The 72,089-nt window shown below is 45.8% G+C and overlaps 1 protein-coding gene across 1 annotated transcript; it reads left to right on the top strand.

Annotated features, from left to right (window-relative positions):
• Positions 1–26,153: 26,153 nt before the first annotated feature.
• Positions 26,154–54,764, top strand: LOC134936034 (histidine N-acetyltransferase-like). The gene is made up of 4 exons (XM_063930936.1): positions 26,154–26,250; positions 49,973–50,317; positions 53,731–53,955; positions 54,152–54,764. The coding sequence occupies exons 2-4, from the start codon at positions 50,120–50,122 to the stop codon at positions 54,701–54,703; spliced, it is 975 nt and encodes a 324-aa protein (XP_063787006.1). The 5' UTR covers positions 26,154–26,250; positions 49,973–50,119; the 3' UTR covers positions 54,704–54,764.
• The last annotated feature ends 17,325 nt before the right edge of the window (positions 54,765–72,089 follow it).

The following is a 72,089-nucleotide window of genomic DNA, read 5'->3' on the forward strand; positions in this document are numbered from 1 at the left end:
ACACACACACACACACACACACACACACACACACACACTTACACACACACCCACACACACCCACAGACACACACAGACATACAGACACTGACACACATTTCCACACATACACACAATGCCACATTGAAAACACACACACACACACACACACACACACACACACACACACACACACAGAGTAACAGCAGCTTCCTAAATGGACACTGTCGCACACACACACACACACACACACACACACACACACGCGCAAAAGCTGTAGCTTCTGACTCGTATTCATTAATAATTATGCCCAATACGTCTTTTATAATCCTCTCACTGGTGTAAACCTTTAGCCTTTGGTAGGTAACTCTGTCCTACAACTTTGTTTTATTATTGTAATCCATTCTGTCCATGGTAATAACCCCCACTCCCCTTGTCTGCCGCCTTTGTCATTATAATTAGGTTTTATTGTGTCTTGAGTGTTTTAATAGCCGCCTTTTTTTTTTTCTTTTTCTGTAGAAGATGATTTTTTTTTATTTTTTATTTTTTTTATATCTTTACTAATACATGCAGGATTATATTTGGGAAGCTAAAAGTAATGGGGGTCATTCTGACCCGATCGCACGCTGCGTCGCAGCCATGCGATCGGCTCGGAACTGCGCATGCGCTGCTCCCGCATTGCGCATGCGCGTCGTTGCCACCGAAGATAGCGTTCGCGGCGGCGGCCGCAAGAAGATTGACAGGAGGAAGACATTCCGGGGCGTCAACTCAGTGTTTTCTGGGCGTGAAGATCTGAACGCAGGCGTGTCGAGGCGTTTGGAGGGCGGATGTCTGACGTCAATTCCAGGACCTACAACGCTGGATTCATCGCACAGGGTAAGTAAGTCTTACCCTGGTCTTGTTTTACACAAAACTTTTTTTGCATAGCAGGGCTGCACAAGCGATCGCAGCCTTGCTATGCAAATAACCCCTCCCCCATAGGCGGCGTCTAGTTGATCGCACGGGCTGCAAAAAGTTGCTACATGCGATCAACTCGGAATGACCCCCAATGTTCTGAAATCACAGGAGTTTTAGCTTTTGTTATTCGGAGCTGCAAACATTTTTAAAAACAACTTTCTTTAAAAAAAAAAAGTGAATATGAAAGAATACATCGACTAGATCAATCTCTTTTGCAGGTGAAACTGTGAAACCAAACCTTTATGTACTGTAATAATGATCAATCTTCCAGTGTGAGCGGATGGATATTTAAATTGTAAATGTTGAAATGTCCTTTATTTCTTTTCCAAATATAGTGTTACATTACCTTTTTCCCGAATGTTTACTTCCTAATGACTTCCCATTTCCTCCTCTCGCCCCTCTTTATACTCCTGTCGCCCCTTTTTCTCTTTATAACGTTATCCTCTTTTTTTATCTAATCCTCCAATATAGCTTACTTATGGGATCCCGGCGGATGCGATGCCTGCGTTCCCATCACCGACGCCGGCATCCCGGTGTTGCCTTAACCCTAACCCGCCCTCCTCGCAGCCTAACCCTGACCTCACCGGGTGGCACCTAAACCTACCTAAGCCCCTTCCCCTACAGCCAACTCCTAACCCTCCCAGATATACTTACCTTCAGGATCCCAACTGTCAGTGTTCCGGAGTCAGGATGCTGACCTTGTTAGGATTCCGGCGTCGGTGTCCTGACGGGTGTCAGAATTCCTTTGTCTATATTTCGACTGCCATGATCCCGATAGCCGGACTTGAACTTATACCTTACTTGTCCCTAAAAGAAATATGGGGGCTCCATCACTAATCCCATCTATTGCATTGGGCGACTCATGTCTCCTTTACCTTTACATCCTGTAGTGTTACCTCTATGCTTCTATGTATTTTCGCTTTGCAGGAGTGCGAACGCCTGTGCAGCAGAGCGGCTGCAAACATATTTTGTGCAGAACAAGATCAGCCCTGTAGTTACTTATTCTGTGCGATGATTGCTGCGACGAGTGACACGGTAATGACGTCAGACGCCCGGCCACGCCTGCGTTTTTCCAAACACTCCCAGAAAACGGTCAGTTGACACCCAGAAACTCCCACTTCCTGTCAATCTCCTTGCGATCGGCTGTGCGACTGAAAGCGTCGCTAGAACCTGTGCAAAACCACGATGCTCTTTGTACCCGTACGACACGCGTGCGCAGTTTTGCCATTTTTTAAACTGATCGCTACGCAGCGACCAACAGCAGCTAGCGATCAACTCGGAATGAGGGCCCATGAGCAGTAAACGCCTGCGTTGGTTCAGTGTACAGACACTGACCATGTAGGCTGCAGGGATAGAGGAGGTAGGTGGGCACTGCATGCGAGCCCAGGGCATGCAAGTACAACTGGTAATCTGATCTGCCCTCTGCAGTGGCACAGCTGCAGGTGAGGGGTTGTGGGGCACATGGGAGGCACAAGATAGGGGGGCACCATTTGCAAGCACTTGGGCCTACTACTCTTGCCAGGGGAAATACAGTATGTAATAGGGTCCGAGCAGGGGCACTTTAAAAGAGGAGGAGGCCCGTGTGCTGCCTCCTCCGTTCGTTCAGTGCTGGAGAGTCTGAGCACTAGAGGGCTCAGACTCTATTGCGCATGCGCAGATCACCGGCAAAATGGCGTGGTGGCCATTTTCCCAGTGATTTCTCTACTGTGCATGCTCAGAACACCGTGAAAAATAGCGGCTGTGCCATTTTCACGAGGATTCCACAGCGCTGCTGACGTCGGCCTGGGACTCCGGAGGAGCAAGTATTCAAAAAATAGGTGCAGCGTGTGCGGTGGGGGCCCCCTCTGGACTCAGGTGGCCCGTGTGCACCACACACAACTGCCCCCATTATAGATATTCCAGTAGGTCGGAATTTGCCAGAGGGGCGGGATGTCGACTGATGACCTATGTCGACATTGACGCCAGAAAAACTCATGTCGGTATTTTTAGATGTCGGCATTCCAAAGGTCGGTATGCTGACTATGTCGGCATTTCGAACGTGCCGGCATAATGCATGTCGGTATTTTGACCGTGTCGGTATTATAACTGGGAAGATCAGAAGAACCGGGACTCCGTTCGGAGAGATCAGAACCACGACTCGGTTCGGTTCGGATTCACAAAATTCGGGTGGGTTTGGTTTTCTGGAGAACCGCACCGCACATCTCTAATATCTGGTGCCTGATAGGAGCTTCTTACGAGCAGCCAGACATTCCTTTCCTGTGACAGTGGCATACACTGAGCGGGGAGATATGAGGTGACAGGCGTCAGACAGGGAGAGAGAGTGTGAGCAGTGTGACACATCCCAGATCCTCCGCATGGCAGATATTCCTGTGAATGAGTAATAATAGTAAACGGGAGCCGCTGGTACAAGGCGATGCATTCCTTAGCTTGGTAAATTTGGCATTTTAGAAGCCTCCATAGAACCCTATAGAGGTTGCTCTTGCGATTGGAAACGGGGAATCAATCAAATACTGTATCTGCTGCACTCTAACAATACATACATCCGCAGGATACTTTGTAAGCCCTTTCGAAAATGGCATATTTTTTGATAAATATGCCCCACAGAGTGGTGTTTATGAAATTCTATTCTGAAATCGGATATAAATTTTGATAAAAAAAATATTCTGGAAAAATGGTTCGAGGCTCAATGTCATTAATGTTTTGCCATTTTTTTTTTCAAATAGTACTTATTGATTTTTCAGAAATAAAGTAACACACATTTGCAATAGGCAGTATACGGACCTACATGGTCAAATACGCTAGCAGCAATGGCAACATAGGCAGTGTGGGCATCAGTAAATACAATCAAGGAGGAAATTTGCAAACGTGCCATGGGGTACCCAGAAATATATATGGGAGGCTGCAAGTCCATAAACCGCTAATACAGATAACAACTTTCAACAGGATAAAACAGAGTTAGAAAGAGAGAGGAAATGGGGGATAGAGGGGGGGAGAGGGAAGATGGGGGAAGGGTGATCCATGCCTAACTAAGCAAGCACTTGAGATATAGTGAACCGAGTCTTTCAGAACCGACATTCGATGGTGAACATTCCTAAATATGAAGATCACAAATTGAAATGCCTCACAGGAGAAAATGGCGGGAATCTTCGTAAAATATTCTTAGATAGTGATTGGTGGTTTACGAGGTAAGCAACATTTTCCTATGTAAGTACCAATCTGTGGAATCAAATCGAGCAAAAATCTGGACTTGAGATACATGTGGGAGGGTACTAATATAAGGGTTCCATTTTTTGTAGAATTTGGCTACGCCATCTTCCGAGTCAGCTATGGTAGAGAAGCGATCTATAAACATAATCTTAAGGAGCGAGGCATGAACTGCTGATAGAGTTGGAGCATGTTTAGATATCCATTTCTGGAGAATAACTTTTTTAGCTATAGTAACTATCAGAGTCAGAAGTGGGTAGAGGTGTGAATGTGTCGTGCCCAAGTTCCAAATCGAAAAATCTGCTAGTAGTAACGCCTGCGGGTGTAATGAGACTTTAATCCCAAGACTATTAGTAATAAATTGTACTATTTTGTTCCAGAATCGTTTGATGCTACCACACTCCCAAAAGTTATGAAAGAACGTTGCTGAAGAGTGGAAGCACTTCAAGCAACGCCCGGTCTCCTCAACTACAAAATGTTTCCTCTGTGCTTGTGAGATATAAGCCCTATACACAGTCTTTACATGTACCTCTTGCAATGAAGATGCTTTCAATATTTGCATTGTTTTACCACAGTGGTGAAATATGGATTCTGAATTTGTAAGACTCGGAATAAATTTGTTCCATGATTGAACAACTCGATTTTGAAGTTTATCACAGGAAACACTAAGAAAATCATTGTACAAATATTTTGTTTTATACGGACGGGAGCAGGATAGGTTCATTAACGAGAAAAGAGGGTCAGTCAAAGTGGAATCAGTCATCACCGGCGGCAATGAGTCTATGTAATGTCGAATTTGGAAATAGGCATAGAGGTGGGAAGCGTGTAAACCAAATTTGTCTTTTAGTGTGACAAATGGTAATAGGACACCACCGGGGTCAAAGACATCTGCAATTTTCTTAATGCCTTTTAACTGTAGGCGGCGAAAAATTGCATCATCAATGCCTGGAGTGAAAAGTGGGTTACCCCATAGAGGTAAATACTGGGAGTATAATGGATTCCTAGACAGTTTCCTATTGACCGCCCACCAGGACTGATAAATATCACTGAACAATAGGTGGGAGCGTATAGAGTCAGGGATCATGGAGCTAGATGTATGCAGAAGAGCACTAGGAGAGAAAGGGGTAAATAGAGCACAGTCCAGTTCATACCAGGTAAACATGCTGCGTTCATAGAACCAATCCAGAACATATCTGAATAGGACCGATTGGGAAAAATGTAATATATCAGGGAATCCTATACCCACCTTATCTCTAGGTAATTTTAAAGATCTACTAGAGAGCCGTGGTTTACCACCTTTCCAGAGGAATCTACTGAACATATTCTCAATCTTTTGTATGTCTGACTTCGACAGTCGTAAAGGGAGCATTTGTATCAGGTAGGATAGTTGAGGAAAAAGCACTGACTTAATTAAAGCATTCCTACCCAATACGGACAAAAGGCAAAGTTGTCCATGTGTCAAGTTTTTTTGCGATAGATTTGATGATTGGGGTAAAATTTAGACTATAAACGTCTTGAAGGGTCACCGGTATCTGCACCCCTAAATATTTTATAGCTGTAGTAGCAATTTTAATATGTCGATACAGACCGTGCGTGTCTAAATTAGAGATGAGCGGGTTCGGTTTTACTCGGATTAACTCGGTTCTCAAAACGGCACCTTATTGGCTCACGGATGTCACGTGTTTTGGATAGCCAATAAGAAAAATCAGGATAAAACCGAACTGGCGTTAAATCTGGCGTTAAATCCGAACCCGCTCGTCTCTAGTCTAAATAGATGGGTGGACCGTTCAAAGGGAGCAGTTCAGATTTGTGTACATTTATAGAGTATCCAGAGAATGAGCCAAAAGCATTAATTAGGTCAAAGGCTGCTGGCAAAGTTAAATCAGGTCGTGACATAAGTAGCAACATATCATCGGCAAATAATGAGAGACGGAGGTCAAGACCACCTACTCTGGTCAATAAAGGTGTCAATTTGGGAGCCGATAATTTATAAAATTCTGAGGAAAGGCCGTCCGGTCCCAGGGCCTTCCCGTTTTTTAGGTGAGCTATGGTCCTGGAGACCTCCGTCTCAGTAATAGCCGCCGTCAACATGGCACCAAGGGTAGTTGCCAGTTGAGGGACAGGCAAATCCTTCCAAAAATCATCAGATTGGGAAGAGGGCGAGGAGGGGGTGGGCTTAGAGTACAGAGAGGTATAATAAGTGTGCATGACCTGAGCAATCTGGGCATTGGTAGATGTAAGTGAACCTGAGAGCAATTTTCCCGATTTATTACCAAATCGATGAAACCTGGCATCTTTCTTAAAGGAATATCTAGATTCCATTTTAAGAAGTAAACTATCAAAGGCCTGCTTGGCTGTGCCGTATAAAATTTTATTAGCAGGGGTCGGAGCAGATTTATAGGACTGGAAAGATTCCGTTAGTGTGGATTGCGTCTGTAAATATTCAGAGTTTAAGGATTTGTATGTTTGGGATGTATAATCTCCCCTCTAAGGACCGCTTTCGAGGCTTGCCAAAACATCTGAGGCGAGCTCGAAAGGGTCTCAGAGTTGGTACTGCAATAGGAATCCCAGGTGAATTCTATTTTATTCCTAAAGGCAAGGGAGTGGGACAGAGAGGAAGGGAAACTCCAAGACCGAAATGTGCTCCTGTCAGTGCGTAATTTCAATTCTATCCATACCACTGCATGGTTAGAGAGCACAATAGGTTCAATCATGACTCTACGCACATGGGTGGTCATTCCGAGTTGTTCGCTCGTTGAAGATTTTCGCTACGCTGCGAATAGGCGGAAAATGCGCATGCGCATGGTACGCAGAGCGCATGCGCTTAGTAATTTTACTAAGAACTTAGTAGATTTACACACGACCGAACGATGTTTTTTCCACGCTGAAGTGTTCGTAGTGTGATTGACAGGAAGTAAGTGTTTCTGGGCGGAAAAACTCAGCGTTTTCACGGCGTTTGCGGAAAAACGCAGGCGTGCCAGGGAAAAACGCGGGAGTGGCTGGAGAAACGGGGGAGTGGCTGACCGAACGCAGGGCGTGTTTGTGACGTCAAACCAGGAACGAAACTGACTAAACTGATCGCTATCTGTGAGTAGGTCCGGAGCTACTCAGAAACTGCTAAGAAATATGTAGTAGCAAATCTGCTAATCTTTCGTTCGCTATTCTGCTAAGCGAAGATACACTCCCAGAGGGCGGCGGCCTAGCGTGTGCAATGCTGCTAAAATCAGCTAGCGAGCGAACAACTCGGAATGAGGGCCATGGGACAATAATTTATCAGAAATAAATACATAATCTATTCTGGATAAAGTTCTGTGTGCTGCAGAAAGACATGTATAATCTTTTTCTATGGGGTTCAGAGATCTCCAAACATCTAACAATTGTAAAGATTGTGCAAACCAAGATATACCTTGTTTAGGTAAAGATGTGCCCCTCTAGTGCATGGTATTTGTTTATCAAGGTGAAGGGAGGTGACCATATTGAAATCACCACCTAACAGGAGCGGGACATCATGAAATGGTGCTAGGATGCGCATTAGTTTGCGTAAAAAGAGTGGTATTTTAGTATTAGGGGCATACACATTACATAATACATACGGACAACGGTCCAGTAACACCTTACAAATTATAAATCTACCTTCAGGGTCATCAATCACAGACGTGAGCGTAATAGGAACAGTAGTTTTGACCAATATTGCCACCCCTCTGGCTTTGGAGGTGAATGGGGAGGGGTATCCGGTCGATGGATCGGCACCCGCTAGTTCGACAACGCTAACATCGATCACGCAACATAGACAACACCTACATCGACAGTGATCGAACATCGACAAACCAGATACCAGACACCTGCTACCAGAGTGGGGAGCAGTGCCAGGGCGTTGTGTTACTTGTAGTGCCACGGAGAAACATGGAGCGCGTAAGGCAGTGGGGTGTATAGCTAGGCGTGTAAATGTAGACGGGCAGCGGGGTGACTAGGGGGGATGGCAGCGGCGTCTAAGTTTGCACGGGTATCGTGGGGAATAGCGGGGGGGGGGGAGGGGGGCAGCGTTGCAGATGTGCAGCAGGTCAGGGTATTGTGTAGGTGGTGGATGTAAGGGCTGGATGGAAGCTGTAGTTCCACGAATGGAAGCAGGGATAGCGCTGTAGAGTGTTTTTCTATACTTGGCCTATTTATATGTCGATATATTAACGATCTAAGTTTTGTCGGTCTATGGTTTGTCGATCTTCTGTATGTCGATGAATTTGTTTGTCGAACAATTACATGTCGGTCTATGTGTTGTCGGTCTATGGTTTGTCGATCTTCTGTATGTCGATCTATTTGTTTGTTGAACAATTACATGTCGATGATTTTTTGGTCGAACTTGTTCCTGTCGATGATTTGTTTGTCGATCTTACGTTGTGTCGCTGTTGTGCATGATCGATGTGTTGTGTCGATGTACTGTTTGTCGGATATACGTCTTGTCGATGTAGTGGTTGTCGATGTTGATGATATGTCGATCTTGTGTTTGTCGATGTTCGATCACTGTCGATGTAGGTGTTGTCTATGTTGCGTTGTCGAACTAGCGGGTGCCGATCCATCGACCGGATACCGATATATATATACTGTGGTATGAGAGGGTGATATATACTTTGGTGTGAGAGGGTGATAGAGATATATATATATATATATATATATATATATATATATATACATACTGTGTGAGAGGGTGATATATATATTGTGGTGTGAGAGGGTGATATATACAGTATACTGTGGAGTGAGGGTGATATATATATGGTGTGAGAGGGTGATATATACAGTATACTGTGGTGTGAGAGGGTGATATATACAGTATACTGTGGAGTGAGAGGGTGATATATATATATATATGGTGTGAGAGGGTGATATATACAGTATACTGTGGTGTGAGAGGGTGATATATACAGTATACTGTGGTGTGAGAGGGCGATATATACAGTATACTGTGGAGTGAGAGGGTGATATATATATGGTGTGAGAGGGTGATATATACAGTATACTGTGGTGTGAGAGGGTGATATATATTAGAGATGTGCACCGGAAATTTTTCGGGTTTTGTGTTTTGGTTTTGGGTTCGGTTCCGCGGCCGTGTTTTGGGTTCGAACGCGTTTTGGCAAAACCTCACCTAATTTTTTTGGTCGGATTCGGGTGTGTTTTGGATTCGGGTGTTTTTTTCAAAAAACCCTAAAAAACAGCTTAAATCATAGAATTTGGGGGTCATTTTGATCCCAAAGTATTATTAACCTCAATAACCATAATTTCCACTCATTTTCAGTCTATTCTGAACACCTCACACCTCACAATATTATTTTTAGTCCTAAAATTTGCACCGAGGTCGCTGGATGACTAAGCTCAGCGACCCAAGTGGCCGACACAAACACCTGGCCCATCTAGGAGTGGCACTGCAGTGTCACGCAGGATGGCCCTTCCAAAAAACACTCCCCAAACAGCACATGACCAAAGAAAAAAAGAGGCGCAATGAGGTAGCTGTGTGACTAAGCTCAGCGACCCAAGTGGCCTACACAAACACCTGGCCCATCTAGGAGTGGCACTGCAGTGTCAGGCAGGATGGCCCTTCCAAAAAATACTCCCCAAACAGCACATGACGCAAAGAAGAAAAAAAAGAGGCGCAATGAGGTAGCTGTGTGACTAAGCTCAGCGACCCTAGTGGCCGACACAAACACCTGGCCCATCTAGGAGTGGCACTGCAGTGTCAGGCAGGATGGCCCTTCCAAAAAACACTCCCCAAACAGCACATGATGCAAAGAAAAAAAGAGGCGCAATGAGGTAGCTGTGTGAGTAAGCTCAGCGACCCTAGTGGCCGACACAAACACCTGGCCCATCTAGGAGTGGCACTGCAGTGTCACGCAGGATGGCCCTTCAAAAAAACACTCCCCAAACAGCACATGACGCAAAGAAAAAGAGAGGTGCAATGAGGTAGCTGTGTGAGTAAGCTAAGCGACCCTAGTGGCCGACACAAACACCTGGCCCATCTAAGAGTGGCACTGCAGTGTCACGCAGGATGGCCCTTCAAAAAAATACTCCCCAAACAGCACATGACGCAAAGAAAAAAAGAGGCGCAATGAGGTAGCTGTGTGAGTAAGCTAAGCGACCCTAGTGGCCGACACAAACACCTGGCCCATCTAGGAGTGGCACTGCAGTGTCACGCAGGCTGGCCCTTCCAAAAAACCCTCCCCAAACAGCACATGACGCAAAGAAAAATGAAAGAAAAAAGAGGTGCAAGATGGAATTGTCCTTGGGCCCTCCCACTAACCCTTATGTTGTATAAACAGGACATGCACACTTTAACCAACCCATCATTTCAGTGACAGGGTCTGCCACACGACTGTGACTGAAATGACGGGTTGGTTTGGACCCCCACCAAAAAAGAAGCAATTAATCTCTCCTTGCACAAACTGGCTCTACAGAGGCAAGATGTCCACCTCATCATCATCCTCCGATTCATCACCGTGTACATCCCCCTCCTCACAGATTATCAATTCGTCCCCACTGGAATCCACCATCACAGCTCCCTGTGTACTTTGTGGAGGCAATTGCTGCTGGTGAATGTCTCCATGGAGGAATTGATTATAATTCATTTTAATGAACATCATCTTCTCCACATTTTCTGGAAGTAACCTTGTACGCCGATTGCTGACAAGGTGAGCGGCGGCACTAAACACTCTTTCGGAGTACACACTTGTGGGAGGGCACCTTAGGTAGAATAAAGCCAGTTTGTGCAAGGGCCTCCAAATTGCCTCTTTTTCCTGCCAGTATACGTACGGACTGTCTGACGTGCCTACTTGGATGCGGTCACTCATATAATCCTCCACCATTCTTTCAATGGGGAGAGAATCATATGCAGTGACAGTAGACGACATGTCCGTAATCGTTGGCAGGTCCTTCAGTCCGGACCAGATGTCAGCATCAGCAGTCGCTCCAGACTGCCCTGCATCACCGCCAGCGGGTGGGCTCGGAATTCTGAGCCTTTTCCTCGCACCCCCAGTTGCGGGAGAATGTGAAGGAGGAGATGTTGACAGGTCGCGTTCCGCTTGACTTGACAATTTTCTCACCAGCAGTTCTTTGAACCCCTGCAGACTTGTGTCTGCCGGAAAGAGAGATCCAAGGTAGGTTTTAAATCTAGGATCGAGCACGGTGGCCAAAATGTAGTGCTCTGATTTCAACAGATTGACCACCCGTGAATCCTTGTTAAGCGAATTAAGGGCTCCATCCACAAGTCCCACATGCCTAGCGGAATCGCTCTGTGTTAGCTCCTCCTTCAATGTCTCCAGCTTCTTCTGCAAAAGCCTGATGAGGGGAATGACCTGACTCAGGCTGGCAGTGTCTGAACTGACTTCACGTGTGGCAAGTTCAAAAGGTTGCAGAACCTTGCACAACGTTGAAATCATTCTCCACTGCGCTTGAGACAGGTGCATTCCACCTCCTATATCGTGCTCAGTTGTATAGGCTTGAATGGCCTTTTGCTGCTCCTCCAACCTCTGAAGCATATAGAGGGTTGAATTCCACCTCGTTACCACTTCTTGCTTCAGATGATGGCAGGGCAGGTTCAGGCGTTTTTGGTGTTACTCCAGTCTTCTATACGTGGTGCCTGTACGCCGAAAGTGTCCCGCAATTCTTCTGGCCACCGACAGCATCTCTTGCACGCCCCTCTCGTTTTTTAAATAATTCTGCACCACCAAATTCAAGGTATGTGCAAAACATGGGACGTGCTGGAATTTGCCCATATTTAATGCACACACAATATTGCTGGCGTTGTCCGATGCCACAAATCCACAGGAGAGTCCAATTGGGGTAAGCCATTCTGCGATGATCTTCCTCAGTTGCCGTAAGAGGTTTTTAGCTGTGTGCGTATTCTGGAAAGCGGTGATACAAAGCGTAGCCTGCCTAGGAAAGAGTTGGCGTTTGCGAGATGCTGCTACTGGTGCCGCTGCTGCTGTTCTTGCGGCGGGAGTCCATACATCTACCCAGTGGGCTGTCACAGTCATATAGTCCTGAGTCTGCCCTGCTCCACTTGTCCACATGTCCGTGGTTAAGTGGACATTGGGTACAACTGCATTTTTTAGGACACTGGTGAGTCTTTTTCTGAGGTCTGTGTACATTTTCGGTATCGCCTGCCTAGAGAAATGGAACCTAGATGGTATTTGGTACCGGGGACACAGTACCTCAAACAAGTCTATAGTTGGCTCTGCAGTAATGATGGATACCGGAACCACGTTTCTCACCGCCCAGGATGCCAAGGCCTCAGTTATCCGCTTTGCAGCAGGATGACTGCTGTGATATTTCATCTTCCTCGCAAAGGACTGTTGGACAGTCAATTGCTTGGTGGAAGTAGTAAAAGTGGTCTTACGACTTCCCCTCTGGGATGACCATCGACTCCCAGCAGCAACAACAGCAGCGCCAGCAGCAGTAGGCGTTACACGCAAGGATGCATCGGAGGAATCCCAGGCAGGAGAGGACTCGTCAGAATTGCCAGTGACATGGCCTGCAGGACTATTGGCATTCCTGGGGAAGGAGGAAATTGACACTGAGGGAGTTGGTGGGGTGGTTTGCGTGAGCTTGGTTACAAGAGGAAGGGATTTACTGGTCAGTGGACTGCTTCCGCTGTCGCCCAAAGTTTTTGAACTTGTCACTGACTTATGATGAATGCGCTGCATGTGGCGTATAAGGGAGGATGTTCCGAGGTGGTTAACGTCCTTACCCCTACTTATTGCTTGACAAAGGCAACACACGGCTTGACAAATGTTGTCCGCATTTCTGTTGAAATACTTCCACACCGAAGAGCTGATTTTTTTGGTATTTTCACCAGGCAATGGCCATATTCCTCCCACGGACAACAGGTGTCTCCCCGGGTGCCTGACTTAAACAAACCACCTCACCATCAGAATCCTCCTGGTCAATTTCCTCCCCAGCGCCAGCAACACCCATAACCTCCTCATCCTGGTGTACTTCAACACTGACATCTTCAATCTGACTATCAGGAACTGGACTGCGGGTGCTCCTTCCAGCACTTGCAGGGGGCGTGCAAATGGTGGAAGGCGCATGCTCTTCACGTCCAGTGTTGGGAAGGTCAGGCATCGCAACCGACACAATTGGACTCTCCTTGTGGATTTGTGATTTCGAAGAACGCACAGTTCTTTGCTGTGCTTTTGCCAGCTTAAGTCTTTTCATTTTTCTAGCGAGAGGCTGAGTGCTTCCATCCTCATGTGAAGCTGAACCACTAGCCATGAACATAGGCCAGGGCCTCAGCCGTTCCTTGCCACTCCGTGTGGTAAATGGCATATTGGCAAGTTTACGCTTCTCCTCCGACGATTTTATTTTAGATTTTTGAGTCCTTTTTTTACTGATATTTGGTGTTTTGGATTTTACATGCTCTGTACTATGACATTGGGCATCGGCCTTGGCAGACGACGTTGATGGCATTTCATCGTCTCGGCCATCACTAGTGGCAGCAGCTTCAGCACGAGGTGGAAGTCGATCTTGATCTTTCCCTATTTTTGGAACCTTAACATTTTTGTTCTCCATATTTTAATAGGCACAACTAAAAGGCAACTCAGGTAAACAATGGAGATGGATGGATACTAGTATACTTATGGATGACGAGTGACTGCCGACACAGAGGTAGCTACAGCCGTGGACTACCGTACTGCGTCTGCTAGTATAGACTTGATGATAATGATATAAAAAATATATATATATCACTACTGCAGGACAGGTATATATTATATAATGACGGACCTGCTGGACACTGTCAGCAGCAGACTCCTAAACTACTAGTATGAAGAAGATAGGAAAAAAAAACCCACCACAGGTAGGTATACAATTATGGACGAGCACTGCCGACACAGAGGTAGCTACAGCCGTGGACTACCGTACTGCGTCTGCTAGTATAGACTGGATGATAATGATATAAAATATATATATATATCACTACTGCAGGACAGGTATATATTATATAATGACGGACCTGCTGGACACTGTCAGCAGCAGACTCCTAAACTACTAGTATGAAGAAGATAGAAAAAAAAAAAACCACCATAGGTAGGTATACAATTATAGACAAGCACTGCCGACACAGAGGTAGCTACAGCCGTGGACTACCGTACTGCGTCTGCTAGTATAGACTGGATGATAATGATATAAAAAATATATATATATCACTACTGCAGGACAGGTATATATTATATAATGACGGACCTGCTGGACACTGTCAGCAGCAGACTCCTAAACTACTAGTATGAAGAAGATAGAAAAAAAAAAAACCACCACAGGTAGGTATACAATTATGGACGAGCACTGCCGACACAGAGGTAGCTACAGCCGTGGACTACCGTACTGCGTCTGCTAGTATAGACTGGATGATAATGATATAAAAAATATATATATATCACTACTGCAGGTATATATTATAATATAATGAATGACGGACCTGCTGGACACTGTCTGTCAGCAGAATGCGTTTATAGAATTAAAAAAAAAAACACCACACGAGTGTTTAACTTTTTCAGGCAGACAATATACTGGTGGTCACTGGTCAGTCACACTGGCAGCAAAAGTGTGCACTGTTATGTACTCCTGCTATAACTGCTCCCCAGTCTCCCCCACAATTAAGCTGTGTGAGCAGTGAGCACTCAGCACAGTCAGATATACATAGATGATATTATCATGCAGCACACTGAGGCTGAGCACAGATATGGTATGTGACTGTGTATCGTTTTTTTTCAGGCAGAGAACGGATTTTAAATATTAAATAAAACTGCACTGGTGGTCACTAGTATAACTATCAGCAAAACTCTGCACTCTCTGAGTACTCCTAATGCTCCCCAAAATTACTAAAATTAAATTATTAGTAAATCAAGTGTCTCACTCTCTATCTAAACGGAGAGGACGCCAGCCACGTCCTCTCCCTATCAATCTCAATGCACGTGTGAAAATGGTGGCGACGCGCGGCTCCTTATATAGAATCCGAGTCTCGCGATAGAATCCGAGCCTCGTGAGAATCCGACAGCGGGATGATGACGTTCGGGCGCGCTCGGGTTAGCCGAGCAAGGCGGGAAGATCCGAGTCTGCCACGGACCCGTGTAAAAAGGCTGAAGTTCGGGGGGGTTCGGATTCCGAGGAACCGAACCCGCTCATCTCTAATATATATATTGTGGTGTGAGAGGGTGATATATACAGTATACTGTGGAGTGAGAGGGTGATATATATATATGGTGTGAGAGAGGGTGATATATACAGTATACTGTGGTGTGATAGGGTGATGTATACAGTATACTGTGGTGTGAGAGGGTGATATATACAGTATACTGTGGTGTGAGAGGGTGATATATACAGTATACTGTGGAGTGAGAGGGTGATATATATATGGTGTGAGAGGGTGATATATACAGTATATTGTGGTGTGAGAGGGTGATATATACAGTATACTGTGGAGTGAGAGGGTGATATGTATATGGTGTGAGAGAGGGTGATATATACAGTATTCTGGTGTGAGAGAGGGTGATATATATATTGTGGTGTGAGAGGGTGATATATACAGTATACTGTGGAGTGAGAGGGTGATGTATATATGGTGTGAGAGAGGGTGATATATACAGTATTCTGTGGTGTGAGAGGGTGATATATACAGTATTCTGTGGTGTGAGAGGGTGATATATACAGTATTCTGTGGAGTGAGAGGGTGATATATATATATGGTGTGAGAGAGGGTGATATATACAGTATTCTGTGGTGTGAGAGGGTGATATATACAGTATTCTGTGGTGTGAGAGGGTGATATATACAGTATACTGTGGAGTGAGAGGGTGATATATATATATGGTGTGTGAGAGGGTGATATATACAGTATACTGTAGTGTGAGAGGGTGATGTATACAGTATACTGTGGTGTGAGGGGGTGATAAATATATTGTGTGAGAGGATGATATATACAGGGAATGCAGAGGGGTATGTATTATGGCAGCAGTACTATACGCTCAGCTTACACCTCTCCTCTCCCCGCTGCCCCTCTCCCTTCCTCTGCGTGCTGCTATTTATTCCTCTTTCAGTCCTCCTGTCACATTCCTCTGCTTTGTGTCCCTCTGATGTCACCCCCGCATTCGTTTCCCAACCTGCTGTATGTGACTCACTCACACCTACAGCCAGCCCCCCTTATCTCTCTCCGCTCTCACTCTCTGTATATACATGTTTATATATATATATGATGTTCTCCAGCTGCTCTGGAATTGATCTCTCCATCGTCTGCACTTGTTCCTCTCTCTCCACCCCACTCTCGCCCGGGCCTAGGTCTCTCCCTGCCTCCATCATTCCTTTCTCCATCATAGGACATCCACCAGTGATATTATTAGCCCGCTTCTTTCTCCCTGACCCTCCCGAGTTTACCCGAACTTAATGACCCCAAGTTTGCCCGAACTTAATGACCCCAATGTCCAGCAATCTGGTCTCTGCTTTCTGACAGTCATTGATTTCCAGGGATATTGAGCCTGTATATACTTGTGCCTGTATATACTCTCCAAACTAGCAATAATCCTGGTTTATATTACTGACCAACGTAACACTTACTTATTGTACACTGTAGGATGGATCTCTGCCCACTATCTACAGTATAATGTATATAAGGGATACACAGTACCACTTCTCTTGTTCAATATGCTGCATGTAATTCCAGTGTCTGTTGTAATTACATTTCAACTAGTTACCAGTCCGTCAAAATGACAGAACAACATGTGCGTGCCTGAACGGAGCAACACTTGAATGGCTCCGTCGGGCGACATCTAGTGGCCACCAGCGTGCAAAACACTTGAATCCCCCCTTAGAGATGAGGAGCAGCATTAGCCTTTTTTATGTAGGATATTTATCTGAACAGTATCACTCAGCGATACTTCTATTATATTATATAGTATCACTCAGTGATACTTCTATTATATTATATAGTGATAGTTCTTATTCGATATGACTATCCACACGTACAGTACCACTTCTCTTGTTTTGTATAATAGGTGCAATTCTTACTGTCTGTTCTTATGCCATGACTATACACACGCACAGTACAACATCTCTTGTTCTGTATGCTCCCTACATGTTTTTATTCTATATGATACAGCTGCACAGTACTAGATGAGATTATCAGTGTCTATTCTAATTCATTATGAATATACTGCTGCACAGTACCACTTCTCTTGTTATGTATGCTGCGTGTAATTCTCAGTTTATGTTCTTATTCAGTATAAAAAGACAGCTACACAGTACTATTTCTCTTGTTATGTATGCTACACGTAATTCACTGTTTTTGTTATTCAGTATGAATGTACAGATGCACAGTACCACTTCTCTCATTCTGAATGCTGCATGTAATTCTCCGTTTCTGTTCTTATTCCGTATCAGTGCCACTCCTCTTGTTCTGTTTGTGAATGTAGTACTCAGTGTCTGCTCTTAAAATATATGAATATACAGCTGCACAGTACCACTTCTCTCGTTCTGTATGGTGCATGTAATTCTCCGTTTCTGTTCTTATTCAGTATGAATATACAGATGCACAGTGCCACTCCTCTTGTTCTGAATGCTGTATGTACTTCTCAGTTTCTGTTCTTATTCAGTATGAATATACAGATGCACAGTGCCACTCCTCTTGTTCTGTTTGTGAATGTAGTACTCAGTGTCTGCTCTTATAATATATGAATATACAGCTGCACAGTACCACTTCTCTCGTTCTGAATGCTGCATGTACTTCTCAGTTTCTGTTCTTATTCAGTATGAATATACAGATGCACAGTGCCACTCCTCTTGTTCTGTTTGTGAATGTAATGCTCAGTGTCTGCTCTTATAATATATGAATATACAGCTGCACAGTACCACTTCTCTCGTTCTGAATGCTGCATGTACTTCTCAGTTTCTGTTCTTATTCAGTATGAATATACAGATGCACAGTGCCACTCCTCTTGTTCTGTTTGTGAATGTAATGCTCAGTGTCTGCTCTTATAATACAGTATATGAATATACAGCTGCACGGTACCACTTCTGGGTAGAGCCCATACATTCTGAGGGGGTAGACAGGTACTGTGTGGGTTAGCGTTCTGTTTTCTTGTGTGTTCTAGTAATTGTGATTAGAGAAAGAGCGGATAATGGAGCTTGATCAGATTTTCCCCTTACAATATGTGTAGGCTGCTTATCACTCCTGCAAGCAAGATGGCCGACTCCGCTGTGTCGGTGATGGATCCACTTTCATGGTATGTAAAAGTTTGATGAGCTGTGCGAGCGTGACAGCTAGGGAAAGCAGAGACCCGTCTGCTTACACAGAACTTAAAGAGACACTACACCTGCAATGCTGCTCCATTAAATACCCCAAAAATCCGTCTGGCAGTTCTGCAGGCGTTGGAAATGCGGGAATTGGTGTTGTACACAGGACAGGTGCTGTAACCATAGCAACCAACCCCATGCTTAGGGGTAAATTTACTGTCGGACGCTGACAGGGTTAGATGTCCAAAAAACAACTATTTATCATTTGTTGGATTTCAGCTTTACTTGAAACCGAGGGACAGTTAAGGAGAGATCTACTAAGCCTTCAAAAGTGATAAAGTGGAGAGAGGTAAAGTAACAGACAATCAGCTTCTAATTGCCATGTTACAAGCTGTGTTTGTAAATGACAGGAGCTGGTTGGTTCTCTCCCCACTTTATCTCTCTCCAAGGCTTATATCATCTGCCCCAGGATCTGGTTGGCTGGTAGTTTATCTCTCTGCACTTTGTCTCTCTCCAAGGCTTAGTAAATAGACCCTGAAATGCTATCGGCTTTGATCTTGATCTGACCAACGACAAACCTTACCCGTACAGAAGCATACTGATCCTTGCAGGCTTCATTAGGATAAAAAGTAAAGAAAGAGTTAAAATAATAATAATTGGAAAGACAGCCCCTGTCTCTCTGTATGCCGGGCAGCCGAGCAGAGCGCTGGGAGGCGGAGCTTCTCAGCCAGTCCCTGTCTCTCTGTATGTCAGGCAGCCAAGCAGAGCGTCGGGAGGCGGAGCTTCTCAGACAGGTTCTGTCTCTCTATATGCCAGGCAGCTGAGCAGAGTGCAGGGAGGCGGTGCTTCTCAGACAGCCCCTGTCTCTCTGTATGCCAGGCAGCCGAGCAGAGCGCTGGGAGGCGGAGTATTCTCAGACAGTCCCTGTCTCTCTGAATGCTGTGCACCGAGCATTGCGCCGGGAGGCGGAGCTTGAAATGGCATGCTGACCACTGGGATCCCGAGTGCCGGTCAGCTATCCGCATGCCTTTGTATGCTGTGTGGCCAGCAAGAGCTGCTCTGCCAGGCTTTTAGGCTGGTTTGCCTCATCAGGCCATTGGCCCATCTGGACTTCACCAGAAGTGAATCTGCCGTCTAATCATTGCAGTAAAATGGCACTCCAAATTAAATGTATATACTGTATCTCTGATATCCTTTATTTCCCCCTAGTATGTAACAGCTACATACTGAGGGTATGGGTGCCATCAGGGATATTTCTAGAGTCTTCAGGGAGTCGGGGAGTTTGCTATTAGTTCAGGGAGTCTCCCTGACATTCATGGAGAGTTGACTAGTATGAATTACAGATTGTAAGGATAATATGATACTCTTGGACAGAGGAGCCTCAGTTCTTACATTGGCATCTACTGTGCCAATTTCTGGATGCCTCCCAGAGACGTACTGTATGCAAATTCACCCCGTCTGCTTCGTTTGCATCGTTAGCGTCTGCTGTTTCAGCTGCCAAACCTCGACCACCGGTTACCTTGTGTGCTGAAAATGTAACCCTGTAAATCCCTTCACAAGTGAGGGTGGCCAGGAATCCTGCAGAAATACAGGTACACGTACCTAAATCTATCCAATTGTCATCTGCAGAATTATGTGTCTCTATTGCAGTAGCCCAAATGCTGTAGAAATGACAAAGTCACGCAGAGCTTGTATTGCAGCCGATTCAGATCAATGACACCTGATATTATATGTGAAGTATTAAAAAAAGTGTCCTACACCAAGCATCAATGCGCCATACAACGCGAGTCGCCCGGCACGACCGAACCTCGTCGAGTTATTTACGCATCGCAGATGCGTCAAAAAGCCACTCAGGGCCTAATTCCGCATGGATCGATATTCAGAGAAATTGCAGTTGTCTGCGAGTAGAAAGGCGCCGCCCCAACAGGCAGGAAAAAACGCGCCGTTTAAAATTGCAAATGCATCGCAGATTGCTATCTACTCGCAGATGCATACGCAATTCCCGGAACATCGAAGAATCTTTGCCGTCTGAGCAAATGTGAGTAAGTCTGAGACAGCCAGTCATCTGTGACTGAGACGGGCTGGAAGTGGTCTGCGCTGACGTCAGATACCCTCCCTAAAAACACCTGGGCACGCCTGCGTTTTTTCTAACACACCCAAAAAAGGACAGGTTTCTGCCCAGAAACGCCGGATTCCTGTCAGTCAAACAGCGGCTACATTACGATTACGATCTGTACGCAATTTCTGTCACTGTTACCCCTCTAACATGTCCAATGCGAACGTTCCGCAGTCATTCGATAATCACTCAATTTGCCATTTCTCTGAATAGCATCGACGCTGAATTAGGCCATCAGTGTGTACCTTTAACCGCACAGGAATTGGGTTTACTTACAGACGTGAATCAGACCCAAAGCCTCAGATGAAGCACAATGGAACTTGACAGGAGGAAAAGCCTCAGTCGCTGCACCAGAACCCTTCTTACACAGATTCAGACCCAGTCGCACACACATGCACAAATGTCGCACATCACATTTATCAAGTAGTTTTGTCGCTCTCAGTTGTTTATTTAGGATGCACACCTTGGGGTATATTTACAAAGATTCGTGTTTTTGCCGTTTTGAAGGGTGTTTGTACTCGAATGGTATCGGGTGCATTTTACTGCAACTTTTTGAATCCTGGGGGGTCATTCCGAGTTGTTCGCTCGGTAAAAATCTTCGCATCGCAGCGATTTTCCGCTTAATGCGCATGCGCAATGTCCGCACTGCGACTGCGCCAAGTAAATTTGCTATGCACTTAGGAATTTTACTCACGGCATTTTCATCGTTCTGGCGATCGTAGTGTGATTGACAGGAAATGGGTGTTACTGGGCGGAAACAGGCCGTTTTATGGGCGTGTGGGAAAAAACGCTACCGTTTCTGGAAAAAACGCAGGAGTCGCTGGAGAAACGGGGGAGTGTCTGGGCGAACGCTTGGTGTGTTTGTGACGTCAAACCAGGAACGACAAGCAGTGAAATGATCGCAGATGCCGAGTAAGTCTGAAGCTACTCAGAAACTGCTACGAGGTGTGTAATCGCAATATTGCGAATACATCGTTCGCAATTTTAAGATGCTAAGATTCACTCCTAGTAGGCGGCGGCTTAGCATGAGCAAATCTGCTAAAATCCACTTGCGAGCGAACAACTCGGAATGACCCCCCTGATACGATAATTCACTAAGCTGCCGACTTTTCACAATTCGTTTTTTCCGATGTCGATGTGATTCGTAATGTTAGGCAGTGTTTTACGGGAGTGATGAGTAAAACACTGCCTGACAAAACACAAGGAATCCCGGCCGGATCTGTGAGATCCGTGCAGGGCTTCATTGTGTACCTTAAAAAGGTGTTTTAAGTAGTAAAAAATCCGAAAAAAATTGCGTGGGGTCCCCCCTCCTAAGCACAACCAGCCTCGGGCTCTTTGAGCCGGTCCTGGTTGTCAAAATATGGTGAAAAAAAGGACAGGGGTTCCCCCATATTTCATCAACCAGCACCGGGCTCTGCGCCTGGTCCTGGTTCCAAAAATACGGGGGACAAAAAGCGTAGGGGTCCCCCGTATTTTTTAAACCAGCACCGGGCTCCACTAGCCAGGTACATAATGCCACAGCCGGGGGACACTTTTATACTGGTCCCTGCGGCCCTGGCATTACATACCCAACTAGTCACCCCTGGCCAGGGTACCCTGGAGGAGTGGGAACCCCTTAAATCAAGGGGGTCCCCCCCTCCAGCCACCCAAGGGCCTGGGGTGAAGCCCAAGGCTGTCCCCCCCATCCAAGGGCGGCGGATGGGGGGCTGATAGCCATGTGTAAAAAATCACAAGAACCACAAGTACCAGCATGCGGTTGAAAACCTGGCCCGCTGGTACCTGTAGTACTACTACTAAAAAGATACCCCCAAAAAAACAGGACACACACCGTGAAAGTATAAGTTTATTACATACATGCACACCTCCATACATACATACTTACCTATGTTCCCACGAGGCTCGGTCCTCTTCTCCATGTAGAATCCTTGGGGGACCTGTGAAAAAAATTATACTCACATAATCCAGTGTAGATTGTGTCCAAAGTATAATCCACGTACTTGGCAAAACAAAAAAACGGAAACCCGACCACGCACTGAAAGGGGTCCCATGTTTACACATGGGACCCCTTTCCCCGACTGCCAGGACCCCCCTGACTCCTGTCAAAGAGGGTCCCTTCAGCCAATCAGGGAGCACCACGTCGTGGCACTCTCCTGATTGGCTGTGTGCTCCTGTAGTGTCTGTGAGGCAGCACACGGCACAGATACAATGTAGCGCCTATGCGCTCCATTGTAGCCAATGGTGGGAACTTTGCGGTCAGCGGTGAGGTTACTTTCGGTCAACCGCTGACCGCAAAGTTCCCACCATTGGCTACAATGGAGCGCATAGGCGCTACATTGTATCTGTGCCGTGTGCTGCCTCACAGACACTACAGGAGCACACAGCCAATCAGGAGAGTGCCACGACGTGGCGCTCCCTGATTGGCTGAAGGGACCCTCTTTGACAGGAGTCAGGGGGGGTCCTGGCAGTCGGGGAAAGGGGTCCCATGTGTAAACATGGGACCCCTTTCAGTGCGTGGTCGGGTTTCCGTTTTTTTGTTTTGCAAAGTACGTGGATTATACTTTGGACACAATCTACACTGGATTATGTGAGTATAATTTTTTTCACAGGTCCCCCAAGGATTCTACATGGAGAAGAGGACCGAGCCTCGTGGGAACATAGGTAAGTATGTATGTATGGAGGTGTGCATGTATGTAATAAACTTATACTTTCACGGTGTGTGTGTCCTGTTTTTTTGGGGGGTATTTTTTTAGTAGTAGTACTACAGGTACCAGCGGGCCAGGTTTTCAACCGCATGCTGGTACTTGTGGTTCTCCAAGTACCAGCTTGTGGGGGAGGCTTGCTGGGACTTGTAGTACTGCTACTAAAAACAATATTCACATTTTTTACACATGGCTATCAGCCCCCCATCCGCCGCCCTTGGATGGGGGGGACAGCCTCGGGCTTCACCCCTGGCCCTTGGGTGGCTGGAGGGGGGGGGACCCCTTGATTTAAGGGGTTCACACTCCTCCAGGGTACCCCGGCCAGGGGTGACTAGTTGGGTATGTAATGCCAGGGCCGCAGGGACCAGTATAAAAGTGTCCCCCGGCTGTGGCATTATGTACCTGGCTAGTGGAGCCCGGTGCTGGTTTCAAAAATACGGGGGACCCCTACGCTTTTTGTCCCCCGTATTTTTTGGAACCAGGACCAGGCGCAGAGCCCGGTGCTGGTTGATGAAATATGGGGGAACCCCTGTCATTTTTTTCCCCATATTTTGACAACCAGGACCGGCTCAAAGAGCCCGAGGCTGGTTATGCTTAGGAGGGGGGACCCCACGCAATTTTTTTTAAGTTTTAACACTAAACAGACCCTTTCCCATAGATAACCATGCACAGATCTCACTGATCCATGCATGATCATCCAAACTCGACTGGAAAAAGCAGGTCTATTTTTTTGCTGCTTTTTTTAACGAATCGGAAAAAAACAGACCCGCACTTGAGCACTCAGAGACTAACACCCAAATACGAATGAATAGTGAATGCCCGTATTGTATGAAATAACAGCCGGGTTTGACCGATGGTCTATTCATTCGTATTTCGGAACTTTGCTAATCAAACCATTACGAATAGTCCAAACACTGCCGAGATTGGTGCCTAGTGAATTCCCGGATTGGGACTCAGAAAAAAACACACAAATCGGACAAACTCGAATTCTTAGTAAATTTTGGCCCTTGAGCGAGAAAGATGCTCGGCGAGGCAGAGACACCCCCCCCCCCCCCCCCCCCCCGGGACCTGGAGCACCTCCTTGAGGGGCTATTTGGCGCAACTGAAACCCCATTGTAAAAGGACTCATCTGTGTCAGACCTTCTAAAGTGGACAAGTGAAGACGTTGCCTATAGCAACCAATCAGCTTTTAGCTAGCATTTACCTAGTACATGCTATAAAATGAAAGCTAAAAGCTGATTGGTTGACATGGACATTGTCTCCACGTGTCCTCTTTAGAAGGGTTGATGTATAGTATGTGCCTCCATGTATAGCTAAGCATGATTACTGTACATGTGTCTCTTTCTTCCGGTGACTTTTCTGTTGTGTGTCTTGTGGTTGCTGTCACTGAGAGATTAGCAAGTTTTGCATAAATCTGGATCAGGACGTCTGACAGGGTGTAACTTCCCGCCAATGCACTCTTCCATTTCAGCTTCTAAATCTCCTTCCTTCCTGCACCACATTTGCAGAATTGTATATGTGTAGCCGATGCATTGAGGTGTAGCCAGTCAGGTGAGTCCGCTGCGCGGCGCAGAGCAGACTTATGCCTGTGGCGCAGTTTGGAAAACTCCTCTCCACCGTCACTAGACCTCACTCTGCGCCCGTCAGCCTTGTGCCAGCCTGGACGACAGCTTTGGCAGCGCCATCCTGTGTTTATGTCACCCAGTGGCTGTGTCCCATTCCGTTGTATTCCTGTGGCGCTACACAGGTGCGCCATTTTCCATAAAGCCATAATGTGGCGGTATGCCCACTGTTATACAGAAGGCTTGGCAATCTGTGCCCGTTACATGCCATTTTACCCGGACACTGAGCACGAGGCTTCCTGTTATTCTACATTAAAGCTTGATAAGTGATAATACTCAGCCAGTAACCGACGAAGGATTCCTAACCGCCCCTATTCCTCATTCATTATATAATTTGCATTGCTATTTTGTCACAGATATTTTTTTAATTGAATTTGTATTTCAAATGACTCATTCTGAACGTATGTGGGCTGGGGGACCCATAAATATCGATATATTCCATTACGAGGAAGGGCGGTTATAAAGGAAAGAGGTAAAGAGGAGGTTTGGGCCCATTTTGCAGATATTACAGTGACCCTGAATTCCTCTTGTACATATAGAATAATTTTTTCGACAACCTCATCAGTTGACGCTGTGCCTGTGGCTGTGTCCTCAGTCGTCACCTGTTCTCTCATGGGGGTATATTTACTAAGATGGGAGTTCTATTTAAGATGGGATGTTGCCCATAGCAACCAATCAGATTCCAGGTATTATATTCTAGAAGGTGCTAGATAAATGAGAAGTAGAATCTGATTGGTTGCTATGGGCAACATCCCATCTTAAATAGAACTCCCATCTTAGTAAATCTACCCCATGGTGTCTCCCCTACCTAGCTACCTACCCTTGTTTGCACAACTGCAATGCACTGAGGGGGCACCTTGCTGAAGGACGAAATAGAAAGAGCCTCTCTACCCACCCCCCCCTCCCCGTCTGCTACCCCTGGTACAGACATCCCCATTATTTTCCGCTGGCAAAGGGCTCTGAGGGATCGTTACGTCCCATCACCCTGGGGGACAAGTCCCTGATCAATGCACCTCTTCTTCTTCTCCTTGTACATTTCTCAGTATTCCCTCACAGCTGAGCATCTCTCCCTCTCTCCATGTGCCATCCCAATGCCCGTCCCTCTTAGGCATCCTCTCTGGAAGCTGGTAAAATTACTGGATGTGGGAGGGATGGCTGTGAAAGGGAGAGGGAGAGAGATGGAGGGGGAAGAGGAGGAGGGGGGAAGTGACAAGGGGGGGGGGGGGGGGGGGTCTGCTGTTCTTTCTTCCATATAGGGGGGGGGGGGAGGGGAGCAGAATAAGGGATTTCTGATTGGGGAGGGCACAGCAGGATGATATAGGCAGACTGATGCACAGAGAGCGAGGGAGAGAGAGAGAGAGAAGGACACAGGAGGAATACCAGGGTCAGCCACACATCCAAAACGGTAACTCTCCTTGGTCCTATACTGATAAATGATGAGATGCCTGTGTATTAGGGGGAGGGGGGAGGTCTGTGCCCTGATGTCTGTGTATTACAGGAGGTGAGAGCTCTGAGCCTTTGTATTAGGTATGTTAGGATATAATTGTATCTTATGTAACCGATGAATGAGCCGCTGGTACTTTAAAGTGACACCTGTCAGTCTGTCAGTGAGCGCAGCGCTCAGGCGGCTGTAGATGTCTTTCTGTAGATAAAATGTTGCAGGTCGCTGCATGGCGGAGCTGCTACTGTGTGCTGTGGCTGCTGCCCTTGCTGCTGCTGGTGCCTCGTCCTTCTCCCCCATCCTTCAAACAATGGGTGTCTGTATGGTAGGGTAACTATACTGTTATCACCCAGTGACACCTGACCGCTGTGCGAGGCTGCTTTAGAGGCATAGGGGGTCTATGTATTAAGCCTTGGAGAGAGAGAGAGAAAGTGGACCGAGCTAAAATACCGGCCAATCAGCTCCTGCCATGTTACAGGCTGTGTTTGAAAAATGACAGTTAGGAGCTGATTGGCTGATTCTTTATATCCGTCAGCTTTATCCCTCTCCAAGGATTAGTACATACATAGACCCCCATAGTCATTCACGAGCCGCAAGAGTGCACATCCGACGCATTGCAAGCATGCAATTGCGCCAGGTTTTTTTTTTTTCCAGCAAAGCTCAGATACTTGCGGGGGAAGATGATAAGGGCCTGCGGGGTGCAAAATCTGCTGCGAGGGGGGGGGGGGGTCCCTGCTAGAATTAGGCACATGATTGCGTCTGGTTCTGCAACAACATGCAACAATAATATTTGTTTAATATGTGACAAGATCATTTCAAGGAGATAAGTGGGAGGTGGTGAAAGGAGGGGGGGGGGGGGGGGCTCACACTAGGGGGGCAGCAGCTTGATATCCTTAAAAAGGGCTTGATTTTTAATCATATTATGGTCCCGGACATGTAGGTCTCACACCATACGGTACTTACAGCATCTTCGCATTATTATATTAACAGCACACTGTAAGAATGAGCATATATGCACAACGATTATAAATTACTATAACCGGCAAAAAAAGATACTTTACAGAATGCTCACAGCAGCACAGAGTATATCAGGAGATGAGTGATGTGTCAGTGAGGACAGGGCTGTGTGTGACAGGAGCAGTGACATGATGTGAGGAGGGGAATGGAGGCAGCATGAAGCCACAGACTGAGGGCTATATAGTGGGAGAAGCAGGGTCCCCAGCAGCACAGAGTATATCAGGAGATGAGGGATGTGTCAGTGAGGACAGGGCTGCATGTGACAGGGGCAGTGACATGATGTGAGGAGGGGAATGGAGGCAGCAGGAAGCCTCAGACTGAGTGTTATATAGTGGGAGGAGCAGGGTCCCCAGCAGCACAGAGTATATCAGGAGATGAGTGATGTGTCAGTGAGGACAGGGCTGCATGTGACAGGGGCAGTGACATGATGTGAGGAGGGGAATGGAGGCAGCAGGAAGCCACAGACTGAGAGTTATATAGTGGGAGGAGCAGGGTCCCCAGCAGCACAGAGTATATCAGGAGATGAGTGATGTGTCAGTGAGGACTGGGCTGCATGTGACAGGGGCAGTGACATGATGTGAGAAGGGGAATGGAGGCAGCAGGAAGCCTCAGACTGAGTGTTATATAGTGGGAGGAGCAGGGTCCCCAGCAGCACAGAGTATATCAGGAGATGAGGGATGTGTCAGTGAGGACAGGGCTGCATGTGACAGGGGCAGTGACATGATGTGAGGAGGGGAATGGAGGCAGCAGGAATCCACAGACTGAGTTATATAGAGAAATGAGCAGGGTGCCCAGCAGCACAGAGTATATCAGTATATGAGTGATGTGTCAGTGAGGGCAAGGCAGCATGTGACAGGGGCAGCAGCATAATATAAGGAGGAGATTGGAGGAAACCAGAAGCCACAGAGTGAGAGTTAGATAATGGAAGGAGCAGGGTTCCCAGCAGCACAGAGTATATTGATGTAAGATTCTTCTGAAAGCAATGCACAAATTTTGTGGTAATTATTGCTTTCTGCAAGGAACAAAATTCATACATGCAGTTTATTTTCCAAGAGCGGATGACCCTTCTTCCACATTGCGCCCATTTCTAAGTAAAATAGCCAGGATGGGGTAGAGCCATCTTAACGTATAGGCACAATGGACAACTGCCCAGGGCCCACACTTCTAGGGGCCTCCGAGCAGGGGCGGGTGGTGGTCACTCAATCCGAGCAGCGGGGTAGCTTTCTCTACCTGCCTCCCAGCCTGCAGCCAGACAGTCAATGGCTGTCAGCATGCCGATTGGTGGATGGCTGGACCTATTCACCAATCAGAGTGCTGACAGCCATTCACTGTATGGAAGCATGTGGAGAGATGGAAAACTGCAGGAAGGGCATGTTATGATTTTTTTTTTAATTGGTTCCTGTGAATGAGTGTGTAGGGGCCCCAGTACATTGCTTAGCCCAGGGCCTACCGTTAAGATGGCCCTGGGGTGGGAGCATGATGGCACAATTCCCAAAGAATAGGGTTACCTTGGCCTATCTCCTCTATGTGAAGTTACACTTTCTGGCATTGTGTGGTGGGTACGTGCCACGTGTATACTGTACGTGGTTTGCACCATCATGGCACTGGCCACCCACATCCAGTGCAATAACTAATACCCCTTTCACACCGCACAAGTAACCCAGTATCGACATGGTATATTGCTGGGTCGACACGGATCGCTGTGCGGTGTGAAAGGGGTCATTGACAAATTCCCGGGTCGCCTGACCCGGTAATTCAACCGGGAATAAAGAAGGGTTATTCCCGGGTTATTATCGGGTCAGGCGCAGTGTGAACGGGTTTCCAGGTCGATGCGACCCGGGACCCGTTCACAGCATAGGCAGAGGCGGCGTGGAGATTATCTCATCTCCAAGCGCAGCCTCCGCACCTGCCATTGATGGCGGCTCCATCCCCGCCCCCGATGGCAACCTGACTCTGCGTTGTGCCGGAAGGGGATGCCAGTCTGTAAGGTTTCAATGCCAGGTCACACCCGGGAAGAATCCGTTTCCAATTCCCGGGTGCGACCTGGCGTTTCGGTGTGAAAGCGGTATTATATATGTTATGCACAGGGCGGTCCGTCACCAAAGCCGCCGTCACACAAACCCTGGATGAGTTGACTGGCGATATTTTCTTTTGTACATGATGTACTCTACCACAGTAAATATGTTCTATTTATACATTAATTATACTGAGCACTGGCATATGAGTGTCAATTAATATTCACAGTAAATGGACCATTATTAGATATAAGAGTCTTTACATTTGGTTACGCAATCTGATACACTATTGCAGCTAGCGCACAGCCTACACTGTGTGCCAGGCTCTGCGAGCCCCCACCTGCCACCATCTGGGCAAACTAACCCCGAACGCTGAAGGTGAAAACGTGCGCATTACGGCACAGAAAATGAGGATGGAGCATTTTCACTGCGACTGAGAATTTTTTAACGTTCACAAGTGGCTCCGGCTCTTGGCACACATGTCAGCACTGAATGTTCCTTTCGCTGCATTATTCAGTGAGATGTCTGCATTATTTTGCAGACCTCGGTCACGATTCCCTAATTGGTTTTCAGTGTCTGCTGGGACAGAAGGTGCAGTGGCAGGGTGAGATGTGATATCTGGGTTACTGAGCGGTGACACCGTTATCTGCAATCTTATTTATTAATCACTTTAGATGCAGCCATATAGAGGGTTTATATACGGTGCTATGTGCAGCTGCTTCGGGGTAACGGCTATCCACTAGGGCATAGGTTCTCAAACTCGGTCCTCGGGGGCACACACAGTGCATGTTTTGCAGGTAACCCAGCAGGTGCACAGGTGTATTAATTACTCACTGACACATTTTGAAAGGTCCACAGGTGGAGCTCATTATTTCACTTGCGATTCTGTGAGGAGACCTGCAACACATGCACTGTGTGTGCCCCCGAGGACCGAGTTTGAGAACCTCTGCACTAGGGAATCTTATTTCCATGCTGTCTTCAGCTATTTCTCTCGCTGCTCTGTACTGCATGTTATTAATCCTTCTGTTACCATTTGCTCCATCTCTCACTCATCTCAGTCACTGTTCTCTGTGTCACTCCTTCCTTCACTCATCCCTCTATCACTCATTCCTTCCATCACTCAGTCTCATCCCTCTTTCTCTTACGTCCTAGAGGATGCTGGGGACTCCGTAAGGACCATGGGGTATAGACGGGCTCCGCAGGAGATAGGGCACCTAAAAAGAACTTTTACTATGGGTGTGCACTGGCTCCTCCCTCTATGCCCCTAATCCAGACCTCAGTTAGATCTTGTGCCCAGAGGAGAATGGGTGCACTGCAGAGAGCTCTCCAGAGTTTTCTGTTGATAAAGAATTTTGTTAGGTTTTTTATTTTCAGGGAGTCCTGTTGGCAACAGGCTCCCTACATCGTGGGACCGAGGAGAGAGAAGCAGAGCTGGCTTGTCAAGTTGGGCACTGCTTCTAAGGCTACTGGACACCATTAGCTCCAGAGGGAGTCGGAACACAGGTTTCACCTGGGGTTCGTCCCGGAGCCGTGCCGCCGTCCTCCTCACAGATGCCGAAGATAGAAGCCGGATGAGAAGGCAGAAGACATCTTAGGCGGCAGAAGACATCAGATCTTCATGAGGTGTGCGCCATTGCTCCCAGTCACACACACACAGAGCAGCACTGAAGGGTGCAGGGCGCAGGAGGGGGGTGCCCTGGGCAGCAATATTCCTCACTTTTGGGCAAATTCAGATAGATTAGGCTGCGGAGGCAGTAAATTTAAGATCCCCCGCCATTTTAATAGAAAAGTCACTGGGACCGAAGCCCGCCGTCGGGTGGGCGGGGCTTGATCCTCAGCACTAACCAGCGCCATTTTCTCCACAGAAGCTGCATGCATGAACGCTGGCTCCCTGGTCTCTCTCCTGCTGAACTTCACAGGCTGGAAAAAAGAGGAGGTGGGCACATTAGCGACGCAGTGAGTGGGAATTGGTATATTATATATAAAAAAGCGCTATCTGGTCATATTTTTTCCAGTGGTTTTAAGCGCTGGTGTGTGCTGGCATACTCTATCTCTGTGTCTCCTAAGGGCCTGGTTGGGGTTTTGTCCCCTTATAGGTTAATCCCTGTGTGTGTGGGGGGTGTCGGTACGTGTGTGTCGACATGTCTGAGGCGGAAGGCTTCTCCAAGGAGGAGGTGGAGCAAATGAGTGGTGTGTCCCCGTCGGTTGTGCCGACTCCGGATTGGATGGACATGTGGCATATGTTGAATGCAAGTGTGGCATATTTACATAAAAGGCTTGATATGGCTGAATTAGGGGGGACATCAGGGGGTCAATCCTCGGATTGGACCGACTCACAGGGCCCGTCGGGGTCTCAAAAGCGTCCCTTAACACTACTACCGATACGGATTCTGACTCCAGTGTCGACTACGACGAAGTAAAATTGCACCCTAGGGTGACTAAAACCATTCAGTGTATGATTGTGGCAATAAGGGATGTGTTCCATATTGAGGATGAACCCTTGGTCCCCGACACAAGGGTACACATGTTTAAGGGAAAGAAACAGATTATTAATTTTCCTGCATCTCATGAATGAAATGATTTCTTTGGAAAAGCTTGGGAGACTCCGTAAAAGAGACCGCAGATCCCCAAAAAAATTTATATGGCATACCCTTTCCCTAAGCAGAACAGGGAGATTTGGGAATCACCCCCCACTGTGGACAAGGCCCTGACGCGCTTGTCCAAGAAAGTGGCGCTACCGTCTCCTGACACAGCGGCCCTTAAGGACCCTGCAGATCGCAGGCAAGAAACTACCTTAAAGGGTATTTATTCTTCTCATACAGGTGCTGTGCTAAGACCGACAATTGCGTCGGCATGGGTGTGTAGCGCAATTGCAGCTTGGACAGATGAGCTGACAGATCAATTTGATAATATGGATAAGGATACTATATTCTTAACTCTAGCCCACATAAAAGATGCAGTCTTATTTATGAGGGATGCTCAAAGGGACATTGGATTGCTAGCTTCTAGGGCCAATGCCATGTCTATCTCAGCGAGAAGATCCTTATGGACTCGCCAATGGAGGGTGATGCGGATTCCAAAAAACATATGGAAGTACTACCCTATAAGGGTGATGTATTGTTTGGGGATGGGCTGACGGACCTTGTTTCCACAGCTACAGCAGGTAAATCAAAGTTTTTACCATATATTCCCCAACAGCAAAAGAAAGTAACACCCTATCAGATGCAGTCCTTTCGGTCGCACAAGTCCAGAAGATGTCGGGGATCCTCTTTCCTCGCCAGAGGTAAGGGCAGAGGCAAAAGAACACCTGCTTCGGCAGGTGCCCAGGAACAAAAGTCCTCCCCGGCTGCTCCAAAACCCACAGCATGACGCTGGGGCTCCCCTGAGGGAGTCCGCACCGGTGGAGGCACGTCTTCGACTTTTCAGTCAGGCCTGGGTCAGATCAGACCTGAATCCCTGGGTGTTGGAAGTAGTTTCCCAGGGTTACAAATTGGAATTCGAGGAGGTGCCCCCGCGCCGATTTTTCAAATCGGCCCTACCAGCTTCCACATCGGAAAGGGATATAGTGTTAGCTGCAATTCAAACGCTGTGTATACAGCAAGTGATAATCAAGGTTCCCCTGCACCAGCAGGGAAGAGGTTACTACTCAACCCTATTTGTGGTCCCGAAACCGGACGGTTCGGTCAGACCTATTTTGAATCTGAAATCCCTAAACCTGTACATAAAAAGATTCAAATTCAAAATGGAATCTCTCAGAGCGATAATAGCCAACATGGAGGAGGGGGAGTTTATGGTGTCTCTGGACATAAAGGATGCGTACCTTCATGTCCCCATTTATGCCCCCCATCAGGAATACTTGAGATTCGCTGTACAGGATTGTCATTACCAATTTCAGACGTTGCCGTTTGGATTTTCCACGGCCCCGAGGATTTTCACCAAGATAATGGCGGAAATGATGGTGGTCCTGCGCAAGCATGGAGTCACAATTATCCCATACTTGGACGATCTCCTGATAAAAGCGAGATCAAGGGAGAAATTGCTGAGCAGTGTGGCGCTCTCTCTGAGAGTGCTCCAGCAACACGGTTGGATTCTAAATCTACCGAAGTCACAGTTGATTCCGACAACTCGACTACCGTTCCTAGGTATGATACTGGATACGGAACAAATGAAGGTCTTCCTCCCAATAGAGAAAGCCCAGGATATCCAGAATATGGTCAGAGACCTGCTAAAACCGAAAAGGGTGTCAGTTCACCAATGCCCGCGAGTTCTGGGAAAAATGGTGGCGGCCTACGAGGCCATTCCCTTCGGAAGGTCCCATGCAAGGACTTTTCAATGGGACCTTCTGGACAAGTGGTCCGGGTCCCATCTGCACTTACATCAGAAAATAACTCTGTCCCCAGGGGCCAGAGTGTCTCTCCTGTGGTGGTTGCAAAGTGCTCACCTGCTGGAGGGTCGCAGGTTCGGAATTCAGGATTGGATCCTGGTTACCACGGATGCGAGCCTCCGAGGATGGGGAGCGGTCACACAGGGAAAACATTTTCAGGGTCTTTGGTCAGACCAGGAGTCCTGTCTACACATCAATGTGTTGGAACTCAGGGCCATTTACAACGGCCTTCGACAAGCGGAGAGTCTTCTTCGAAACCTACCGGTTCTGATTCAATCAGACAATGTCACAGCAGTGGCTCATGTGAACCGCCAAGGAGGGACAAGAAGCAGAGCCGCGATGGCGGAAGCCACAAGTATTCTTCGCTGGGCGGAAAATCATGTAAGCGCTCTGTCTTTGCAGACATAACATGTCTTTGGGGAACTCCTCAAATAGACATGATGGCGTCACGCCTCAACAAAAAGCTTCGGAGGTACTGTGCCTGGTCTCGGGACCCTCAGGCAGTGGCAGTAGATGCTCTGATAACACCGTGGCTGTTCAAATCGGTCTACGTGTTTCCTCCTCTTCCTCTCATCACAAAAGTGTTGAGGATCATAAGGCAAAGAAACGTACAGACAATACTTGTTGTCCCAGACTGGCCTCGAAGGGCCTGGTACTCAGATCTACAAGAGATGCTCACAGGAGATCCCTGGCCTCTTCCTCTGAGGGAAGACCTATTGCAACAGGGGCCCTGTGTATTTCAAGACTTACCGCGGCTACGTTTGACGGCATGGCGGTTGAACGCCGAATCCTAGCGAAAAATAAGAATTTACTTACCGATAATTCTATTTCTCGTAGTCCGTAGTGGATGCTGGGGACTCCGTCAGGACCATGGGGAATAGCGGCTCCGCAGGAGACAGGGCACAAAAATAAAGCTTTAGGATCAGGTGGTGTGTACTGGCTCCTCCCCCTATGACCCTCCTCCAAGCCTCAGTTAGGATACTGTGCCCGGACGAGCGTACACAATAAGGAAGGATATTGAATCCCGGGTAAGACTCATACCAGCCACACCAATCACACCGTATAACTTGTGATCTGAACCCAGTTAACAGTATGACAAACGTAGGAGCCTCTGAACAGACGGCTCACAACAATAACAACCCGAATTTGTTTGTAACAATAACTATGTACAAGTATTGCAGACAATCCGCACTTGGGATGGGCGCCCAGCATCCACTACGGACTACGAGAAATAGAATTATCGGTAAGTAAATTCTTATTTTCTCTAACGTCCTAAGTGGATGCTGGGGACTCCGTCAGGACCATGGGGATTATACCAAAGCTCCCAAACGGGCGGGAGAGTGCGGATGACTCTGCAGCACCGAATGAGAGAACTCAAGGTCCTCCTCAGCCAGGGTATCAAATTTGTAGAATTTTGCAAACGTGTTTGCCCCTGACCAAGTAGCAGCTCGGCAGAGTTGTAATGCAGAGACTCCCCGGGCAGCCGCCCAGGATGAGCCCACTTTCCTTGTGGAATGGGCCTTGACAGATTTAGGTTGTGGCAAGCCTGCCACAGAATGTGCAAGTTGAATTGTGCTACAAATCCAACGAGCAATCGTCTGCTTAGAAGCAGGAGCACCCATCTTGTTGGGTGCATACAATATAAGCAATGAGTCAGACTTTCTGACTCCCGCCGTTCTTGAAATATATATTTTCAATGCCCGGACCACGTCCAACAACTTGGAATCCTCCAACTCGTTAGTAGCCGCAGGCACCACAATAGGCTGGTTCAGGTGAAACGCTGACACCACCTTAGGCAGAAAATGAGGACGCGTCCGCAGTTCTGCCCTGTCCGTATGGAAAATCAGATATGGGCTCTTATATGATAAAGCCGCCAATTCTGATACTCTCCTGGCTGAAGCCAGGGCCAGTAGCATGGTTACTTTCCATGTAAGATACTTCAGCTCCACCGATTTTAGCGGCTCAAACCAATGGGATTTGAGAAAATCCAAGACTACATTAAGATCCCACGGTGCCACTGGTGGCACAACCGGGGGCTGTATATGTAGTACTCCTTTTACAAAAGTCTGGACTTCAGGAACTGAAGCCAATTCTTTTTGGAAGAAAATCGACAGGGCCGAAATTTGAACCTTAATGGACCCCAATTTGAGGCCCATAGACAATCCTGTTTGCAGGAAATGCAGGAATCGACCCAGTTGAAATTCCTCCGTGGGGGCCTTCCTGGCCTCACACCACGCAACATATTTCCTCCAAATGCGGTGATAATGTTGTGCAGTCACCTCCTTCCTGGCCTTTACCAGTGTAGGAATGACCTCTTCCGGAATGCCTTTTTCCTTTAGAATTCGGCGTTCAACCGCCATGCCGTCAAACGCAGCCGCGGTAAGTCTTGGAATAGACACGGTCCCTGCTGAAGCAGGTCCCGTCTCAGAGGTAGAGGCCACGGATCCTCCGTGAGCATCTCTTGAAGTTCCGGGTACCAAGTTCTTCTTGGCCAATCCGGAGCCACTAGTATCGTTCTTACTCCCTTTTGCCGTATAATTCTCAGTACTTTTGGTATGAGAGGCAGAGGAGGGAACACATACACTGACTGGAACACCCACGGTGTTACCAGAGCGTCCACAGCTATTGCCTGAGGATCTCTTGACCTGGCGCAATACCTGTCCAGTTTTTTGTTGAGGCGGGACGCCATCATATCCACCATTGGTTTTTCCCAACGTTCACAATCATGTGGAAGACTTCTGGATGAAGTCCCCACTCTCCCGGGTGTAAATCGTGTCTGCTGAGGAAGTCTGCTTCCCAGTTGTCCACTCCCGGAATGAATACTGCTGACAGTGCTATCACATGATCTTCCGCCCAGCGAAGAATCCTTGCAGCTTCTGCCATTGCTGTCCTGCTTCTTGTGCCGCCCTGTCTGTTTACGTGGGCGACTGCCGTGATGTTGTCCGACTGGATCAACACCGGCTGACCCTGAAGCAGGGGTTTTGCCAGACTTAGAGCATTGTAAATCGCTCTTAGCTCCAGTATATTTATGTGAAGAGACATCTCCAGGCTTGACCATACTCCCTGGAAGTTTCTTCCTTGTGTGACCGCTCCCCAGCCTCTCAGACTGGCATCCGTGGTCACCAGGACCCAGTCCTGTATGCCGAATCTGCGGCCCTCTAACAGATGAGCACTCTGCAACCACCACAGAAGAGACACCCTTGTCCGTGGCGATAAGGTTATCCGCTGATGCATCTGCAGATGCGATCCGGACCATTTGTCCAGCAGATCCCACTGAAAAGTTCGTGCGTGAAATCTGCCGAATGGAATCGCTTCGTAAGAAGCCACCATCTTTCCCAGGACTCTTGTGCATTGATGCACAGACACTGTCCCTGGTTTTAGGAGGTTCCTGACAAGTTCGGATAACTCCCTGGCTTTCTCCTCCGGAAGAAACACCTTTTTCTGAACCGTGTCCAGAATCATTCCCAGGAACAGCAGACGTGTCGTCGGGGTCAACTGAGATTTTGGAAAATTCAGAATCCACCCGTGTTGTTGCAGCACTAGTTGAGTTAGTGCTACTCCGTCTTCCAGCTGTTCTCTGGATCTTGCCCTTATCAGGAGATCGTCCAAGTAAGGGATAATTAATACGCCTCTTCTTCGTAGAAGGATCATCATTTCGGCCATTACCTTGGTAAAGACCCGAGGTGCCGTGGACAATTCAAACGGCAGCGTCTGAAACTGATAATGACAGTTTTGCACTACGAACCTGAGGTACCCTTGATGTGAAGGGCAAATTGGGACATGCAGGTAAGCGTCCTTTATGTCCAGGGACACCATAAAGTCCCCTTCTTCCAGATTCGCTATCACTGCTCTGAGTGACTCCATCTTGAACTTGAATTTTTGTATGTACAGGTTCAAAGATTTGAGATTTAGAATAGGTCTTACCGAGCCGTCCGGCTTCGGTACCACAAATAGCGTGGAGTAATACCCCTTTCCCTGTTGTAGGAGGGGTACCTTGACTATCACCTGCTGAGCAAACAGCTTGTGAATGGCTTCCAATACCGTCGCCCTGTCTGAGGGAGACGTTGGCAAAGCAGACTTTAGGAACCGGCGAGGGGGATACTTCTCGAATTCCAACCTGTAACCCTGAGATACTACCTGCAGAATCCAGGGGTCCACCTGTGAGCAAGCCCACTGTGCGCTGAAATTCTTGAGTCGACCCCCCACCGTTCCTGAGTCCGCTTGTAAGGCCCCAGCGTCATGCTGAGGGCTTTGCAGAACCCTGGGAGGGCTTCTGTTCCTGGGCAGGGGCTGCTTGCTGCCCTCTCTTACCCCTTCCTCTGCCCCGAGGCAGATATGACTGTCCTTTTGTCCGCTTGTTCTTAAAGGAACGAAAGGACTGCGGCTGAAAAGACGGTGTCTTTTTCTGTTGGGAGGGGGTCTGAGGTAAAAAAGTGGATTTTCCAGCAGTTGCCGTAGCCACCAGATCCGATAGACCGACGCCAAATAATTCCTCCCCTTTATACGGCAATACTTCCATATGTCGTTTGGAATCCGCATCACCTGACCACTGTCGCGTCCATAAACTCCTTCTGGCAGATATGGACATCGCATTTACTCTCGATGCCAGAGTGCAAATATCTCTCTGCGCATCTCGCATATAAAGGAAAGCATCCTTTAATTGCTCTATAGTCAATAAAATACTGTCCCTATCCAGGGTATCAATATTTTCAGTCAGGGAATCCGACCAGACCACCCCAGCACTGCACATCCAGGCTGAGGCGATGGCTGGTCGCAGTATAACACCAGTATGTGTGTATATACTTTTTAAGGTAGTTTCCAGCCTCCTATCTGCTGGATCCTTGAGGGCGGCCGTATCAGGAGACGGTAACGCCACTTGTTTTGATAAGCGTGTGAGCGCCTTATCCACCCTAGGGGGTGTTTCCCAGCGCGCCCTAACCTCTGGCGGGAAAGGGTATAATGCTAATAACTTTTTTGAAATTAGCATTTTTCTATCTGGGTTAACCCACGCTTCATCACATACATCATTTAATTCCTCTGATTCAGGAAAAACTACAGGTAGTTTTTTCACCCCCCACATAATACCCCTTTTTGTGGTACTTGTAGTATCAGAGATATGCAAAGCCTCCTTCATTGCCGTGATCATATAACGTGTGGCCCTACTTGAAAATACGTTTGTTTCATCACCGTCGACACTAGATTCAGTGTCTGTGTCTGGGTCTGTGTCGACCGACTGAGGTAAAGGGCGCTTTACAGCCCCTGACGGTGTCTGAGACGCCTGGGCAGGTACTAACTGGTTTGCCGGCCGTCTCATGTCGTCAACTGATTTTTGTAATGTGCTGACATTATCACGTAATTCCATAAACAAAGCCATCCATTCCGGTGTCGACTCCCTGGGGGGTGACATCACCATTATCGGCAATTGCTCTGCCTCCACGCCAACATCGTCCTCATACATGTCGACACACACGTACCGACACACAGCAGACACACAGGGAATGCTCTTATCGAAGACAGGACCCCACTAGCCCCTTGGGGAGACAGAGGGAGAGTTTGCCAGCACACACCCAAGCGCTATAATATATATGGGAACAACCCTATATAAGTGTTGTTCCTTATAGCCGCTTAAATATATAAAAATATCGCCAAAATATGCCCCCCCTCTCTGTTTTACCCTGTTTCTGTATTGCAGTGCAGGGGAGAGTCCTGGGAGCCTTCCTCACAGCGGAGCTGAGCAGGAAAATGGCGCTGTGTGCTGAGGAGAATAAGCCCCGCCCCCTATTCCGGCGGGCTTTCCTCCCGGAGTTTTAGACATTTGGCATGGGTTAAATACATACATATAGCCTCAATGGCTATATGTGATGTATTCTTTTGCCATAAAAGGTATTATATATTGCTGCCCAGGGCGCCCCCAGCAGCGCCCTGCACCCTCCGTGACCGTCTGGTGTGAAGTGTGTGACAACAATGGCGCACAGCTGCAGTGCTGTGCGCTACCTTCATGAAGACTGAAGAGCCTTCTGCCGCCTGTTTCCGGACCTTCAATCTTCAGCATCTGTAAGGGGGGTCGGCGGCGCAGCTCCGGGACGAACCCCAGGGTGAGACCTGTGTTCCGACTCCCTCTGGAGCTAATGGTGTCCAGTAGCCTAAGAAGCCAATCCATCCTGCACGCAGGTGAGTTCACTTCTTCTCCCCTAAGTCCCTCATTGCAGTGAGCCTGTTGCCAGCAGGACTCACTGAAAATAAAAAACCTAAAAAACTTTTTCTAAGCAGCTCTTTAGGAGAGCCACCTAGATTGCACCCTGCTCGGACGGGCACAAAAACCTAACTGAGGCTTGGAGGAGGGTCATAGGGGGAGGAGCCAGTACACACCACCTGATCCTAAAGCTTTATTTTTGTGCCCTGTCTCCTGCGGAGCCGCTATTCCCCATGGTCCTGACGGAGTCCCCAGCATCCACTTAGGACGTTAGAGAAAAGGGGATTCCGGAAGAGGTCATCCCTACTTTAATAAAGGCTAGGAAGGAGGTGACGGTTAAGCATTATCACCGTATCTGGCGAAAGTATGTGTCTTGGTGTGAGACCAAGAATGCACCTACGGAAGATTTTCATCTGGGTCGTTTTCTCCACTTCCTACAGACAGGAGTGGATATGGGCCTGAAATTTGGCTCTGTTAAGGTACAGATTTCGGCCCTCTCGATTTTCTTTCAGAAGGAATTGGCTTCTCTTCCAGAAGTCCAGACGTTTGTAAAGGGAGTGCTGCATATCCAGCCCCCTTTTGTGCCTCCAGTGGCACCATGGGACCTGAACGTGGTGTTGCAGTTCCTAAAATCACACTGCTTTGAACCGCTTAACACGGTTGAGTTGAAATTTCTTACCTGGAAGGTGGTCATGCTGTTGGCCTTGGCATCAGCAAGGCGAGTGTCTGAATTGGCGGCCTTGTCATACAAGAGCCCCTACTTGATTTTTCTTGTGGATCGAGCTGAATTGAGGACACGTCTGCAATTTTTGCCTAAAGTGGTTTCTTCGTTCCATATGAATCAACCTATTGTGGTGCCTGTGGCTACAAGTGACCTAGAGGATTCCAGATCCCTGGATGTAGTCAGGGCCTTAAAGATTTATGTAGCCAGAACGGCTAAAATTAGGAAAACAGAGGCTCTGTTTGTCCTGTATGCTGCTAATAAGATTGGCGCACCTGCTTCGAAGCAGACTATTGCTCGCTGGATCTGTAATACGATTCAGCAGGCTCATTCTACGGCTGGATTGCCGGTACCAAATTCGGTTAAAGCCCATTCCACTAGGAAGGTGGGCTCTTCTTGGGCGGCTGCCCGAGGCGTCTCGGCATTACAGCTTTGCCGAGCGGCGACTTGGTCGGGGTCAAACACTTTTGCTAAATTCTACAGGTTTGATACCCTGGCCGATGAGGACCTAGCGTTTGCTCAGTCGGTGCTGCAGAGTCATACGCACTCTCCCGCCCGATTGGATGCTTTGGTATAAACCCCATGGTCCTTACGGAGTCCCCAGCATCCTCTAGGACGTAAGAGAAAATAAGATTTTAAACCTACCGGTAAATCTATTTCTCCTAGTCCGTAGAGGATGCTGGGCGCCCGTCCCAGTGCGGAAACTCTGCAAGACTTGTATATAGTTGTTGCTTACATAAGGGTTATGTTGCAGTTGGAATAGGTCTTGGACCGTTACTGTCGTTTGTTCATACTGTTAACTGGTTATGTATGTTCCAGGTTACATGGTATGATTGGTGTGGGCTGGTATGAATCTTGCCCTTGGATTGCTAAATCCTGCCTTGTATTGTCCATCTCCTCTGGGCACAGTTCTCTAACTGAGGTCTGGAGGAGGGGCATAGAGGGAGGAGCTAGTGAACACCCATAGTCAAAGTTCTTTTTAGGTGCCCTATCTCCTGCGGAGCCCGTCTATACCCCATGGTCCTTACGGAGTCCCCAGCATCCTCTACGGACTAGGAGAAATAGATTTACCGGTAGGTTTAAAATCTTATTATCACTCATGCCTTCCCTCACTCATCCCTCTATCACTCATTCCTTCCCTCACTCATCCCTCTGTCACTCATCCCTTCCATCACTCAGTCTCATCCCTCTATCACTCATGCCTTCCCTCACTCATCCCTCTATCACTCATGCCTTCCCTCACTCATTCCTTCCATCACTCAGTCTCATCCCTCTATCACTCATTCCTTCCATCATTCAGTCTCATCCCTCTATCACTCATTCCTTCCATCACTCAGTCTCATCCCTCTATCACTCATTCCTTCCATCATTCAGTCTCATCCCTCTATCACTCATTCCTTCCATCATTCAGTCTCACCCCTCTATCCCTCATTCCTTCCATCACTCAGTCTCATCCCTCTATCACTCATTCCTTCCATCACTCATCCCTCTGTCACTCATTCCTTCCCTCACTCATCCCTCTATCACTCATTCATTCCCTCACTCATCCCTCTATCACTCATCCCTCTATCACTCATTCCTTCCATCACTCATCCCTCTATCACTCATTCCTTCCATCACTCATCCCTCTATCATTCATTCCTTCCATCACTCCATCACTTCCATCACTCATCTATCACTCATTCCTTCTGTCATTCGTCCTTCTATCACTCATTCCTTCCATCACTTAGTCTCATCCCTCTATCACTCATTCCTTCCATCATTCAGTCTCATCCCTCTATCACTCATTCCTTCCATCACTCAGTCTCATCCCTCTATCACTCATTCCTTCCATCATTCAGTCTCATCCCTCTATCACTCATTCCTTCCATCATTCAGTCTCATCCCTCTATCCCTCATTCCTTCCATCACTCAGTCTCATCCCTCTATCATTCATTCCTTCCATCACTCATCCCTCTGTCACTCATTCCTTCCCTCACTCATCCCTCTATCACTCATTCATTCCCTCACTCATCCCTCTATCACTCATCCCTCTATCACTCATTCCTTCCATCACTCATCCCTCTATCACTAATTCCTTCTATCACTCATCCCTCTATCACTCATTCCTTCCATCACTCCATCACTTCCATCACTCATCTATCACTCATTCCTTCTTCTATCACTCATTCCTTCCCTCACTCATTCCTTCCCTCACTCATCCCTCTGTCACTCATTCCTTCCCTCACTCATTCTGTCACTTATCCCTCTATCACTCATATCTTTCCTCACTCATCCCTCTATCACTCATTCCTTCCATCACTCATCCCTCTGTCACTAATTCCTTCCCTCACTCATCCCTCTATCACTCATTAATTCCCTCACTCATCCCTCTATCACTCATCCCTCTATCACTCATTCCTTCCATCACTCATCCCTCTATCACTCATTCCTTCCATCACTCATCCCTCTATCACTCATTCCTTCCATCACTCCATCACTTCCATCACTCATCTATCACTCATTCCTTCTGTCATTCGTCCTTCTATCACTCATTCCTTCCATCACTTAGTCTCATCCCTCTATCACTCATTCCTTCCATCATTCAGTCTCATCCCTCTATCACTCATTCCTTCCATCACTCAGTCTCATCCCTCTATCACTCATTCCTTCCATCATTCAGTCTCATCCCTCTATCACTCATTCCTTCCATCATTCAGTCTCATCCCTCTATCCCTCATTCCTTCCATCACTCAGTCTCATCCCTCTATCATTCATTCCTTCCATCACTCATCCCTCTGTCACTCATTCCTTCCCTCACTCATCCCTCTATCACTCATTCATTCCCTCACTCATCCCTCTATCACTCATCCCTCTATCACTCATTCCTTCCATCACTCATCCCTCTATCACTAATTCCTTCTATCACTCATCCCTCTATCACTCATTCCTTCCATCACTCCATCACTTCCATCACTCATCTATCACTCATTCCTTCTTCTATCACTCATTCCTTCCCTCACTCATTCCTTCCCTCACTCATCCCTCTGTCACTCATTCCTTCCCTCACTCATTCTGTCACTTATCCCTCTATCACTCATATCTTTCCTCACTCATCCCTCTATCACTCATTCCTTCCATCACTCATCCCTCTGTCACTAATTCCTTCCCTCACTCATCCCTCTATCACTCATTAATTCCCTCACTCATCCCTCTATCACTCATCCCTCTATCACTCATTCCTTCCATCACTCATCCCTCTATCACTCATTCCTTCCATCACTCATCCCTCTATCACTCATTCCTTCCATCACTCCATCACTTCCATCACTCATCTATCACTCATTCCTTCTGTCATTCATCCTTCTATCACTCATTCCTTCCCTCACTCATCCCTCTGTCACTCATTCCTTCCCTCACTCATCCCTCTGTCACTCATTCCTTCCCTCACTCATTCTGTCACTTATCCCTCTATCACTCATCTCTTTCCTCACTCATCCCTCTATCACTCATTCCATCCATCACTCATCCCTCTATCAGTAATTTTTCCCTCACTCATCCCTCTATCACTCATTCCTTCCCTCACTCATCCCCCTATCACTCATTCCTTCGGTCACTCATCCCTCTATCACTCATTCCATCTATCACGCATCCCTCTATCACTCATTCCTTCTATCACTCATCCCTCTATCACTCATTCCTTCCCTCACTCATCCCTCTATCACTCATTCATTCCCTCACTCATCCCTCTATCACTCATTCCTTCCATCACTCATCCCTCTATCACTCATTCCTTCCATCACTCATCTATCACTCATTCCTTCTGTCATTCATCCCTCTATCACTCATTCCTTCCCTCACTCATCCCTCTGTCACTCATCCCTCTGTCACTCATTCCTTCCCTCACTCATCCCTCTATCACTCATTCATTCTGTCACTTATCCCTCTATCACTCATCTCTTCCCTCACTCATCCCTCTATCACTCATTCCATCCATCACTCATCCCTCTATAAGTAATTTTCCCTCACTCATCCCTCTATCACTCATCTCTTCCCTCACTCATCCCTCTATCACTCATTCCATCCATCACTCATCCCTCTATCAGTAATTTTTCCCTCACTTATCCCTCTATCACTCATTCCTTCGGTCACTCATCCCTCTATCACTCATTCCATCCATCACGCATCCCTCTATCACTCATTCCTTCCATCACTCATCCCTCTATCACTCATTCCTTCCATCACTCATCCCTCTATCACTCATTCCTTCCATCACTCATCCCTCTATCACTCATTCCTTCGGTCACTCATTCCTTCTGTCACTCATCCCTGTATAACTCATTCCTTCTGTCACTCATCCCTCTGTCACTCATTCCTTCCCTCACTCATCCCTCTGTCGCTCATTCCTTCAATCACTCATCTCTCTATCACTCACACCTTCCCTCACTCATTCCTCTATCACTCACTCCTTCCCTCAGTCACTCATTCCTTCCATCACTCATCCCTCTATCATTCATTCCTTCCATCACTCATCCCTCTATCACTCATTCCTTCCCTCACGCATCCCTCTATCACTCATTCCTTCCATCACTCATCCCTCTATCATTCATTCCTTCCCTCACTCATCCCTCTATCACTCATTCCTTCCCTCACTCATCCCTCTTTCACTCACTCATTCATCTATCACTCATTCCTTCCTTCCATCACTCATCCTTTTATCACTCATTCCTTCCATCACTCATTCATCTATCTATCACTCATTCCTTCTGTCACTCATCCCTCTATCACTCATTCCTTTTATCACTCATCCCTCTATCACTCATCTCTTCCCTCACTCATCCCTCTATCACTCATTCCATCCATCACTCATCCCTCTATAAGTAATTTTCCCTCACTCATCCCTCTATCACTCATCTCTTCCCTCACTCATCCCTCTATCACTCATTCCATCCATCACTCATCCCTCTATCAGTAATTTTTCCCTCACTCATCCCTCTATCACTCATTCCATCCATCACGCATCCCTCTATCACTCATTCCTTCCATCACTCATCCCTCTATCACTCATTCCTTCCATCACTCATCCCTCTATCACTCATTCCTTCCATCACTCATCCCTCTATCACTCATTCCTTCGGTCACTCATTCCTTCTGTCACTCATCCCTGTATAACTCATTCCTTCTGTCACTCATCCCTCTGTCACTCATTCCTTCCCTCACTCATCCCTCTGTCGCTCATTCCTTCCATCACTCATCTCTCTATCACTCACACCTTCCCTCACTCATTCCTCTATCACTCACTCCTTCCCTCAGTCACTCATTCCTTCCATCACTCATCCCTCTATCATTCATTCCTTCCATCACTCATCCCTCTATTACTCATTCCTTCCCTCACGCATCCCTCTATCACTCATTCCTTCCATCACTCATCCCTCTATCATTCATTCCTTCCCTCACTCATCCCTCTATCACTCATTCCTTCCCTCACTCATCCCTCTTTCACTCACTCATTCATCTATCACTCATTCCTTCCTTCCATCACTCATCCTTTTATCACTCATTCCTTCCATCACTCATTCATCTATCTATCACTCATTCCTTCTGTCACTCATCCCTCTATCACTCATTCCTTTTATCACTCATCCCTCTATCACTCATTCCTTCCATCATTCATTCCTCTATCACTCACTCCTTCCATCACGCATCCCTCTGTCACTCATTCCTTCCGTCACTCATCCCTCTATCACTCATTCCTTCCGTCACTCATCCCTCTATCACTCATTCCTTCTGTCACTCATCCCTCTATCACTCATCTCTTCCATCACGCATCCCTCTGTCACTCATTTCTTCCCTCACTCATCCCTCTATCACTCATTTCTTCCATCACTCATCCCTCTATCACTCATTCCTTCCCTCACTCATCCCTTTATTACTCATTCCTTCCCTCACTCATCCCTCTATCACCCATTCCTTCTGTCACTCATCCTTCTATCACTTATTCCTTCCCTCACTCATCCCTCTGTCACTCGTTCCTTCCCTCACTCATCCCTCTATCACTTATTCCTTTATCACTCACTCATTCCTTCCGTTACTCATCTCAGTCACTACTCCCTGTGTCACTTCTTCTGTCACTCATCTCAGTCACTTATCCTCTGTGTCAATCCTTTCATCACTCATCCCTCATTCAGTCATTCCTCCTGTCTCTTATTTCCCTGATCACTCATTCCTTCTGTCACAGAGGAGTTCGGGAAATGGTTATTTTGCATGAGATTTCTTGCTATGTTTATTTATTCATTTACTGTATTTGTTTAGCTTGTTTCAATTAACGTTTTCTCCTTCAGGTCAGGAGGGACCGTATCTGGGTTGCCCCCATACTGCAGTATAGACTGTGTGTCACTGTGATCAAATGCTAGCTGGAACACTGTCTCCAGAGACTGCTTACGTAATAGGGGATCCGGTCTCTAGGTCGACAAGACTTAGGTGGACAGTGTCTAGGTCGACCACTATTGGTCGACAGTAAGTAGGTCAACATGGTTTCTAGGTCGACAGGGACTCTAAGTCGACATGTACTAGGTCGACACGACAAAAGGTCGACATGAGTTTTTCACATTTTCTTCCATTTTTTGAACTTTTTCATACATTATGATCCACGTGGACTACAATTGGGAACAGTGTACTAATTGGGGTTCCCCATCACTCTACAAAGACGACACCAATTTTTTTTTAAATTCATGTCAACCTTTTTTCATGTCGACCTAGTAGGTGTCGGCCTAGAGTCCATGTCGACCTAGAATCCATTTGACCTACTTACTGTCGACCAATAGTGGTCGACCTAGACACTGTTGACATAAGTCTATTCTATCTAACATACCACACCCACGTAACAGACCCATGTGGATTAAGAAGGAGATACATGATGGCTGTCAGGGATCATACGTGGAGACAGTACGGACAGTGCGGTTCCTCCCTGTAGACAGGGCCGCTGTGCCGGCTCAATCGCATTTTTTTAATAGCTCCTTTTTGGTGCCCAAAATAATGTGTTCGGTTATTTAGAAGACAGCGAGGGGAAAATGATCAACTGCGTGCGTGACATTTTAGAATAAAGAACTGGACGTTTTAATAAATTCTCTGCACACCTCATATATAAACGCTGAATAGAGTCTGAATTTCTGATTGACATTTTGGTGCTTGAGAAAACATGGCGGCTATGGGATGGATAATAAGTCAGGAAACATTGCATTGCCCTTAAAGCGCAACCTTCGTTAGAAACAGTACGGCTCCCTTGCTAACATTGCATGTGCAGCACACAAGGATCTGATTGGTGGATAGGGTTTTCGCGCAAATGTTGCACTATATCACTCTGCAGAACACTTCCCTCCAACCGGTTTCACCTGTTCCCTCACAAACTCTTTTCCACCCCACACCTCCACCCCTTCCTGACACTACATTTTTGCCCCCCCCACCAGCCAAGTCACCTATAAAAAGATGCCCTTTTATGCATTAATAGAGTTGAGTTTTTCCTTTTAATGATAATCATATCCTATCATCTAATTGCATTACCTTTAACTGTGTTTGAACAAAACATGGATTGAGAGTTAGCTGTCAAGCACTTTGCAAACACTACTTCTGCCCTCTTCAGTGAGAAATTGCACCCCATCAGGATCCTGGTTCATCATCATGCACCCCAATGCTGTCATGCAAGGATTTTCCATATTTGCCCAGAGACAGTATTACAGTACCATTGTACCCTCACTAATGTAAGCATAATTTACCCCCTAGTTCACATGTGGGAAGGGCAGTATAAGCATTTTGGGCCTAATTCAGACCTGATCGCAGCAGCAAATGTGTTGGCAGATGGGCAAAACCATGTGCAGTGCAGGTGGGGCAGATGTAACATGTGCAGAGAGAGTTAGATTTGGGTGGGGTGTGTTCAAACTGAAATCTAAATTGCAATGTAAAAATAAAGCAGGCAGTATTTACCCTGCACAGAAACAAAATAACCCACCCAAATCTAACTCTCTCTGCACATGTTACATCTGCCCCACCTGCACTACACAAGGTGTTGCTGCTACGATCAGGTCTGAATTACCTCCTTTATATCAATGAACTCACTTCACATGCTGACTACCCTAGGCAAGATGTTTGCTAGTGATATTTGCTTAGAACTACCACGCGTTTTATCAATCAAACATTGTAAAGGCCCATATAGGCGGGCCGATGCGGGGAGAGATGTGTGCTGAGCGAACCGCTCAGCACACATCTCTCCCGCCGCTCAGCACAGCGCGATCTGTGCTGAGCGTGCGGGGGGAGACGGGGGGGGGCGCTCACTTCACCCAGCGGGTGAAGTGAGCGACCCGCTAGATTGGCCTGCACGGCAGGCCAATCTGGAAGCAGCGATAGCGATGCGCGGGGCTGCGCATCGCTATCGCTGTAGGGGGTACACACGGAGCGATCAGCCTTATATTCTAAGCAATCTAGTCAGATTGCTTAGAATATCGCTCCGTGAGTACCCCCCTTTACTGTGCTTAAGTGTCCTGCATTACTCATGGTCAACTGATGATAAGACACCATCTTCACTTTTCCTCTTCTCTGCATCTCCTGATACATCCCAAGAAAGTATTCACAATGTTGTGTTGAAATGTTCTCATCGTCTACATCATCCCCTCGCGTTCCACATTGGACACATCTACTATATTCTTACTATAAGTGTAATGTTAGTAGCTGACTGCCCAGTGGAACGGACCAATGTTTTTGGACTGAACCAATGTTCTTGAGAATATTGCTTATGAAATTCTGGACACCATGCCTCATTAAATTGATAGGCCATACTTTCATGAATATTGGTTCAGTCCAAGATGACCGCCCCCAGAATATATTATGACTGAGAGACACATTTTACTAACTTACCTGTGAACTGGTCTTACGTTGTTTGCAACATATGTTTTATGGTTGTAATAGAGGCATTAGAAATGTGTGTTTCCGCCCGTTTCTTCTGCAAACACTACAAAAACAGATAGCCTGAAGATAATGCAGGAGGCATTACTGTATTGTTTATTATTCTATAATTATATAGGGGCAAACATATTAATCAATATTTGCAAATTGTTTCGAAATTAAATATGAGGTCACCCTCTACAAGCGATTTCTGTTCGGCATCAGTAAAAATGATGATACCATCAGGAAAAGTGGCAATGTCAACATATGCAACTCCTAAACTGCCCACTTTTCTCACAACCGGTTGTGTTCTACCCAACATCACAAAAGAATTCCAAACTCAGAAAATGATAAATAAGGAGTAGACACATAATTTGATTTAAACTGTTTCCTCCATCTGTTATCTCTCTTTAAGTCATGTCATACTTTTTTTTCTACCATAGATCTCCTACGACATCTATCCAGGCGTCTCAAGGTCCTTTGGCACCTTCCGATCCTGCGGCTCGCCTTTCCCCGTGAACTCCTTTTTTGCTTCCGTGGCTCCCTCTCTCTTTGTCTCTGGGCTTTAACGGCTCCAGTAGCCCCACCACATGAAGCTTGAGGCGATACCTGGTGCCCCCCAAGATGGGGATTTGGAATTTGTCTTGGCCACGGAGAAGGAGTTTGAAGAAGTTGTGTCCATGTCTCACGGCATCTACGGAGGGCTGGATTATCTTCCAAGTCGATACCACAGCTGGGTCAACGAGAAGGACAGGATGGTGGTTCTAGCCAAGAAGGGAGGAGATGTTGTAAGAAAATTTAATGATTGGCAGACACTTACAGTCTCATGTCTTCTATGATCCATTGAGCTTTCTCTTCTGTCTTTCATGGTCCTCTTAACCATCCTACATAGTCCTGTGATCACTTGGTTCAAATATCATTACTTTCACTACATTCTATCTCTAAAGCTGACCATAAATATGAATTGTTTCAAACCAACCATTGAGAGCACAATGTTGAACAGTTGTATGGTCATCATTATACGATAACACTCCACCCAGATTTAATATGATTGATCAATTTGGAATGTTTGGGGTCAGCTTAACACTATGACATCCCTCCTTAGCATGTTTCTCACCATCCATTATCTTTCTGAGTCACCTCCGAGAACATTGTGTGGCGTCTGAATGCGGACACTTACCTTAATGATCAGACAGTAGCTGCCATGTCTCTCTCCAGAACCTCTATTGGATTAAGTCCTTTACTTTTCATTCTAATCATTGTAAGATTCCCGGAATTTGATTACTATCCTCTCAAGAGATCAGCACAGCATTGTCCTAATGGATTTATGACTTGAGAGAGATATAATGATATATTGTATTATTGAGTATTTAATTCGTAGAATCCAGATATTTATGTGACGTAGAATATTTGTGTTATAGTTAATATTTAACCTGATTTACTTAATTTTACGAATTAATTTAATTTTGACTTAATTTTGCTTTATTTACTTTTCATTTACTGTTGGGTAACATAATATAGAGGCTGTGTACCTGTCTCATTTGGTATGCCGGGAATACAGTGTGCTATGTGCAAATGTGGGGACCCATTGTAATTAGCGAGGCTGTGGAGATATGACATAAGAATAAAGTCATCCGGGGAATGGATGGAAGGGAAGCGGCGGGTGCTGCGAGAATAATACAGACTGTGGGCTGACTTCCCATAGAGACCCTGCATTTGCATATAACATGCTGTGCTTCTGTATGCGAAGGAAGCTCAGATTTGCTATGCACGTACACTACAAAAGACTAGTAATAACACAAAATGTGACTGTGTGATCAGTATAATTTGTCCCTCTTCCTCGAGAAGGCGGACGATGTCACAACGCGGAAAATAAAACAATTATGATTAATTTTCTCCCTAGGTCAACATTTGGCAAAAGGATAAGTAGAACAATTTTTGAAAGCTCGCCAGAGGCTGTGCACGGTAATGCTAACCAACATACAGTGAGCTGAAAGTGCACTCTTCGTATAGTGGAAGCAGCCAACTTGTGTGGTGGAGTCGTGCAAGTATTAATGGATATAAGAAAGGCAGTCTATCGCTTCACTAGGAATTAGTGACAGTACATCCTTACAATCAGGTGCAAATGGGGTTGGTCAAATGCTTTTGGAACAAAGCAAAAAAACAACAATAACAACAACTTGCCATAATACTGATAGAATTAGAAAAGCACAGTGTCGGGTGTAAGGGGAATGCAGTGGTATACAGGGCCACCATCAGGGGGGACTGCCAGGACTGGCGTCCCAGGCCCGGACAGAGGAGGGGGGCCCTACTCTGACTCCTTCTTAAAAGCCAGCCTTCCCTGTACATCAGCCCGCTGTGAATTGTTCCTGCAGGTCTGCATGGTTCCACTTATATGTGATGGCTGCGGTGGAATAAATGGAAGGGGGGCCCTGCCTATTTTGTCAGTCCTGAGCCCCACAATTTCTGATGGCAGACCTGGTGGTAGGGCCTATTCTTAGGAGTGTGGCCAGGCCTCATAGACGCTTGGCTAACAATTAGAGAGTGCATAGTCTGGGACCCTTGATAAATATATATATAGTAAATTCTACTAGTGCATGAGTAATAATGTACCAGATTAATAACAACAATGTACTGTATAAAATACACCATAGCAGCATAAAGTAACATATATGTATAATGTATAATGCAAGTGCACAGTCTGGAACCTGATCCCTAGAGGAGGGGGTGGGCCTTCAGGCAGGGTGGGCCCACTGGGGATTTTCCCTGTTATCCTATGGGCCAGTCTGACCCTGACAGTGAATGTAAATGTAATATAACGTGCTAAATAAAAATATTAATAATGAGTCAAAAACAAAACTGTACATTAATGTCAAAATTAAAAACGTACATTAATAGAAACCTCCTTTCTCTAAATACATCTTAATTCTTGATCACCTTAATTAATACAGTACTTAGTAAATGAATACACCTGCCCAAAATCAATAGTAATCTCCTCTCATAACTATTTAATATGTAAAAAAATAAAAAATACAGTGTTAGTGTTATAGTTACCCAATCAGTGCTTCACTTTAAAGATTCCCCCCCCCCTCACCCCAAGGAATGGAAAAATACCACAGACAAAATACAAGTAAAACTATGCACTTGAGCCAAAACATAAGAACAATACACTAGAGCCAAAGTTAATGCAAAAATAGGCAGTTTCCCATGAAGATGATTATTATTAGGCTATAAATGGTTACAACTTCTTGATGACAACACTTAGGGATACATTTACTAAGATGGGAGTTCTATTTAAGATGGTATGTTGTAGCAACCAATCAGATTCCACTTCTCATGCATCTAGTACCTTCTAGATGATATTACCTGCAATCTGATTGGCTGCTATGGGCAACGGTGGTCATTCCGAGTTGTTCGCTAGCAGAAAATGTTCGCTGCGCAGCGAAGAAGCAAAAAAACGGCACTTCTGCGTATGCATATGCGGCGCAATGCGCACGCGCGACGTACTTTCACAACGGCCGATGCAGTTTTACACAAGGTCTAGCGAAGCTTTTCTGTCGCACTGCTGGCCGCAGAGTGATTGACAGGAAGAGGGCGTTTCTGGGTGTTATCTGACCGTTTTCAGGGAGTGTTCAAAAGAAAGCAGGCGTGCCAGGAAAAACGCAGGCGTGGCTGGGTGAACGCATGGCGTGTTTGTGACGTCAAAACAGGAACTGAATACTCTGAAGTGATCGCAAGCGCTGAGTAGGTCTGAAGCTACTCTGAAACTGCACAAAATTATTTTGTAGGTGCTCTGCGATCCTTTCGTTCGCACTTCTGCTAAGCTACAATACACTCCCAGTGGGAGGCGGCATAGCGTTTGCAAGGCTGCTAAAAACAGCTAGCGAGCGATCAACTCGGAATGACCACCAACATCTCATCTGAATTAGAAGTCCCATCTTAGTAAATTTACCCCTAACTGTGTGGTTCCCACAAGCTATTTACTCCATCAGAAAATATTATGGAGTAATAAGGTCCAACCCCACATCCCTCTCCTAAATGCACCCCTGAGTGTTGTCGCTAACTCCTAGTAAAATGATACCTCCCCTCTGGGTAGGTCAGAGGTGGACAGAGGTGGACTATACTGTGTTGGAGGGATAGAGGAAGAAAGCCTAGGCAGGTTCTGAGCATGGAACCCCTAATGTTTTATCTTCAATCTCAGATTGGCCTGCTCTCTATGTTTGTGGTGGACGGAGGGGAGACCGCTCTTCTGGAGGGGCTCCGTGTGGCACCATGGGAGCGAGGCAGAGGCGTTGCTGGAGTTCTCCAAAGGTTCTGTTGCCAACTGGTGAAACACCGATACCCAAGTGTGGGAGTAATGAGGTTGACAAGAGATGACAAGTTGACCGCCAAGGAGCTCAACAAATATAGAGTCCTCGCAAAGCAGGTATGGTGGGGTGAGAGTAGATGGCGGCAGTGTTTGGGTAGGACATGCCGTATTTATAATTACTGTGATAAATGTGTGAAAAGTAAATGTTTAACAGAATTTTTCTCTTTCTCTCTGCCCTTTTCTCTTTTGCCCTTTTGTCCATATCAACATCTCTCCTCCGTCTTACACTGTTTTCTTTAATTTCCTTACACAGGGCATACTGCTTGTCCGTTTTAATGCACCTGACCTTTCCTCTCGTTTATCTTCCATCTCACTGCCCCCTGGGCCATCTCGCCCACCTCCACCCATCCTCCTGTCTCCTGATGAAGTCCGCGGAGTCTTCCTGGAGCGGGGAGGCCTGCTGAAGGATCTTCTGCCCAACCAAACTCTCATCCAGGACTGGCAACCGTTCCAGGCCCTGCCTGACAACTATGACCTGGTGCGCCGCAAGTCCATTCGCTGGATGGCGGATGATAGAGTCCGGCCACGGGTGGCTTCTCTCTGCACCCCACCGTTTCCTGTCCCAGCTGGGCCTCTCTGCTTTTACCTCAACATTGATGTCTTTGGTTCTGGGTTGCGAGGGGCTCAAGAGCAATTACTTTCCCATTTGGCTGCTCATGTCCACTTACTGCCGGGGGATGTAAAATGTCAGCTCTTCCTGCCCCCTAGTATGTGGAGGCCTATGGCTGAGTTTTGCACCTCCACATTGGGTTTGCAGCTGGAAAAAGGCTATACAGAGCAATATCTACTAGAGTCCGATATATAGAGGGACTATGGGGCACCTCATATAGGGGACTATTTACTAAGCCTTGGATGGAGATAAAGTGGACGGAGATAAAGTACCAGCCAATCAGCTCCTAATGTTCATGTCTCAGACTGGATTTGAAAAATGACAGGAGCTGATTGGCTGGTACTTTATCTCCGCCCACTTTATCTCCATCCAAGGCTTAGTATATAGACCTCATAGCCCCATATGCACAATGAGGGCAGGAAATGCCCTTGTGTACTAACCACTATCTGTAGCTGGGCCCGCTCATTAAACATACACCTCACCTAACAAGCTTACCGCCCCCAGCTATATGTCTACCCACCACTCCCACCAGAACTAATCCTATGTCACGTCTAGTAACCTGTATGGCATACGGGAAGCTAGGCGATGCATTATAGTGCAAAGGAATATATGGGTGGGTGTATGTATGTATGTATGTATATATATATATATATATATATATATATAGTATATACTGTATACACACACACAACAAAGAGGCTTTTCCCATCCTGCTCTGTTGTTAAGATTGCACTATATGTGTGAGGAAATGTGTGTTTATATATATATATATATATATATATATATGTGTGTGTGTATATATATATATGTTTATGTAGGTGTATATATACATATTTATACAGTATATATATATACATATATATGTGTATATATATATATATATATATATATATACACATACATATGTATACGTATGTATATATATACACACACACACACGCACACACACACATATACCGTATATATATATCAGAGATAAAGGGCGTGTGAAGAGTAATAAGGGTGGGAAGGGAGTTTGTGTGACAAAATATATTTATATATATATTTATTGTACTTTTTACAGATAGAGGGTAAGGGTAATGTATTGTACTGTGTATAGATACATACACATAAGCATTTTCTAGTGTATATGCAGATAGCTAGGTGTAATATTTAGCTGTATATGAGAAATAAGTATGCATAGATTTGCACTGCACATACCCACATTAAAGTGTGCCTGCTGACTAGACGCACCGGGGCGGCGTCCATTTTGTGGCCTAGACCAATACACCAGCCTATGGAGTCACTCAGGCTCAGTGATGCCGCTGAGGTACCAAAATGGCGCCTGACTATTGGTTCATCCCAGAGAATGGGTGCTGCCACCGTGTTTGCACTTAGGGTGCCCTCTGATATACTAAGAGGTTTAAAAATGAAATATGTTATTAACATGTAATGTCCACAATAGGGGCCCTATAGACCCTCAGTGACCATGTCAGCGTTTTACCATTGGGGAGGGCAGAACGCCACAAGCACTATAATCACAGCGACAGTAGGGTATCCCATGGCATATACCTATAGTGACCATTGGCTGTTACTGATGTCACCTAAGTAATTTATGTACTAAGCAGTGAACCAATCAGCAGTGAAGTAACATTTATAATTTGCATACTATAAAATTAGACAGAGCAGCTGATTGGTTGCCATGGGCAACTTCTCCACTGGCTCACTTCTCCACTTTTTTCACTGCTTAGTACATCTCATATGTCCTGCAAGGGTCCCACTGACAGGATAACTGGAGCGTGATTGCGGATTTTACATGAAATAATCCATATTCTTTGCTGCTATGAATGGAAGTCAATGTGCCTCTGGCAGTATGCCCGCTGCATTGACTTCTGTACACTGCAGCACTACGGATTATTCAGAGTCTTCCTGTCATGGTCAGTTCTCTTTACGGGCCGATGTGGACAAATTGACCAGAGGTCGCACGTGTGGCCAAACTGTAGTTATCCAGTGGTGTAATAAGAGTACTGTATTTGGGCAGCCACCTCCCAACTGATGAACCACATTTTGCATTAGTTCCACGACACGACGGAACATTCTAGATCTTATACAGATCGGGATTAGCAGTCATCGTGCCATGTGCGCAGTGATTTTTGACCAGCTGGGTCCTAAAACTGTCCGGTTAATCTGACATATAAACAATGGGTCTGATTCTGAGTCAGATGCAAGTGGAGACGAGACATCTGCACACCCTAGAAAGCGATCGCCACCTTCCCATGCGTTCGCATGTGGACGGGGCCTGCGAGTGCCGACGGATTGATAGCACTTGAATTGGACTTTTTTTGGGGGGTGCCAGCTGGGCGGCCGCCATGTGATCACGCGAAACTGATCTGTCCCGTGAGAGCGTCAGGGGAGTGTTATTTGGGGTATACACCGACTGGTCCACAGCGTGTGGATGGAGACGGGGCTCCTGTCTCAGGCACATCTTTTGAAGCCAGTATGGGCGCACGTGCCAATACTAAGCATGACTAACAGAACACCAGTGGGCGGGCCGGAATAAACAGGTGGATACTCTCATTAGCATAAATTAGCATGCAGGCTGCCGTGTCCACATGGAAGATGCGTCTGACTCAGAAACAGCCCCAATATTCCTGCCGGTACATGAAAATGACACTAATGCTCTTACTGTCCTTCTGTCTATGTACTAACAGCTTTCCCCAGTTATCTGATTGAATGACAGACAATCGCTGCGTCTTATTTGCATACTACTGCCGCTGACAAGGAGGTCATCAGACTGCATGACAGGCTCACTCTGTCCGAGCTCCCGAACCTGCCATGGGGCAGATATGAAGCATACTGTCAGTGCTACAGCACGATGACTGCAAGTAACAGTATCTCTGCGACAGAGAGCGAAATGCGTCGCTGTTGTATTATTATTATTGTATGTTTCCTATTTGTTTTTTTGCTCATTTCTACTCTCTTACCTATTATAACCCTTATAACCCTGCCATGGGGCAGATATTAAGCATACTATCAGTGCTACAGCACGATGACTGCAAGTAGGAGTATCTCTGAGACAGAGAGTGAAACGCGTCGCTGTTGTTGCATTATTATTGTATGTTTCCTATTTGTTTTTTTACTCATTTCTACTCTCTCACCTATTATAACCCTTAAAAGAAATCATCCAACCCTCTGCCTCCTTCCCTGGAACCCCAGGGGGGGCTGCTCCACCACCACCATTTTCCCTGGGGTTCCGCTGCTGTGAGAAGCTACGTAGCGCAGTGTGACCACGCACACCACTAAGAAACCGCCTGCATGCAGACTGCAGCTTTCTATTAGCCCTTTTGCTCACGCCCATTTTGGCGGCCATTTTGAAGTGGGCAGGTAATACTATAGATGTAGGAGAAAACTGTTCTAGAGTACAGTGCCTGGGGGCTCTGGTCTGGTGATGGGAGCTCAGAGGGGGTGGTTTTGTTTTGCACCTTACGGTACCTAGGAACGCTGTTTTAACCTTTTTATAGTCATCCTGTGCTATATGGCTTCCTATGTACACATAATTATGCTCTCCGTAGACCGCACCGTGGAAGCCAGTGGCACGAAACAATAGACTTGGCGTTTCTAGATCTTCCATTACAGTTTAAGGTGACGTTCATCCTGGTTTGCTGCGATATCCTTTCCATGCTGCTTGTCTCTAATGCCGGTGTGACCTGTCATATGTAAATACCTTCTAAGCACTTGCCTGCATATGCACTTACTGTACAAATACTGCGTACCCCCCCTCCCCGCTCTTTGTCCACCCCCTTCGCTACACAGTGCACAGTTCTTTACTAGCAAACTCAAAGTACTTCCCGCTGCCCCGCAAGCTATCCCGACAGTTCTAACCTCTTGTCTACGCACTCACTGTAACACCTAAAGAACTTCCTGTAAAACGTGAAGACGGTGTCTAATGCCTGCGTTCATGCGCTCACACCTCGTAGGATCGACGTTATACTTTAAAAAAAATTGTTGATATTATCGCTAAGTTGGAACAATTAACAAACATTAACATTAAAGAAAAAAGCATTTTCTGTGTCTTTCTTTTGGTACAGACGAATAACGAATACCGATGCATTTTCTTGGGGGGTATCTGGAATTGCTGAGTACAGAGAGGCAAATACGCTGAGATTTTCTAGGGTGGTAATCCACTCCCCATTCCAATACTGTAACCCCTTCATCTTTTCCTTGAATACCCTTGATCTTTTCCAAATCCTAAAGTCCTCTGCCCTAAATCAGCAATTCCTGGGGTGGCCACTGAAGGTAAATTTAAGACGAGTAATCCAGAAAAGGATCAAAGGGCGTAATTCTCAAAGTGGTTCTCAAGGCACCCCAACGGTACAGGTATTAAGTATATCCACGGCTTAGTACAGACGGTTGAATCAAATTTTCTTAGGTACTAATTATGTCACCTGTGTCCAAGCATGGATAAACTTAAAACCTGGACCGGTGGGGTGCCTCGAGCACAGCCTTTGAGAACCTCTGGCGTAATATATTGTTTGAATTTATGGTGTTTAGAATGCAAGTATTAGTGTCTATCTATCTATCTATCTATCTATCTATCTATCTATCTATCTATCTATCTATCTATCTATCTATCTATCTATCTATCTATCTATCTATCTATCTATCTATCCCAGAAAATATATTATAAAGCAGTTGCATTAAATGTCATTAAAATATGTCTGTTACCAATGAACCATTTTTAAATCTATTAGCAAGTTTGTAGAACATGTTTTTCCAATTGTAGCCTGCAGGTGTCACTGTTTCCACTCCTCTACATGGAGAGATTGAGGTGTTGTCTGAAAAATATTGCAACAGTGGCATCTGCAAGTTAAAAGGATGTACTGCATACTGGTAAAAATAAAAAATAATAATAATAGTAATAATAATAATAATACTTAAAGGTAACAAATAAATAAATACATTTTATATATATATATATATATATATATATATATATATACAGTACCAGTCAAAAGTTTGGACACACTTTCTTATTCAATTGAATGAGCAAGTGTGTTCAAACTTTTGACTGGTACTGTGTATGTATAAAACAATTGAAATAATCAGAATGATGCGTTGCTGGTGATTTCTGTTATATTCACATGAATATTTGTCAGTCTAGTAATACCGCCCCTACATATATTTTAACACAGTAGGGGTTCTGGCATTCCTCTCCGCACCACCAACACTCCCTTTGCAGTCAGAATAAAGTTTATTTTTATGGCCCAGGTAAATCTTAGACACACTCTACCAGGGAGCATCCAAGGAACTATTGTGGGTAGGTAGAGTGTGTATGGGTCTTCTACGTATAACATTGTAAAGCAAAAGTATCCATACAGATATAGCCTCTGGGTTGGCCACACGCAGGCGGATGTTATTGTCCGGCTTAGTGACCACGAGACGGGCGATAAAATTTTCATCTGAGGTTTCGTCTGTCGCCGAAACATTCAATAAAAAAAAATAAAACTTTTATTATTTAAATATATCAAAAAAGTTATATAAAAGTTATATTAATAATGCTCAGCAACGTTCAATTGTTAGTTTATTGATATATTTTTTTTTAATACAACGTCAGGAAATGGTATTTGTAGAGGCGATCCCTCCGATATCTAATTGCCGCCTTTCACTAACTGATTCCCCGGCTGCAAAAAACTGAAAATAGTAGAAACTCAAAGAGTTCCCAATCGAATATTAATTGATGCACAATCTGCCGGCGAAGCAGCGTAAATTAGGGGTCGGTCCCAATAAAAATGTTCTCATTGGAATATTTGGGGAGTATTTATTAAAGCTGGGGAGGGGGAGCGGGGAAAGCCATGGAGAGAGATAAAGTGTACGGTGATAAAGCAACAGCCAATCAGCTCCTAACTTCCATATTACAGGCTGTGTTTGAAAAATGACAGTTAGGAGCTGAATGGTTGGTACTTTACCTCTCTCCAAAGCTATACCCCGAATCGCTGCAAAATGGCAAATTTTTGAGCAAATAAAAATTCACAACGCTGATACCCTGTAACAGTCTCTATCTGCGGTAACCCGACTTGGGAGGAACAGTTCATTTAAAAATTTTTTTATCTGAGGCGCTACAGCGCCACCTTGTGGTTGAATGAGGTTTTGCTGACCTTAAAGCAAAAAGTGAATTTGTTTGATCTATTTTGTGTAGTTATTATTCACACAGTGGCAGCATAATTTGCTACCAATTTAAAGCAAAAGGCCATTTATGGCCGTCAAGCTGACTGTTATATGCATTACAGGCTTGGCACTGAGATTTCCCACCTACTGTAAGCTGATTTTCAGGGAGAAAATTTGAAACAAATTGCACCAGTCAAAAAGTAGGAAACAAAAACTGTCTTTAATCACAAATGTTCGGTGGTGCTGCATTTTTTTTTTTACACTTGTTTCCTGGTGCATGAGATTTAGTGCTTGTCCCCTGACGTGTTTCTGCTTTTTCTACTTATTTGCAATCAGACTGGAGAGGTTTATTGATCTTAAAATTTTTTTATTAAACTTTACTAAAATGTATCAACAGCTGTAAAGATATTCGGGTGCATTTAACATACGAGAGCCCGATTGGTTTTATTTTGTGCAGGTGTACCTATTTGTGCATCTTGTGCTAGACAGCGGTCATATGTTCGAACCCTTTAAAAAACATTCTGGGCAAGGTTCAGCGCGTTGCCGATCCGTGGAAACACACACGGTTGAATGTCGCTTGAAAAACCAGCACAACGTCCCAACCATGCAGATTTTGGTGAGACATTCCGGCGGCTTTCTACTTGGGTGTGACTCACACTCAAGTGGGCTGATTATGTCCAACCCACTAAAAGTATTACATCGCTTTTCATTAATTACAATTACAATTTCCTTTGTTCCACCAAAAAGACAGTATTAGGCATTGCTCGTACTGAAACATTCATCTTTAGCACATAATGGAAGAGATCTTATGTATCAATCCTTGGAGAGAGATAAACTACCAACCAATCAGCTCCTAACTGACCTTTTTCAGACACAGCCTGTAACACGGCAGTTAGGAGCTGATTGGCTGGTACTTTATCTCTCTCCAAAGCTTTATACATCTCCCCTGTTAACTTATAAAGGCCAAAGAATAGAAATAGATCCTGGAATCACACATTATATACACAGAGAAAGAGAAAATATAAAATGCATTTTAGCATTCTTGAAAAACAGGGACTTTTTTTCCCCCCAGGGACTGCAAAATGCAGGGACAAAAGGCTGTACGTGGAAATTAGAACGGTTTGGCAGCCATTATGCATCAGGGGATGTTCTTCTACTGTAGGTGGTCTGGGTGTCGTCAAAACCTAGATTTAGTATTTACAATGTCCTCAATGTAGGAAGGCAGCTCGTTAACTTCATAATTGACATTGGGGCATGTCTAATTGAAACCAAGGTTTTTCCTGCAAAAAGTAGCCTGCTTATAGCAACAGTTTTCCCAATAACTGTACGCTCCCGATTGAATTGAAAAAAAATTGGGCACAACTGGTTTTTTTTTGCCGCCAAAAACCCTCAGGAAGTTTTTAAAAAACATGCAGAAAATCCTCCTTTACCTCAAACAGGGATGGACAACGACCATTGATGATTCAACACCATCAATAGTCTATGCCTGATGCTGAATACTTAAACCATCAATGGAGGAGAACCAGATGGTTTCCCGCCATCTATGATACAGAACCACCCTATAGTTTTTTTGTTTGTTTTTTGGCTACAAGGTGGGCCCATGAAGCCACACCCCCAGGCTCTGATTGGCCTGCAGCCCAGTGAATGGTAAAGAAGGGATTACGATTGGTTATTGAAGCCATTAATGGTTCCCTTGCAGATGGTTCTATACCATCGAAGTTAACCACCAATGGTACCATACCTTCAATGGCTAACCCACAGATGACCATCCCTACCTTCAAATACTACAAATAAAAATTGAAAAATTGTGTAACAGACAGTATAGATGAGCTTAAACTGTTTGAAATAGCTGCTGATTATTATTATTATTTTTTAAATGTTAAAAAAAAAGATAAAAACTATTGTTTTGTCCCGTTTAAATAAAAGCTTTATTTGGGGACGAAAAAAATGTAAAAAATTCCAGTTTGAGGCCAATAAAAAAAACCCACCTGTAACTCTCACCTGCAATGTGTAAAAGGGCTGGGTATGGATGACCGGCGGTAGGGAGACCGCCAGTCATCATACCGACACTGGGATCTAGGGGTTTAGATTGCCGTGTGTGGGGGGGGTTGCTGCAACGGGCTCGGTGTCTCGCTGGATTCTCCACAGGTTCTACTCCCAATCTCTGGGTGTCATGGACACCCACGAGTGAGACTAGTTGCTGTTAGTCGGCATGCCGACTGTCAGGCTGTTCACCGCCGGGATCCCGGCATCGGTATAGTGACCGGCGGTATCCCAACCACCAGTCACATAACTACATCCCGTGTACAACACCTCATCCATTCATACAACACCCCATATACCTGTCCCACCCAAACGACACCCCCATATACCTGTCCCACCCATACGACACCCCCATATGCCTGTCCCACCCATACGACACCCCCATATACCTTTCCCACCCATACGACACCCCCATATACCTGTCCAACATCTTTTAACCCATGTAGAATTTCACCCCAATAATGGTGTAATTATTGGCCCAATTAATCTAATTGAAAACCTCTAATTGCCTACTTAGTAATTGGGGGTGGGGGGTCTGAACCAAGTCCAGAAATTTTTACCTCAAAATAGGGATTTTTCCTAAACTTTCACCTGTTCTGCAGTTGCGAGAAAAACTCTGCGTTAATTCCTATAAAAACGACCTTGGCTAAAATTCTCATGCCTAATTAAATAGCAAATACCCAGCAGCTGCCCAAAATTTCACACACCCAGTAGTGGGCTATCCAACAGAGGTCAATAGCCAAAGGAAGACATGGTTAGAATCCCGGACAGAGGCGTTCTCACTTCCAGACTGGTGTGTGCTCACCGAGGCCTTCACTTTGCCCTTGAAAGCAGATGTCTCAATGGTGGGTGGCATCCAGGCCTCATAGCTGCTGCACCCTCTGCATTATTATTCCACCCCTGTATCATACACTGTTACACATGTCCTCTGTAGTGTGCGAGCTGGACCAAGGCCTAGTGGCAGTACAGCCTATCGATACACTAGGACACAGTGACATCACTGGTGACATCGCAACCTGCTGCCGCAGTGTCAATAGTCCTTACTAAACTGACAGGCTGAGTTATGGTTCTGACTGAGAAAATGACTGCCTCTGTCCTGCCATGACGCTAGGTATATTTTAAATAGGTGTCCCCTATTAAAGGGGCCCAATACCAATAGCACAATTAGACAATGTTAGACACACAGGGGTAAATTTACTTAAGCTTGTAAAAACGAGAAGTGGTGATGTTGCCCATAACAACCAATCAGAATCTGTCTATCATTTCTCTGCTGCATCCTACAAAATGATAGACAGAATCTGATTGGTTGCTATGGCAACATTGCCACTTTTCAATTTTGAAAGCTTTAATAAACATACCCCATAGCAATTTTTGTCCTCCTGACCATGACAGGACTGTCTCGTTCCTGTGGACAGGACTGACCGTGGCGGAGTGGATTTCGGAGTGGTTTGGCTAGGTTGCGGGACAGACTTATTTTGACTTGATTTTGTTTTTTAAAGTGTCATTAGGTCTGATGCATTGACCAATGGGAGCTGTCAAAGACAGTAGGGCCTCATTATTGCTATTCCCACACTGGCCACAAGGTGTCAGTGTGACACAGAATAGTCTCTACAAATGTAATCCTCACCTACTGAAAGTATATATTTATATAATTTATTATCTTTCAGCTTCACAGTACATAGTACCACTGTCCCATTTTTTCTCAACGCTCTTAATAGCTTACCCTAATTAACAATGGGAGCAATAACGCAAATGAGCATATACAGTATGTAACATAAACTGTAATATTGTAGTTCTATATATTAGGTTGTATCCCCTATTTATCTGTATAATGGATTTTTTTTCTAAAGGGGGTGCTAGTCATTGCAATGACACTGTAACTTGCTGGAGGACATGGATCAAATCCCAGTGTCTCACTTTTTTTTTTTTCGCCTGGCTCCATAAATAAGATTGTAAGCTCTAGTGGGCAAGGGAACCTGTTTGCGTAACACTCTATAGCTGTCCTTACACGTGAGCAGATAATAAAGTTTATATACAAGAGATCTGTGTGGTAGGACAGCGCCACCTCCTGGTGGTTCACATGCAACTGCATATTTCACTTATATTCTTCATTTTTGGAGTAATTGGTGTTTGTCATCCCCCCCTCCCTCCTTTTTTCTTTCTTTCTGCATTTCCTCCATTACCTGTAAATATGTATTTTCACAAAAGCATTTTGTATGTGGTTGTATAGCACAGAGGGAAGAGGGGCAAATGATTATTTTCTGGGGTGGGAAGTGCACTTACTGAGTGACAGGGGGCTGGCACACATGAATATGATTTCTTTCCCCCTTTTGTGATCCCCTAACCTTTTCCTTTACCTGAAGTTGAGGGGTTAAAAATCTGCATTAAACATATATCTTTCCCCTCACCTGTGTGGTGTAATTACTGCTAAGGAAAGGTGTGCAGCTGTGCCGGTTGCAATAAGAAGAGGGTGGCAGCCATCTTGGTAAATTGTGATGACCAACGAGAAGCCATCTTGTCTGCAGCTTTGAAAACATGCTTTAGACATTAGTAGGCAGCCATCTTGTATGAACATTAGTAAGCAGCCATCTTGTACAGCTGCAGGGCTGTCTTAACAGCAGTGTAGGCCCCTGGGCACAGCAATGCACTGGGCCCCCTACCCATCCTCCAGCGGTAGGGCTGGGGGGTGCTATCAGTAGCAGCTTTGATGTCCCGCGGGCGGTAGGGGGTGTTCTATCTTCCGCTCAGCATGTAGGACCTGGAGCAGTAATTTCTGATAATTACTCCTTTACTGCACAGATGGGGCTAATCTGTAGAAGGAGGCATTGTGCTGAATGAAGAAGCCCTGATACATGACCTCCAGGGTGTTAGGGGGTGTTTAATACGTAGGGGAGGGGTGGATAGTGGAGTGGGCTTAATATTTATCATTTTCCGGTGGGAGGGCAGCTTGCGTGACTGCAGATATCTCAAGTTCCTGAAAATATATTTCTTAGCTTTGAATGGGATATAAACCTAGAGAGTCCCACCTTTCAGGAGGTTCTGGGGACTTGGGGATCAGAGTTCAGGAGCCAGAGCAATCCACCAAAGAAAATCTAAAACTGCATATTAGGCGTGTGGAGCTGGAGCAGGGACCAGCTGCTGGAAGGCTGATATCTCTGGTTCTGGGCATAGTACAGACAAGCTGCCAGTGTCCACTGAAAGTGGAGAGTCCCAGCTTTTTGGTTATCCACTCAGAGAAACTCTAAGTCAGACAGAACCGGAGATATCTTTCTGGGAATAGCAATTAACAGGCTTGGATTGGGACCCCTGCTTTCAAGTCGGATATCTCCAGTTCCCCACGGTCGATTTTCAAAAACCTGGTACCCCTGGAAAGAGGGGACCATCAGCTATCAGCCTAGGGCACTTACACTCCAGGGGCCCTTGGGCAAGAGCCCAATGAGCCCATACGAAAAGACGGCCCTGCACAGCTGTGAACATTAGTAAGTAGCCATCTTGTACAGCTGTGAACATTAGTAAGTAGCCATCTTGCACAGATGTGAACATTAGTAAGTAGCCATCTTGCACAGATTGGTCATTAGTAGGTACCTTTCTTGTAAAGCTTGGACATGGTCTATAAACATTACTGCATCAACGGACATACTACACAAATAGCACCAGAGCGTCCAATCCCAAAGGTTTTAGAGATGTGCACCGGACATTTTTCGGTTTGTGTGTTTTGGTTTTGGATTCGGTTCCGCGGCCGTGTTTTGGATTCGGACGCGTTTTGGCAAAACCTCCCTGAATTTTTTTTGTCGGATTTGGGTGTGTTGTGGATTCGGGTGTTTTTTTTTAAAAAAACCCTCAAAAACAGCTTAAATCATAGAATTTGGATGTAATTTTGAGCCCATAGTATTATTAACCTCAATAACCATAATTTCCACTAATTTCCAGTCTATTCTGAACACCTCACAATATTATTTTTAGTCCTAAAATTTGCACCGAGGTCGCTGGATGACTAAGCTAAGCGACCCAAGTGGCTGGCACAAACACCTGGCCCATCTAGGAGTGGCACTGCAGTGTCAGACAGGATGGCACTTCAAAAAATTGGCCCCAAACATCACATGATGCAAAGATAAATTAAAGAAAAAAGAGGTGCAAGATGGAATTGTCCTTGGGCCCTCCCACCCACCCTTATGTTGTATAAACAGGACATGCACACTTTAACAAACCCATCATTTCAGTGACAGGGTCTGCCACACGACTGTGGCTGAAATTACTGGTTGGTTTGGGCCCCCACCAAAAAAGAAGCAATCAATCTCTCCTTTGCATAAACTGGCTCTACAGAGGCAAGACGTCCACCTCCTCCTCATCATCCGATTCCTCCCCTTTCACTGTGTACATCCCCCTCCTCACAGATTATTAATTCGTCCCCACTGGAATCCACCATCTCAGGTCCCTGTGTACTTTCTAGAGGCAATTGCTGGTGAATGTCTCCACGGAGGAATTGATTATAATTCATTTTGATGAACATCATCTTCTCCACATTTTCTGGAAGTAACCTCGTACGCCGATTGCTGGAGCTGCACTAAACACTTTTTCGGAGTACACACTGGAGGGGGGGCAACTTAGGTAAAATAAAGCCAGTTTGTGCAAGGGCCTCCAAATTGCCTCTTTTTCCTGCCAGTATACATACGGACTGTCTGACGTGCCTACTTGGATGCGGTCACTCATATAATCCTCCACCATTCTTTCAATGGTGACAGAATCATATGCAGTGACAGTAGACGACATGTCAGTAATCGTTGGCAGGTCCTTCAGTCCGGACCAGATGTCAGCACTCACTCCAGACTGCCCTGCATCACTGCCAGCGGGTGGGCTCGGAATTCTTAGCCTTTTCCTCGCAGCCCCAGTTGCGGGAGAATGTGAAGGAGGAGCTGTTGACGGGTCACGTTCCGCTTGACTTGACAAGTGTCTCACCAGCAGGTCTTTGAACCTCTGCAGACTTGTGTCTGCCGGAAAGAGAGATACAGTGAACCAAACAGGAATAAAGAAATCTGCTCCCCCAACACAGAGGTATTGTTTCTGCAGGCAAAGGGAATAGGAAGCATATCCACAGCAACATAAGATAATTCAGATCAAAACCAAATAAAAATAGGCAGAGAGAAGAACATAGCTAGGAACAGAAAAAGCACAAACAAAACTCTAAAAGCTATGTGTGCAAATGCTAGGAGCTTAGGAAATAAAATCCCAGAACTAACTGCAATAATGACAAGGGATGATCTAGACATTGTGGCAATTACAGAGTCATGGTACAATGAAAATCATGACTGGGACATAGCTATACCGGGATATACTTTATTTAGGAAGGACAGAATTGGAAAAATCGGAGGAGGGGTAGCAATGTATGTAAAAAATGCCATAAATACTACATTAATACAAAGTATTGAAGAAAAAACTGAGGCCCTTTGGGTGACCATAGAAACAGGGGAAAAGTTGATTATTCGTATTGGCGTGATATACAGGCCACCAGGTCAGGAAGAGGAACTTGACAAGAACCTATTGCAGGACATAACTAAAATGGCATTAAAAGGAGAGGTAATAATCATGGGAGACTTTAATCTTCCTGATGTAAACTGGGAGGTGTCTGTTGCTAGTTCCACTAGAAGTAGGAACATTTTAAATTCCCTTCAGGGAGCATCCCTCCACCAATTGGTGAGGGAGCCCACTCAGAAAGACGCAATATTAGACTTAATACTTACAAATGGAGACAGATTATCGGACGTAAAAGTGGGTGAAAACCTGGGATCCAGTGATCATCAAGCAGTATGGTTCAGCATTAAGACAGAGACTGACTCGTCCCATACAAAAACAAAGGTGTTGGATTTTGGGAAGGCTGAGTTTGTAGGGATGGGAAAATGTGTAAGCGAGTCTTTGGCAGAGTGGAGGAACTTGGAAACAGTGCAGGAGAGGTGGGAAACATTAAAATGTGCAATATTGAAGGCAACAGACCTTTGTATCAAAACTGTTAGGAAAAACACAAGGAAAAGGAAGCCAGTGTGGTTTGCAAAAGAAGTAGCAAATATTGTGAGAGCAAAAAGATGGCTTTTAGGAAATATAAGCAGACACAAACTAATGAAGACAAAAAGATATATCTTGTTAGACAGAAGGAGACAAAGAAGGTAATCAGATGTGCAAAGGCACAAGCTGAGGAGAAAATGGCCCAGTCAGTGGGTAAAGGAGGCAAAACTTTTTTTAGGTATATAAGCGAAAGGAGAAAAACAAAAGGCGGAATTATAAAACTAAAGACGGACACTGGGAGTCTTGTTGAAGGAGACAATTTAATAGCAGATCATCTTAATGATTATTTTTGCTCAGTATTTACTACTGAAAGAGAGGGGAAGGGGCCACAGTTAAGTTGCAGGAATATTCAGGAAAATGAAACAAGTACATTTACAGAGGAGAAGGTCCTAACAGAACTCTCAAAGCTGAAAGTGGACAAATCTATGGGGCCAGATGGGATACATCCAAGGATACTAAAAGAACTTAAAGAGGTGCTGGTAGCACCATTGACAGAATTATTCAACCAGTCATTAGCTACAGGAGTAATTCCAGGGGACTGGAAAAGAGCAAACGTAGTCCCACTGCACAAAAGTGGAAGCAAGGAAGAGGCAAACAACTACAGACCAGTGAGTCTTACATCAGTAGTAGGGAAATTGATGGAAACACTCTTAAAAGAAAGAGTTGTAGATTATCTCAAATCCGGCAATTTACTGGATCCCAAACAGCATGGATTCACTGGGGGGAGATCATGTCAAACAAATCTTATTGACTTTTTTGATTGTGTGACTAAAGTGATGGATAAAGGTGGAGCCATGGATATAGCTTATCTAGACTTTAGTAAGGCTTTTGACACAGTTCCACATCGCAGACTGCTAAATAAACTTGAAAGTTTGGGATTGGATATTGGGATTATTGAATGGATAAGATATTGGTTGAAGGATAGAAAACAGAGAGTTGTGGTAAATGGAGTGCATTCACAGGAGGGAAATGTTACCAGTGGAGTACCCCAGGGATCTGTACTTGGACCAGTGCTTTTTAATATCTTTATTGGTGACATTGCAAATGGCATTAAAGGGAAAGTATGCCTTTTTGCAGATGACACAAAGGTATGCAGCAGGGTAGACACACCAGGTGGGGTAAAACAAATGATTGAGGATCTAGGTAGACTAGAGGAATGGTCAAGAGTCTGGCAATTACAGTTTAATGCCAAAAAATGCAAAATCATGCACTTGGGTCTCAAAAATCCTAAAGCTAAATACAGTATTAATGGCACTATACTGGAAACTACTGAGGAGGAAAAGGATCTAGGAGTCACTATTTCAGATGACTTAAAGGCAGGTAAGCAATGTAACAAGGCAATGAGGAAGGCTAGTCAGATGCTTGGCTGCATTGGGAGAGAAATCAGCAGCAGAAAGAAAGAAGTAATAATGCCACTGTATAGGTCATTGGTACGGCCTCATCTAGAATACTGTATTCAGTTCTGGAGGCCATATCTTCAAAAGGATATTAATACATTAGAAACTGTACAAAGGAGGGCAACAAAAATGGTGCATGGCCTACATCACAAAACATACCCAGAAAGACTAAGAAATCTCAATATGTATAGTTTGGAGCAGAGAAGGGAAAGGGGGGACATGATAGAAACTTTCAAATATATCAAGGGTTTTAACAAAGTCCAGGAGGGAAACATTCTCCAAATGAAGAGAAGCAATAGGACACGAGGACATGCACTGAGACTGGAGGGTGGGAGGTTCAGGGGAAATTTGCGGAAAAATTATTTCACAGAAAGGGTAGTGGACAAGTGGAATAGCCTCCCATCAGAGGTGGTAGAGGCTAAGACAGTAGAGCAATTTAAACATGCATGAGATAGACATAAGGATATCCTTACAAAGAAATAAGGATCAAATAAGGTTAGAGATAAAAGTAATATAATTAAAAAAAAAGGGGCAGACTAGATGGACCAAGTGGTTCTTATCTGCCGACAAATTCTATGTTTCTATGTTTACAACGTAGGCTTTAAACCTAGGATCGAGCACGGTGGCCAAAATGTAGTGCTCTGATTTCAACAGATTGACCACCCGTGAATCCTGGTTAAGCGAATTAAGGGCTCCATCCACAAGTCCCACATGCCAAGCGGAATCGCTCCGTTTTAGCTCCTCCTTCAAGCTCTCCAGCTTCTTCTGCAAAAGCCTGATGAGGGGAATGACCTGACTCAGGCTGGCAGTGTCTGAACTGACTTCACGTGTGGCAAGTTCAAAGGGTTGCAGAACCTTGCACAATGTTGAAATCATTCTCCACTGTGCTTGAGTCAGGTGCATTCCACCTCCTTTGCCTATATCGTAGGTAGATGTATAGGCTTGAATGGCCTTTTGCTGCTCCTCCATCCTCTGAAGCATATAGAGGATTGAATTCCACCTCGTTACCACCTCTTGCTTCAGCTGATGGCGGCACAGGTTCAGGAGTGTTTGCTGGTGCTCCAGTCTTCGGCACGCGGTGGCTGAATGCAGAAAGTGGGCCGCAATTCTTCGGGCCACCGACAGCATCTCTTGCACGCCCCTGTCGTTTTTAAAAAAATTCTGCACCACCAAATTCAATGTATGTGCAAAACATGGGACGTGCTGGAATTTGCCCACATGTAATGCACGCACAATATTGGTGGCGTTGTCCGATGTCACAAATCCCCAGGAGAGTCCAATTGGGATAAGCCATTCTGCGATGATGTTCCTCAGTTTCCGTAAGAGGTTGTCAGCTGTGTGCCTCTTATGAAAAGCGGTGATACAAAGCGTAGCCTGCCTAGGAACGATTTGGCGTTTGCGAGATGCTGCTACTGGTGCCGCCGCTGCTGTTCTTGCTGCGGGAGGCAATACATCTACCCAGTGGGCTGTCACAGTCATATAGTCCTGAGTCTGCCCTGCTCCACTTGTCCACATGTCCGTGGTTAAGTGGACATTGGGTACATCTGCATTTTTTAGGACACTGGTGACTCTTTTTCCCCTCTGGGATGACGATCGACTCCCAGCAGCAACAACAGCAGCGCCAGCAGCAGTAGGCGTTACACTCAAGGATGCATCGGAGGAATCCCAGGCAGGAGAGGACTCGTCTTCAGACTTGCCAGTGACATGGCCTGCAGGACTATTGGTGTTCCTGTCTAAGGAGGAAATCGACACTGAGGGAGTTGGTGGTGTGGTTTTCAGGAGCTGGGTACAAGAGGAAGGGATTTACTGGTCAGTGGACTGCTTCCGCTGTCACCCAAAGTTTTTGAACTTGTCAATGACTTCTGATGAATGCGCTCCAGGTGACGTATAAGGGAGGATGTTCCGAGGTGGTTAACGTCCTTTCCCCTACTTATTACAGC

Source organism: Pseudophryne corroboree, chromosome 6, assembly GCF_028390025.1.
Source record: "Pseudophryne corroboree isolate aPseCor3 chromosome 6, aPseCor3.hap2, whole genome shotgun sequence".
NCBI classification, from domain to species: domain Eukaryota; kingdom Metazoa; phylum Chordata; class Amphibia; order Anura; family Myobatrachidae; genus Pseudophryne; species Pseudophryne corroboree.

Excerpts from the sequence above, each read along its gene's own strand:
- LOC134936034 (XM_063930936.1), top strand. The coding sequence starts at position 50,120 with ATGAAGCTTGAGGCGATACCTGGTGCCCCCCAAGATGGGGATTTGGAA. Across the intron at positions 50,318-53,730 it reads CCAAGAAGGGAGGAGATGTT|ATTGGCCTGCTCTCTATGTT; the intron begins GTAAGAAAATTT and ends CTTCAATCTCAG. Across the intron at positions 53,956-54,151 it reads ATAGAGTCCTCGCAAAGCAG|GGCATACTGCTTGTCCGTTT; the intron begins GTATGGTGGGGT and ends TTCCTTACACAG.